We start from the raw sequence: 60,037 nt of genomic DNA on the forward strand, positions 1-60,037 counted from the left end.
GTAATGAGACTATAAGTGGTTTTTTCCCTCATGTTTCATTACATGTTTCATCCAACTAATATTTAGTAGAGGCCCTATTGTGTATTTTCAAAATTTTCTATGCTGAGTGGAAAACCAGAAAAAAATTGAAGGTGAAATGAAAGAAATAAAGACTCTTTTCTTAGATGGACCTCAATGACTTCCTTCCCTTTGGGAAGGGGCATTCAGGCCCTCACTGTACTTTGTGGTCCTGACTTCCACTTGCATTTCCCTTCCTGTCCACAAGGCACAGGGAAATCTCAATCGCTTTGTGGGAGCCCACCAACCAGCAAGGAATCTTTAGTCCAGGAAGAGATGTGGCCCCTGGGAAAGAAACACTAGGAACATGGGGAAGGGGGAGCAAGGGGCTTGCCTCGGTGTGCAACTCAGAGTTCTGACTGTCACTTCAGGTACTTTCCCCAATGTTGTTTCTACCTAAGGAAACGTGCTTAAAGCAGTGTTCTTGCCAATAGGTTTTGTAAAAGGTAAAGAGATCATAAGAGCCGTGGAGAGTGGGCACGGTATCCAGAAGGGCCTCAGGTAGTCAGGAAAATGACCAGGCCAGGAAATGACCCTCTTGACCCACTTCCCGGACTTCTTGAGGCCTGACCTGGAATGCAGGGCTGAGATTTCTCCCTTTCACCCTCCTCTCTGAAGGCCAAAGTTAGCCAGAAAGTGTCGGATCCTCTGGCCCTTGGTCCCCAGCTTAGCGACAAAATCTGACTCTGGCTTTCCCTGATCCGACCAGCAGAGGGCGCGCGCCACCCGCGAGAAGGCGGTTGCAGCCGCAAATCCCGGAGGGGAGTGGGAGGCGCAGAAAGGGAGGTTCCCTCCTGAAAATGAGGAGGCAGGTCCATGGAAAAGATAGCATTGGAGATAGACGGGCAGGCTGTTTGTGAGTAAAGGTGGGAGAGAAAGTCGGAATTAGGGTAGGATGGCGAGGAGAGGGGAAGTGGGGAAGGCGATGAAATGGAGTGAGGAAAGACAGGTGGTGTGAAGATGAGACAAGGCGGGCTGGAGGTTGGGATGAATGAGGTGAGCAACAGGTGGAAGGATGAGTGAGACAGGGGAAGATAGGATGCCTGTACGCGTTGGGAGGGAAGTTGGGATGGGGTGGGGTGAATGGGCAGGTGGAAGGCTGGGTGAGGCTGGCCAGGGGTCGACTACCAGATGGGAGAGAGGGTTGCAGCAGGGCCTCTCCCTCTTAGGGTGAACCCTCGCACTAGAGGCTCTGCGCTTCCCTCCGGTGGCCCCCAAACCTGCCTGCCCTCATTCTCTCGATCTCTTCCTTAGCAGGCCTTTCTGCTCATGCCTGAGCTGGGCATCTCACAACCCTCCCCACCCCAAGAAGGTTCTGGTGCAGCTAAGAACAGAGAGAGTAGGCAGCGGGGAGCTTGGGAGCTTTAATCGGTCTGGAAGGGAACAGAAATACACGGCAGTCCTACGGGAAAGTGGGGGCGGGAGGGGGCCCAGAAGCTACCTAGACTCGTTGGGGGGCGGGCAGTGGCCCTTACCAAGCCCGTTGAGGTGCCAGGGGAGGAGAAGCTGGACTGTGCAGGGCCTTAGCCACAGTGGCAGCTCCGTGGGGGGGAGAGAAAAATGAGAAAAGATTTGGAATTGGAAAGAGAGGGGTCGCAATGGAAAGGCTTTCAGGAGCCAGAGGGAAGTGCAGGTGGAGGAGAGGAAAATATTAGGGGAGACCCTGGAACCCCCTTCAGGGATCTGCGGTCTAGAAGGTTAGAGGTAGTGGGGGCACAGTAACCCTCCTTTGGGGGTTGGGGGGGAAATGAGAACAAATCCAGTGTTAAAGGAAGATTGAAGTGATCTCAGGTCCCTTCCCTCGGGGCTGGGTGCAGCGGGTGGAGTAAGACCTAAGGTCAAAGGAACCATGGGGGAGGCCGCGGCACCCGACCACCCTGTCTAGTGGTAATGGCCCCCCAGGTGCGAGGCGGTGGCCACCGTGCCGAAGGGCCCGGGCGGAGGCTGCAAGCCCGGGCTGGGGTAGAGCGCAGCGGTGGCAGCGGCGGTGGCGGCGGGGCCCGGGCCCGGCCAGTAGGAGAAGCCGGCGGGCGCGACGCCAGCCGAGGCGGCCATGAGGTTGAGTTTGGAGAGGCCAGGGAAGGGCAGCGGCGCCAGGCCGGCCGGCAGCTTATAGAGAGCCCCGTCCTGGGCCGCGGCGGCAGCGGCGGCGGCGGCGGCCGCCGCAGCGTGGGCGTGCGCGGGGGGCGGCTGGCAGGCCTGCGCCAGGCCCTGGAAGTCGAAGCGGTAGGCGTAGCGCTTGCCGTGCACCTTGCTCATGATGTTCTTGTCATAGTAGTAGCGCAGAGCGCGGCTCAGCTTGTCGTAGTTCATGTTGGGCTTGCTCTTGCGCTCGCCCCAGCGCCGCGCCACCTCGTCTGGGTCCGTGAGCTTGAACTCGCCGTGGCCACCCTCCCAAGCGATGCAGCCGGCGTTCGCGCGGTCCGCCAGCAGCTCCAGCAGAAACTGCCACAGCTGGATCTGCCCGCTCCCTGTGGGGAGGGCGGCAATCGGTCACAGGCGGGATGAGGGAGGCTGGCGGCGGGGGAAGAGGTGAGGAGAGAGACCCACCCATTTAGGGGACGAGGGAGAGGGGAGGAGGACTGCTGTCAAAGAGGAAAAGGGCACGTCCAGCTGTGTAACTGACGGTAGCTGGCGAGGATTGCAGGGAGGCGCTGATTAGCAAAACCGTCCCTAGCCAGTACCGCTCTTTTGCACAATGGAAACGCAATTCCCACTTAGAAGGACGCAGTCCCGCCGGCGCACAGCTTTGTGAGAATTGGGGGAAGCGGGGGAAGCACCACCTCCTCTATAAGGAGGCAGCGGCTCACCAAGGCACATGGCTTTCCACTGTAAGCAAAGGCCAGATATCAGCCCCTCGGTTGAGCGCCCTTATTCAGTGAAGAACCTGCACAATCGCACAGGATAGCCTACGTAGGTGGTTGGATTGCCGCATCCCAGCTGGCCCAGAGATCCAGAGGGAAGAAGGAGGCCTGCAGCAGGATCACTTCCGCCGCTGGACAAAGCATACAGTTGTACCCCCAGCCTAAGGTGGAGAAGAGATGGTGGCTGGCTTTCTTGCGGTACCAGGTCAGACACGAATGGAGACAGTGGCCCCCTATGTGTGAGAGGAATGGCAGCCTTTGAAGGCTCCCCACCCTTGCCAGCGATAGTTTGGCCTCTTTTTTTCGGAACAGGCGGGATTCTCAGCACATCAAAGAGTCATACTTCCCTGGGGGTGTGATGCACAGCTCTGATGAGAGGAGATGAGACCAGGAAGCCTCTGGGCTTGGCTCCCTGCCTCCTCCCATCTTCGGTCAATCTCCAGGTTCTTTGGCCCCACCTGGATTTTCGGGGGTTGCTATAAGTGGCCAGGAGGTTTTCCCTGGATAAGCAGGTGATGAGAGAGAATTCCCACTTCCCTATTTTGCAGTCTCAAACAGACAAGTGGAGAAAAATCTTGATAGAATCCCCCCCACCCCATACACACACACATGCAAACACACACATTTTCAGAATAAAATGGATTTTCCTCAAAGTTGTCTGATTATTGTTTCAAATTGAGCCTAGCAAACCTCTCTTCTTTTTTCAGTGACTCGCTGAGAACCCAGATGCTGCCCTCCACCCTGATTTCAACCACATTCCCTCCACACCAGCCAAGGGAGGATGTACCTGGCTTCAGGTCAGAAGCGTTGAATGTTAGGGTCAGAAGAATGGGAAGGTTTGAATAAAAATGTGCATCTGGTACTGAGGGACATAGAGGCTTGGAAACTCATTCCTGTTGGGTGTTATGTTCCCTTTTGCATACAGCAGTTCCCGACCTTATTTTTCTGGTTACTGTAACTTGGTGAGATCTAAGGTACTGACTGGGTGGGGACCTGTGGAGACGCTTTGCCTAGAAGGCCGGCCAGGTTCAGCTGCCAATAAAGGACGGCTGAAGGTAATTTAGCGGCCAGCAGAGAGCTGGCTGTGAACCTGGGAATCAATTACAATGGCCCAGAGGACTTGGCCAGCAGAGCCTGGCTGGCGGGAGCCAGTGGGGCAGATAGGTGCTGGCCCCGGTGCTAGTGGTGACTCTGCCTGCAGTGTCCAGAGATCGATTCTCTGGGTAATTCTCTGGGACATCAGGGAAAGGACACCAAGCGCCTCAGCCTCCCAGCCCCACATCTCGAAAACCCTCAAAGCCCAGAAGTGGGTAGTGGGGACAGGGTTCTCTCTGTCTGCTTCAGCCTGCAAGTTCAACCCTGGGTCTCAGAAGATGAAGGAGCCAAAGGCCAAATGAATGTTCCCCTCTCCCCTCGCCATCCTCCCCACAATCAGGCCCAGACCCTCTGCTTCCCAGAGCCCAGCAGTGCACATCGCTCCCACCCTCTCTTCCGGTGGCAGTGGAGCCCATCCTTCTGGGGTGGATGCCCCGACCCAATCCACTGTCCTCGCCTCGGCCCTTCCAGTCCGCCGGTCAGCTCACCTTTTTGCACCGCGGGGCTCAGCGGACCCCACCCTGGGCTCTTCCCTTCCTTGAAGAGACCATCTCCGACGGCATCTGTGGCAGCAGGAGAAAACAGTCAGGCGGACCCAGGCGGAGGTTGCGGGCTTGACTGAAAGGGACCCGGACCAAGGCTCGAGAGGGAAGAGGGGGTGCCTTAGTTCCCCGCGCGCGAGGCTGGGGGCCCGAGCCGTCCGACTCCTCCTCCCGGAGCCTGGCCCGGGCGCGCGCCGCGCAGAGCCCCTCCATAACGCCCAAGTCAGGAAACGCGTCCAGGAAAAAGGAAATCCGCTTTCCGAACGGGCCGGCGGGAGCCTTATAAAGCCGAGCGGGGTTTGCGCCAGCCGAGCCGGAGCGCGCGGAGCCCATTGGAGAGAAAAGGGCGCCTGGAAGGCTGGGCTGGTGGGAATGCTCGGAGCATGGAGGTGAGGAGCCACCAGGGCGCAGGGGCGACGCCCGGCTGACCACAGCCTCCCAACACTGCACGCGCAATGAGTCCCCGCCACACCGAAGACCTCTGCCCTCTACCAGGCTTTCAGACCCTGGGCTGGCGCTCTCGGCTTCCCAGGCTCCTAGTCTGCTCACTTCAAGTCCTCTATACCTCTCACTAAAACCTCAAAGCTCTCCATCTGGTTTTAAGGTCTCCCAGTACCCTAGTTTTCCCGCCGATCCGAGTCTCTGGACAGCTAACCATTCCCTTGGGCCCCAGCATCCCATTCCCATGCCCCAACCCAGACTTCCCGACCCGAGTCCTGGTGCCTCCAGCCCCCGGCTGGTCCCTGGTACCTGGCAGGTACATGTTGATCAGCAGGGGCTGGGAGGCGCCGCTCTGTCTCATCGCCGCCAGGGACTGGGCGGTGGGAGGTGGGGGGGTGGGGAGGTGAGAGAGGGGGATCTCGTCAGGCTTTGCGCTCCGGGGCAACGATCCCCGCCAGAGGCGACCGCGGGTGACTGGGAGAAGACGGCACTGGGTCCGGCAGGGCCTGGCGAGAGGGGGCTGCCCGGGTGTGGCAGGGGATGGAGGGGGTCCTGGAGCGATGCTCCCAGCTACCAGGCTGCTTGGAACCCTCCGGCCCCCGGAGCGGGCAGGGGCCGCAATTTCCGTTTTAATTAAAGTGCTGCCGCCTCGGCCCCCCGGACCCCGCCCCCGCCCCTCTTATCGCCCCATCGCAATAAAGTCTCCAACGCGCCGCGCGGCAGCCAAGCGCACCCAGCAGCCCCCAGCACCCCGCAACCCGGGAGACGCGCGGGGGATGGGCCTGGGCCTCGCGCTCTGATAGGGGTCAGGAGGACATTTCTTTTCCGCCTCCCTGACTCTGAGCAAACAGAGATGGGGCGGGGTACCGGGCCCCACATCGGACCCCCGGGGCCAAAGTGCCCCCACTCCTTCCCACCCATTCCCCCACCCCCTCACCGCTCTACTCTCCTCCCCCTTCCTCTCCCCACCCCCACCCGGGTTCCCGTCTCCAGGCTGCGTTATCTGCATCTTCACTTTTAAATTTCCGCTTCCCTCCCTCTCGCCTGTCGCTTCGCTCCAGGCCGGCAGACGTTGCTCCCTTTATCTCCGCTCCTCCCACCACCTATCCCCGCTACTTCTCCCTCTCGTCTCCCACTCTCCTCTCTTCCCTGGAGACCCGATCTCCTTCCCTCTCTCCCTCCTGCTTTTGCATGTTTCCTTCCTTTCTGGGGCTCCCAGGCCTCTGGACCAGTGCTAGGCCGTCTACCCTACAACTTTTAGTGGGTTGCCCTTCTTCCCTCTTCCTAGGTCTCTCCTTCCATCTAGTCCCTTCTACTCCCTTCTCCCCTCCTGTCTCCTCTGTACCTCTCTGTACCATCTCTCTCTTTCTTTCCCTTTTCTCATTCTTTTGTTCCCCACTAATTTGTGGCATATGGTTGACTCCTGATCCCCCTTCTACTCTTCCCCCACAACTATTTCTTTCCTATCTTCCCCCATCCCTCATAATCCCAGCCTACCATTTGACCTCACAACTACTCTCATCCTGGTTATCCTTGAAGTAGGCTGCAATTGTCTTCTTGCTGTAGTAGGAGTAGAGAGGTTAAAATGGGCTTGTGCACTGTACAAGATCCCAACCCAGGAGTAAAAATAAATCCACCTTGAGAAAGGGCAAAGATACTGATTGGGTATTAACAAAGCTGATGTGGTTCCCAGGTGGCCTGGAGTCTCTGGGTTCCTGTGGGGCTTCCTGGCCCTGAGGAGGCCCTCCAAGGAAGGATGCTGGCTGAAAATGAGGCTCAGGGCCAGGAGCCCACCTGCAGACATGCAGCACCTGGTGGCTCTTGTCAAAATTGGTAATCTCAAGACTTTTCTCTTCCACTGCTTGAGTCCAGGAGGTGAGGAGGCCAGGGAACTGGGATTGGAGTGGGCAAGTTTCTTGCAGGATCCTTGGTCCTGGGGTGCCTGACTGAGGTTGGTTGGAAAGTCCAGCATAGGGTGGGGGTGGTTCTGTAGGGCCCCTGTGCATTTCTCACTTTCTGTAACAGCTGAGGTGTTCCTCCTTGCTGGTGGAAGGTGCAAAAATCAGAGGGAACCAAGGAGGAGCATGGGAGGTGAGTCTAGGGCAAAATGGGGTTATCCCAGGACTGTGGAGGACCCTAAAGGGACAGAGATGGAGCCTTCAGGATGTGGAGGTGGAATCTAGTGGGAGAAGGAAGCGAGGTTGGGATGCTCCCTAGGGACAAACTCAGGGCTCTGAAGGAGGGCAAGGCCTTGAGAGTGGGGCTGAGTCCCAATCCCTCACCTTCATGCCTTCTTGTCTCTTCCCCAGATAGAAAGTGGGGAGCAGGAAGCCAGAGTTTCCAGAGTGGGGAAGCAGCAAGTTTCACCCACTTAATGCTCTCAGCAGGAGGCTGATGCAGAGGGGTAGGTGCTCAGAGTAGGGATGTCTATCCAGACATCCCAGCTCTTAGCTTGTACAGAACCAGTAGCTCAGGTTCTGATCCCCACCTCACTGAGGACTCAGGGACTGAAGGGGTGGGTGGGTTCTGGAAGGAGTTTGTGAGGGAGGGGTGTCCCGCCACCCTACCTGGGTCTTGACTGCACCACTGGAAAGAAGATGGCCTTCTCCATCCCTTTTGGCTTCTGGCTGTGTGCAGCCAATGTGTGAGTCCAGGCAGCTTCCCCTCCATCCTCCCCCCACCTGGCTAGATGTGGGTCCCACAGAGTTCTGAAGACCATCAGCCTGCCCAGAATGGGAGGAGGATGGGAAGGTGAAAACACTCAGGCCCAGCCTGGCCTCTGCTCCCCCCCACCACTCCTTAGTTGTTGGTGTGGGGAGCAGAATTGGACCCCAGGGTCTGAGAAAACCTAGAAGGTCCATGCTGGCAAAGGCTGCATCAAACATTAGCTCCCCAACACCCTCATTGTATAGGTGGGGACACTGAGACCTAGAGACAGAGCATGCCCTGGTCAGATCATACTGCCAGTTCCTGAAGGCATCTTGCTAATTCACCCTGGTAGCCATGGACCTTCCTGGAGGGAGGGCAGCTCAGCCAATTGTGGATACCAGATCTCCCTTTGCCCGTTACCTGCTCTCCAAGTCAGGCAGTGGAGAGATGGGCTGCTGGGCTCTGGGGCCAGTTTGTCTGGGTCTGGGTTCAACTCCAGAGCCCCTATTTCCCAGTGGTGTGACTTGGGGGGAAGTTACATAACCTCTGTACCTTTGTCTCTTCATCTGTAAAATGAGGATTATAGTATCCACCATACAGAATTAATTATGAGGCTTATATAACACAGGCTGAGTGCTCAGACAAGGTTGTATACATTTAGCTGTTGTTACCATTACCATCCTCCAAGGTGACTGGAGCCTGTGACCACGCAGGAACCTGAGGCTCCTCTGGGGCCCACAAAGTTTTGGGGTTCTGCTGAGGCCTGAGGCTTTTGGCCACATCTCAGGTCAGTGTCCACTTAACAGCCTGGAATTGGGGTCAGAAGCCCTGTGTTCAGGGCTTTGTCACCAATTAAGTGGATGACCTAATCAAGGCTTCTCCCTCTCTGAAGAGCTCCAGTTTCTTCATTGGTGAAATAGATGACGTATGGAAGCTGTTAGGAGGATCAAATGCAACATGGCTATGGACTCTAGAACCTATCCACGTATAAAGCAGAATTCATACCCCACCTAGAACTTAGTCCTTTGGTCCCCTGACCCAACACTGGGATCCCTGGGGGGAGGCAGGAGAGGGAAGTTCTTGTGGTAACTGCCCCAGTGCTTTTCCATAAAACCATAAGCATTTTCAGGGGGTTCTCCTTGAATCCTCACAACCACCCTGTGAGAAAAACAAGGCAGGGATCAGTAGCACTAGTTTTTAGGGGAGGGAATTGAGGCTCAGGAATGCTATGTGGTTGGTATCCCAGGTGTTTAACTTCTGGTCCAGGGCTCTTCGCAAGGGAGCAGATGCCTAACTTTGCACAGCTGGGACCCTGGGGACTGCCCAGGTCCAAGTGCGACCATTCTCCAACATCGCCTCGACTCCCCTGGGTTGAGGTGATGATCTGGGCCACCCCTCCCCATTGATAGGTTCACTAGGGACATGAAAACACAAGCATCCCTGAGGGACAGGATGAAGGGCATTCCAAGGGTCTTGAAGGCCCTGCCTATGTGGGACCAAGGTTATCATTAATTAGGCTAAAGGGAGAACTAGGAAGAAATTACATTGATGCCATGGACTCTGATGGCTGCTATCACACTTAGCACCACCATACCTATGACCTCTTCAGTTCACTATTCCTCTGAAGTGTGGGGAGGGAGATGAAGAATGAAGAGGGAGTTGTTCCAGACAGCTAAGAGGAGAGGCATGAAAACACTTTTTAAATGCTGGAGCTCAATACCATAGGAGGGATTGTTATTCAGAGGCCTGGGGCACATCTCCCCTCATGTCTCCCCCTTAGAAGGCCCTGCGAGGGCCTCCCACCAATTACCCATCTCACACCCTTTCTCCTCTATAAGGCAAAGATTCTACAAAGCTGGGAAAGGAGTGCAAACTTCCCTTAGGCTGGATAGGGAGCTAGGGTGAAGATAAAGCCTGGAAATGCCCAGGGTTGGGTGGGGTTAGAGAGGAACCCAACAGGGCTCTGCAGAGTTAAGGAGGCTCTGCCCCACATGATGGTGCCTGGCTAAGGGGGTGTGTGGAGATTGAAATTCAGCTATCAGTCCTGCTGTGGGGCTGTATTCACCCAAACCAAAGAATGGCAAATGTGCCATCTGGACAAGCTGTACCACTGATCCAAGCTGATAGGCCTTTACCAGGCAGAGGTGTGGGACTGGTTATATTTAGCAGGATCCCCAGGATTCTTACCAGGAGTTTCATCTCAGCCCTATCAGGCACATACATCCTAAGCCAGTGTACACTTCATAGTCAAGGGTCCTGGAGCCTGAGGGTAGGGTCAGGTTGGCAGAGAAAGACCCTCAGAAAGATAAGGATGGAGATCGCAAAGCAAGACACCAAGAAGGAGGCAAGAGGGGCAGATAAGTTCAGGAGCTTTTATTGAAGGTCCTCCAGGGAGGCGCTGGGGCCATGGAGCTTAGTGCTGGACTCTCCGAATGGACTGCAGCTGCCCGGTGTGGGCTTGCGTGCCATATTCACTGTAGTTACGGAATTCCCCTCCATGGTGGTCCCGCTCCAATACATACTGGTAGCCCCGGTAGCCTGGGTACTGGTAGGCCACCCACCTAGGCCAGTAAGGGCATGAGGTGGTAAGTAGGCTCTGCCCCTACCCTAACCGATTTCCTCCATTGCTACTCCTCCTTTCTCAGCTCCCATACCCCAGCTCCAATACTATTTTCCCTACACGGATCTCCCCTTGCCCTGCCCAAGGCTCCAGGTCTTCCTAACACCTTCCTTACCTCATTTCCTATTCCCACCCCCCACTGCTTCCTCATCCATGTTTTCAATCCCTTCCCCTATCCCCACATCGCCCCCCACTCCTATTATCTTATTTCCTGCCCCCTTCCTCCTCTCCATTATCTCACTTCCCCTTGCCTCTAAGTCTCCCACCACCTCACTCCCCCCATTCCCCCAGCCTGAAACATCTCTCTTTACTGTGTCTCTTAGCACTCCCATCAGCTTTCTCCACGCTCCTCCCTGGTTCCCATTGCCTCCCTTCTCTTCTCCTCTGTTTCAATCCCAGACTTACGCTCCAGAGCTGACTTTGAGGGAACCCACATCCTTGCTGGCCCAGCCCATGGAGGGTAGGGATGGGTAGTCATCACTGAGTTCAAACTTGCAGCCCTGGAAGTTTTCCCCCTCAAACAGTGTCACACGGCTGTCACTGTGGTTCTGAGGCACAAGAAGGTAGGGGTAGACAGGTCAGGCACTCTGAAGAGGTGTTAATGGATACATTCTCAGTCCCACTCCCACTCTGCTCCCAACACAAGCTGGGCAGACAGGATCCACAAGTACATCCAGAGATCATTCCATCAGCTCCATATCAGTCTAGAAAGATAGAATGCTCAGAGGTCCCCAGCCTAGTCCCTTCTATGGCTTTGGGTTGAGGTGGTGAGACTTGGGGGTTCCCAGAGACCCTTCCAGGTAAGGGCTAGAGGGCATCTTATGACATGGACCTGTTTTGCAGGAGGAAAATCAGAGATCCTGGGAGAAATCTGGTCCACTAAAAAAGAGTTTTCCTAAGGGCCTCATTGACTATCCAACCCCCTTCCCAGCACCCTGGGCACAGCATCTCTTGGGTAGGACCCAGCTAAGGGGTGCTGGATGGGAGAGTGAGAACAGACAGGCCAGGTTAACACCTGCTCTCTGCCCTCCACCCCATAGCCTGTGGCCTCATCAGTAGGGTACATAAGTCTGCACAAATGGGAAGTAAGATCTTCTCCTCCAGTGTATTAAATTCATTACCAACCCTTCCTCCCACCCCCCAGACATAAACACAGAGGCTTACCCGTTTCAGGCTTAATGCCTGATTGAGTTCTAGTCTCATCTTCATGTTAACCCTTGTGACCTGGGGCAAATCATTTTTTCCCTCGGAGCCTCATTTCCACACCTATGTATGAGGCTAACCGCAGCCACCTCGACCTCACAGAGCTATGTGATAACAGAGGCGCTTCATATATGTGGACAACAGGATGTGAGGAACGGATGGGAGTTCAAAACTGGCACGTTACCGACGCTGTCCGTGGTGCTGATTTCCGACTCCTGGCTTAGGCCCACATTCCAAACTTCCGGAACCCACTTTCCAAACCACTCTGGTTCTGAGAAGTAATGCCACTATTACCCACCCAAGGACTGTGTTTACACACCCCCTCATACAGTGAGTGGATGGTCTTTCCCAAGTGCCATGGTGGGGCCAGGGCCTGGAGTTAGGAGCTAGGATGCAGAGGAGGGGCAGGGCTGTGCTTACCGCGCAGAGCACTGGCCGGAAGGAGAGCAGCTGGTCGCTGTGGTGGCCGGCACTGCCACTCCAGGCGCTCCAGCGAGGATAGTCACCCTTCTCCAGAATGAATTGCTGTCCCTGGAAGTCGGGGTACTCGAAGGCCACCCAACTGGGGAAAGATAAGGGAGGCTGGGAGGCATCTGCCCCAGCCTCATTCTTTCCTCCCACTCCCCCATGCTTGCCATGAAAATGGATCTTTTTCTCCACCCTAGACTTCTGCCCTGACACACACATAGCAAGGCAACCCAGCCCTTGTAGAGGCTAAAGACCCTAAGCCGGCTGCTATCTGGGGTTTGAGGGGTCCAAGCTTCCAGCTCAAGGCCCCCAGACTGGAATGAGTTTTCCAGTCTACAAAGATCGCCTGACAAAGCACTCTTACTTCAAGGATTTAGGTCACTGCAAAGGTAGGCGTAGGAATCCCCAACCTACGACAGCAACCTGTGATAGGAACGGACTGCAATATTTCGGATGCCTCAGCTCTCCCGAGGGCCCCAGGCTCTAGGAGTCCAGGGTAGGGTGAGCAGAAGGGATTTGGCCTCTTTTTTTAAAAGAATCGCAGAGCCATCTATCTAACTTTGAGGAGTACAAAACTACCCTGGGAACCCCTTAAGGATTCAGGCTGACCCCACGGGGTCCCGCAAAGGATCGCTTCCCGCCTTTATCCCTTTAACTCACACGAGGATACACGCTTTCTCATGATTTGTCTTGATGCTGGCTGGGAGCTTCGGGGAAGCCTAGGGATTTTCCATGTGGGTGGGTCTCTCTCAGGCAGGACTTGAATATAGTCTGGAGAACAGAGGGCTGGGAGCCGAGCCGAGCCAAGGGCTCAGACTCGGAGCTTGCGCCAGGAAGCCTGGCACCCCCCAACCTAGACCACCCGCGGGGGAACAATCACTCACGCGCCATTTTCCACCTTGATTGAGCGCACCCGGCGCAGGCCTCCGCGCTCGCCGATGTTGGCGCAGTCACTCAGCAGCCGGCAGCGGCGGCCCTGAAAGTCCTCCTCATCCCAAAGCGTGAGGCAGGCGGGCGCTGGGCCCTGCGCAGGGGCACTGCTCATGCCGCTGCAGACAAGAAGGACGGGACCAATCGCTCAGCGTCTAGAAAGCCCCCTCCCCGGCCCGGACCCTCCCAATCAGGGTAGGAGGTGAAGGCTCCGCCGGCTGGAACCGGGCTGCTAGTGGCTCTCCCCCATCTCTCTCTTTCTCGCCCGAAGAGAGTCCACCCCTGCACCAAGTATTCACCGGGTGGGTGAGCGAGGTACTGTCCGAAAATGGAGAAGTTGCGCGCGGGCTGGGTGTGCGGGGCTTTATACTAGGTTTCACCCCCGCCCTGCACCCTCTCCCGCTGCGGTGGGGGGAGCTGAGTCAGCGGGCAAAATGCGGTCCGCGCTGATGTCCCCCGGAGAGCCGAGGCCTTTCCCGCAGCCGCTGACCTGGCCCCAACCCTCGGATATTACAATAGAAAGTGCTGAGGCACACGTCCCGCGCCCGCCGCAGCCGAGGCTGACTCTGCTTTTTCTTTTTGGGGGGCCTGAGCCAGGCAAGGCGCACCCTCCCTGGCACAGACCCTCCGGGATAGAGGTACCCGGCCCACCCTTGGAGTTAGGGCGGAGCTAAAACTGCGCCTTCCTGACTCGAGGCGCGGAAGTCCTTTCCAGCGTATAAACGCCACCTTTTCTTCAGCCCTAGGTCAAGACCTCTCTTTTGGGCGACTCTTGGGAGGAAATAGGCAAGACTCCTCGCAAGCGACTGTCCTTACGCCCTTCAGTCCTCTTTTCCCTGGAGGATGGGCCATCGCGCCCTCTTTTCCTTTCAAGTGCCCAGACCTGGCGATGAGCTCCCTGTGTTTTTCCTGCGCAAAGGGGCCAAGAAGAGGCAATGACCAGGACTCGCCGCAAGGCGGCGCTCAGCGCAGGAAATTTGAACTACCCGAGGGAAGAAGCGGATTTACAAAGCGTTTAGGAATAAGAGTAAGAGAGTGGCTTACTACGGTAGGTAGAAAGAGCCTTTCAGCTTTAGGGTGGCCGGAACCGCGACGCCACAAGCCACCAGACTGAGCTCCAGGATCTGGGGCCTCCGGTCCTGACGTCTGCCTGGAGCTAGCAGCTGATAATTGAGCGCTTAGTTCAGGCCAGACTCTCTGCTCAGAGCTTTTACGTGCATGATCTCAGCTAATTCTGGCACCGACCGGGTGAGGTAGGTAGGCACTGTCATTGCCTTGCATTTCATAGATGAAGAAGCGGCCCAAAGGTGTTCTGGAACGCAGTCGGGGGTGGAGGAGTGGGGCGGCGGCCACCCAGATAACAAGTGGCCTAGTTGAGGTACAAACCTGGGCTTCTGTTTTGACTGTAGGCCTTAGGCTCTTGCCTTCGATCCTAGTGCCACATTTGGGGCGGGGTGAGGAAGGCGGGGAGCAAGGAGGGAGAAATGGAAGGGAAAAGGCTTGGAGACCCAAGGGAAACTCCAGGAAAAAACTTCCTCACAACTTGCAGCAGAATTTCCTAACCATCACAGCTGTCAATTGTGAAAGCTCAAAATCGTGAGTTTTCCTTAATGGAGTGGGTATTCTAGCAGAAGTAGAGGCGCGAGTGAGAAACTAATATCTTGTTTCCACGAACCAAGCGCTTTCCTTACAGACTCAACAGTCCAATGTCATAGGTTTGAGTGAACAGACGTGGAAACTGAGGCTCCAGGAGGTACGAGGCCTTTTCCAAATCCACATGGCTAGCCAGTGTCAGAGCAAGATAAGAATTTAGACCTTTTGACTGCAAAGCCAGTGCTCTTGCCACCCAACCTCCTGTGACTAAAGGGTTGGTTCACAAGCCAGATGCAGCTGGAAGTCTAGCCATGCTGGCCTCTATATTTTCTCCCAAATTCCAAGCTCATTTCCAACTCATAGCCTTTGCATTTGCTTTTCCTGTTACCTGGAGTGTCTTAGTCACAAGATCTTGGCATGTAGGCTCCTTTTTTACTCTATAAGGGATGCTGTTCCTGACATTTACTGTCCATCACATCACTCTGTTTTCATTATAGTATTTATTACTCTGTATATTTGTCTTTTCCATCTTTTGTGTATAGGTGTACTGAGTGTCAGTTTTTGTACTAGAGTGTAAGCTCCATTTAAAGGGTCAAGGGCTGTGTCAGTCTTGTTCTCAGTTGTTATCCTCCAGACTAGATCAATGCTGGACATATAGTAGATGCTCAATAAAACTTCTCAAATGAGTGAGTGAACAAGGTGGTCAGGCTGGGCCAAAGCCCATGGGGAAGGGGTGTAGAAGAAATTCTCCAGTGAGAGTAGGGGGTGATGGTTTGCTTATCCTACCAACCTCCCCACCCCTAAGTTTCTGGAGTGCTGAGAAGAGGCACTGGGGAAAACTGGAGTCTCCCTAGGGTCTCTATTTTCACTGGTGAGGAGCTGCTGTTGAGGATCACATGTGTGAAGGTGAATGTCAAAAGTAAGAGGCCCTAGAACATAGGGAGCAAAGTCCAATTTGGAGGTTTTGAGTCAGTGCAGGGATAACCACAACCAGAGTTGCTTGGGGATGGATTCAGAACCATGCCCAGATCCCTGACTCCCTATGCTAGAGGGGGTTTGGAAAAAGAGGTAGGGTGTAATCTCCCCCAGACCAAAAAGAGGAAATACAAACTACTGAGGGAGGAAAGATCCAGTCCTGGACTCTGTGTCCTGGCACTTGGCTCGGTTTCACAAGTCGGGGCTAATGGGAGCGGTGGGAAGTGAGGATAGACTTCTCCCTTCTCTGGTCCAATCCCATCTCTATCCGGCAATTCTGTATTTGGCCACCAGAGGGCGCAAGGGACCGCGCTGGGTGGAACGCTAGCGCGGTGGGGCGGTTGGGAGCCGGAGTTGGTGGGAGGCTGCGGTCGAGGGGGGCTGCGGGCGCGGGTGGCGAGTGCGTCAGGCTGTGCGTCTGCGCCGGTCCGTGACGCGGGCGCGGAGTGCTAGTCCCCAGGATGCGAGGGTGTTTGTTAGAGGCTGGACGATGTGTTTGCGCGGGCTGAGTCTGGGGGTCTGGGAAGGCAATTTCCAGTCCGGGTGTTGGTGAGAAGTGACTGTATTCCACAGAAGGGATGTGGGGGGAGAGGGGTAGCGGGGAAGTGGTGGGGAGATAATACAGCTGAGATCTAAGTTAGACTTAAGAGTCGGGCTAGGCTTTGTGGTGGAGAGCTGTGTGTTAGAACAGCCATCGCTCTCCTATTCCTGAATTCTGATCTTTTCTGCGCACTAAGTAGCTATATTGCACTAGCTAGCCTCTCCCCTTGTCTGCCTCAGTTTCCTCATGAGGAGAATGCTGTGTATGTCCCACCATCACCACACTATTGTCCAGGGCTTTTGGTTCTGTCTTCACCAGCTCTCTCAGAAATGGGCATGCCCACCAATACTGCCAATAGCTAGTTGCCCAGAAGATCTCTAGCCCTCTCTGGGGCTCCCCACATCCCCTAGACCCCTCCCTGGCTCTGGGATTCATAGTCACCAAGAAGGGGAAGAAAGAGCCCTTGAAGAGAAGGTGGTGCTAGAATGGGGCTCTGGGATCCCTGTCCCTTTTTTGTACTGTGGACCCCCTGCCAGCCTTCTTTCTCCACCAGGCTGGTGCACCTCCAGTTCCCTAGGCCTCCCCAACTCAATCCCCTACTAGCCCCCTTTCAGCCCCCAGCAGCTGGTCCTGTTTGTTTTCCCAGATGAGTTGAGCTCAGAGCTTCCTGAAGGATGGATGCACAGGTGGCTTTGTTTGCCAACTCAGCACCCTCACCCCTACCTCCTCCATGTCCACAGCCTCGGCCTCTGGGCATGGAGCAGAGGCGGGGGGAGTTATGTGGACTGAAAAACAAGTGTCTTCAGGTCTACACATCCAAGGGACTCTCATGGCACTCTCATTACTGGAAAGGAACTCCCCACCCCCACCCTATCCAGTCCTTAGTCTCATATAGGGACCTTTGGTCCCTACTGAAAAATCTTCAGGACCCCCCCACACCCATGATTCTACCAAAACACCCATCCCGTAAGGTACCCTAAGATCACACAGAGAAGCCCTCAGACTCAGTCCTGTGCCCACAGTGAAACCTTGGGTTTCATTTAGATCCTCATCCCATATGGGGGAAATGTAGATCTGACAAAGAAACCCTCAAACCCAATCCTGGGCTCACACCTACATTTCCATCCCAGGTAAAGGCCCTGATAATCCCCAGAGAAGTGACGTCTCCCTCATATTAAGCCTCATCCCATGAACAGCCCAACTTCTCAGTACTGCTGGGCAGCTTAGTGGTGCCAATGTCCTCTCCTCAAGTCGGCCTGCTCCCATCCCTTATCCCTCATTTCACTGGGAAATCAGCCAGGGCTTTGGTGACTGAAGATGCAAATTCTGTGAGTGGTGCCCTCCCCCACCCTGCACCATCACCAGTCCCTCCTTTGTAGCCCTGTTTCTCTACTCCCCACCCCCTCCCCAGGTCTGGAGCGAGGAACTGGCAGCGAGCACCTTCCCTGGGGCTGTGAGGTCTGGTATCCTGGGAGACAGAGATAACACGGGTGAGAGACTAGCTCAGCTCAGACAGGGTCCGACAGCTGGGCCTGAAAGAGGTGGGTACTGAGGGGGCAGGAGCCCCACCCACAGAGACCCATTGTCCTATCCCACTGTCAACAGAGCCCTTCTTCTCTGCCCCTCAGTGGGGATGGAGAACTGGCCCCCATCCAGGGAGATGGGAGGCAGCTTTCACCACCACCCACTCACCTAGACATAAAGCCATGGGGCTTGCACAGGGCGGCAGGGAGAGGGTTCACACATGCACACGTTTACAAGGAATGAACCCCACATGCATCACATGTGAACAGTCTCTTCTAGGATTCAATAAACACCTCAATGGTCACACTCATTTACAAGCAGACATTTGTTCACTCACTGATACCTCAAGTACTGAATAAGATGTACTATGTGCCAGGTACTGTGCTGGGTGTTGGAGTCACACTCGAGTATACCCTTGTGCACCTTCGCATGCACACAACCCACATGACTGTCACCTAGGGAAGATCATCTCAGTCACCCACCCATGAACATACAGACACTGAAGGGTTAAGAGTTCAGCCTCTGGAGTCACACTGTGCTGCTGCCAGGGTTCAAATCCAAGCTCTACTGCTTATAAGCTGGATGAACTTGTACTCCTCAATGTTTCCCTCTGTAACATGGGAGTAATAGTCTTTAAAATAGTCATGAAGATTTAAATGCATGTAAAACCCTAGAACTGACCTGCAGTAGGCACCAAATAAACGAGCTATTAGTGTTGTGGTGGCTGTGGTTCTAAGTGGCTTTGCTGACTAGTTCTTCTCACCCCACCTGGGGCTGGGCTGGGTTGTGGGGAGGAGTCAGGGCAGCAAGCATAGCTGCATCCTGCCCAACCCCGTCCCACACTTGTCCTGTGGGAGCCAGCCTAGCACTCAGGATGGGGAGCCTTCCTGCTTCCCCCCAATTAGAGCCACTCTGCTGATGAGCTCAGTTGGCCAGGCTTGGGAGGGTGCGGGGTAGAGGTAGGGGGATCCCAATTTCCTTTGTTTTGTTCAGGCCTCTATTCTCCTCTGAGTAGAACCAGAGATCTGACTTCTGGTCCTGGTGCTTTTCCTGGTTCCATACGTGTACTTGGGTGGGTCACTCCCCATCTTGGGGCCACAGTTTTGTACCTGAAAACTAAGTTAACTGCTGGTCCTCACGGGGCCTCGTAGCCATGACTCCTGTGATCCTGTGATGCCTCAGGAAGTCTCCCTTCCCTCCCTACCCAGCCTCTGCCTGCCCCCCACCTACTTCCCCTCCCTACACACACACACACCTGGCCTAGCCAGAGTGAGGGGGCAAGTTGCCACTGTCACCATGGGGACTAATCTCCGAGAAGGTCAGTGAGGCTCTGGTTCTGCCTTGGCCGGATTGGGGATTAGCACCTGGGTATGAGCCCCCCCCCACAACCAGTTCCTCCACTCCCAGGTCCCCTCATCCTCCATAGACCCTGGACAACTACCACGCCCAGAAGTTCCAAGGCTGGGCCAGAACCTGCAGGTGGGTAGTGGGGGCAGGGTAGCTGCCACAGCTGTCTGTCTGTCCAGCTGTGGCCAAGAGAGAAAAGGGAAGAGATGGAGTCAGATCCATGCCCCTCCCTGCTCACGTGGCCTGAGCTATGCCCCTCTTCACCTTCTGCCCTGTAATGGGGTGAGATGGGGCTCCCAAGATAGGGGTATCACCTCCACCTCCAGCCTTGGCTGTCCCATTTGCAGCTCAAGTAGAATCCATCTCTTTCTCTTCTGTTGTGGGTAATTCCCTATCCCGATGTGGGCTGGGATGGAGGTTGTTTTCACTTAGCCTGTCCCTTCTTCCGCACACATTGTGCCTTCCAGACCTGGTTACCCTGACCTCTGACTCAACATCTTCAAATCCCTGCATCTCTCTGGAGTGCGCATCTCTTTATGCTTGTGTGTCTGTCTCTGGTCTCACTCTAGCTCTCGCTTTCACTGTCTGGGGTGAGGGGTGGAGGTGATCTTCAGCCCCTCTGGACCCTGAAATCTTCCTCACACCCCTCTGGGCTGCACCCTCTATCTGTCCCTCTGTGCTTCTGCTTCGGTTCCCCGCTGTTTCTCATCCTTCTCTCCTCTCCGTGTCTCAACTGCTGTTTCCCAGTCCCCCTACGGCCACACTCCAACTGCTGTTTCCCTTTTTCCGCTTCCTCCATTACCTGTCCCCTCCCTCACCCAGGGTGGTGACAGGGATGACAGGAAGCAGGCTCCCGCTTTGAGTAGGAAGGGGGAGGGAGTAGGGGCCCACCTCGAACACCAGCTGCTGAGCACTCCCCACACCTGCAGGCCTGCCTGGCGCCTGGAGACTCCGCCCCTGGCCAGGCAGGGGAGGAGGGACCTGCAGGAGAGGCTGGATTCCTGGCCAAGTCCAGGAAATGCGGGTCTTGGGGATGGGGGCGGTGGATGTCTGGGGAAATTAGGCCCCTCTGGGGGAAGAGGCAGTGGCTCTCTGTCACAAGGGCAGATACTAGCCCACTGGTGGCCTTATTCTTCTCACCCCTCCCCCAAGGAATGTTCTGTGCACTTTTGTGTGTGTACGGAGGGGGATTCATTCCAGGGGGAGACCTTTTTGTTGTGTAGCCCCAGGATCTGGAATCCTAGCCAGAGGGAGAGCGCTCTAGCCCCCTTCCATGATTGGGGGAAGGGAGAAGAAGCCTTCAAAGACACAAAGATGTTCCAGCACCCTGCCAGGCCCCTGACAGGAAAATCAATCAGTGCCAGGCAAGGAACAGAGGGCTGGGCCCAAGACAGTAGTCTGGTCAGGGAGGCCAGGATGGGGGCTGCACACATTCAGCCTGGGACCCATGGATCTCCCCCCACCAAGCACCCTCCTGCCCCAGGGCTGCTGCACACAGTTCTAGCCTGCAGTCCACCCTCTCCACAGACCTGCCTGGGATCTGTCAGAGCCATCTCATCCCCTCCCCCTCCCTTTCTCTCTGCCAAAGACTCAGCAGATCCTGCGGAGCCTGCGGGTAGTTGGGTGAGGGGTGGCAGTGAAGTTGGGGGAAAGTGGAGGGGGCAAGCCAGCACATCCAGGAACATCCAAATTAGAATCAGGAGGGACCAGTGACTCCTGACCCTCATTCCCATCTCCCTGGGGGCCACCTCTACCTGGGTGTGAGGGGATACAGTCCCTCCCCATGATGCTTCCTCACCTTTAGGGGAAATTGGTGCTCCTTATTGCTGTCCAAGGAGCCTTCTTTCCACCCCTGACCTACACCGGGCCCCTCCCTCTGGGGCTGGTTAAGCCTCACCATCAGTTTTTGGAGGGGGAATGGAGGACACCTGGAATGGAAGAACAGAGACTCAGCTGGAGGCTCAGACTCTCCCCAGCCCTCAGCTCTAGGCTTTCCAAGCAGGAGGCTACAGGTCTGGTACAATCTTCCTCCTTCTCCCGCATGTCAGATCTGAACACTTTGAATCACTGGAAAGGGGGGTGGCATGTCCCACATTTGAATTGTGGCTAATGACGCATGGACTCCCACCTAATTTGAAGGCCACTTAAACCCATCCCCACCCCCAGCTGACTGAAACAAGAGTCCTTGGGATTACGAATTTTGGGGAAAATGGTGAGCTGCTGTGCCTGATAGCCCCATCAGGCAAGGGCTTCCAGGCCCTATGTTTGTCCTTTTCAGTAAGTCTGACAGTCTGTCTCGGACAGGAAGACTAAACGATGGGCCAAGGAAATGGTAGGGAGTGAACCCTCAGGATGTCAGCACCAAAGAGATCCCCAAGAGCCAGACCTGATCTCCATCGTGGTTCTAGCTCCCCACCCCGCAGAATTTCCACACCTCATAGCTGTTGCTCCAACCCCCTGAGGGCCTCCAACTTCCTGGGTCAGGGGGCTCAGTATCACTAAAAGCCCAGAAACCAGGATATGGGGACTGGTGGGGCTCTTGCAGGGGGGCCAGATCAAGCCCCCTCATTGTGCAAATGGGTGACTTAGCCAAGGCCACAGAAATCGCTGCGACAGAGCCAGGCTAGAAGCCAGATTTCCATCTCCGGAAGGACTCCTGTCCTGGGCCACAACCCCCTATGCCACCCGGTGGAGTCTGCTGGGCTGGCCCTTGTTACCCGGAATTAAGCCGGGCAGCCCAGGAGTTGCGGGCAGGACGTGGCCCGGCGGGCGGGGCCGGATGGGAGCCGGATCTCCCCGAGTGGAGGCGCACAGCCTCCCCGACCCGTATGGCGGCAGCGGCGGCGGCGGCGACAAGTGCCTGCGTGGCGATCGGGCCGGGTCCCCGGGCCGGTGTTGAGAGGCCGCCCCTGCCTCACGCGAGCCGAACGAACAAAACGCTCAAGTCCGGTTTGTGCGAGGGGCTCGTCGCGGGGCGGGAGCGGAGGGCCCGGGGCATGGCTGTGGCCCTCGATGGTCTCCTGGTCCTGGTCTCCGGCGAGCGCAGTGCCGCACAGCGCTCCGCTAGCCGCTGCCCTCACCTGCGCGCATCTCTGGTTGACACGTCGGCGGCCGCTGCGGCGGCCACTGCATGTGCGCACCTGGCCCGCCCCTCCCTTTCTGGCCGTCCTCCACCCGGCCTGGCCCTGCTTGGCTTGGTCCCCAGCCCACGCCCCGGAGCTTGTGCCGCAGCCTGGGCTCCGCGCGCTTTATACGGCCTGCGCAGTCCCCGCCCCTAGACACACACACACACTCACACTCACACCTGTCCGGGCGCCCGTTTGCTCGGGGCAAATATTGACTCAGAGGAGGCGGAGCGCCCCTCACCCCTCTCCCTGCCCCCGCCTGGGCTTTGGGGCCGGAGCTCCTACGAGGCCTTGGCGGTGGGGGTGGAGGGGGAATGTTGGAGACCTGGGCGCCTCTGGAACAACACCAGATGTCACTTTTCCACCCACCTGCCTGGCGGGGAGGGGGACGGGGGAGGAGATGAGGACAGAGGCTGCCAGGCGGAGGTTAGGGGGAGCGGGAAGTGGGTGTCTTAGGGAAGGTGGGACATCCCCTGGTCTGGGGATTCAGATTCACGATGGGAGTTGCTTAGTGGGGTCTGTGGCCCACTGTCTAGCGATTGTCTCCACTAGCGTCCCAGCGTCTAGTTCTTGACCCTCCGCGACATGCCTCGATTTCCCTTCATTCCCAACCTCTTAGAGTCCCGGGAACCCGGCAGATGCTGAGGAAAAGCTAGCGGTGAAAGGGCCGAGCTTGGGAACAGTCGCAGTGGGGATAGGGGAGGGGTGGCCACCTCACCCCGCAGCCACTTGCTGCGCAGACCTGGCCTGGGGCTCGGTTCCTGTCCACCAGGCTCCCCTGGGGCAAAGGACAGCTAGGCCCCGCCCGAAGCGCCCTCCACTGGCCTGACCAGGTCCAGCGCCCGGCAGCGAGAAGCGAGAATTCTTGCCGAGATGCGGTGTGGAGTGGAGCGGGGCAACCTCCCAGTCCCTAAGTCTCCAAGCAGTCGACGAGGTCCACCGTGGCCGCTTTTACCACCTGCCCCTCCCAGATTGCGTGCGCAAGTTCTTCTCGCGTCGGAGAAATAAAATCAAAGCATATATAGAAAAAAAAAGGCTTAGATGCTTTACTGGCGGAGTGATGTGATGGAAAGGGGGCCGGGCGGAACCTAAAGCTGCAAGTCGCAGGGGGTAGGCGCTCGCGTCCCCAAATAGTCGGTAGAGGGCGGCACCGTCGATCCAGGTATCTCCACTTGCTGCGCCCCCGAGGGCGCCACCGGCAGCGAGTCGGGAGTCAGAATCCTGGAAGACAGAAAGCCCCAGGTAGAATGAGTGAAGGGAGAGGCTTCCCCCCGAGCCTGCTGGCCCTTGTCACTCATGCAGCCCAGTGCGCCCCTCCCGCGGCCGCTGACCCGGGCGTCCCAACCTGGGAACGCTGAGCGGCGGCAGTGCGATGACGCGCGGCCTCGAAGTGAGCACCACCTCCCCGCGGCTCGCCTCCACCAGTATGTTCTGGATCATGTTCTCCAGCAGCGCCTCCTGCAGGTTAGCGAAAGCCGGGAGCCTGCCGGGCGGGATGCCGGGGCGCAGGTGTCAGCGCCGCCACCGACCGCACTCGTGTTCTCCGCTGTGCTCCTCTGTGCGGTACCGTGTGCCGCTTGCTCCAAGTGGATTCTCGTTTAACACCCCGCCCTCCCAACATTATGAAGCATCCTTGTTTCAGCTTTACAGATGTTCAAACTATGGCTTAAAGAGACCAAGCTGCCAAACAAACGTCACGCTGCTGGTACACGTGGTGGGATTCGAACCCCAGGCCATCAGAGTCCCCAACCCTGGTTCTGGCATTGGGCTATGAGATGGTGCAGAAGGGACTCCTAGGGAATCCCAACATGGACAGAAAGCAGTCACAAGGAAAGGTGGTACAAGAAGAGGTGGTACTTTTCTCCTGGCTCTAGAAATCCATTTAAGAGATGTGGATGACTATAACCACTCTCCTGGAGGTAATGTGATGGTAAATGTTAATAGCCTGCTCTTGGAGAAAAAAAATTAAAGCTCAGATTACCATTCTGTAAATACTCCCACTGAGGCCTTAAGTTACCAACAGTGATGTTAATGAACGCTGAGTTGGGAAGAGAAGGGCACACAGGTAGAGGCTGGCCCCAGCATATTATTGCCTCCTAGGATCCTTCTGTATTCAGCTCTCCCCCCAAACCCTCACCTGGGTCTGGCTGCTCACCAGCTGATGGCCTCCTTCTCGTCCTGCTCTTGCTTCTCCTTCACTAAGGCTTTCAGCCGCTGCTGCCATTGCCATTTCAGGGACTCCTGGGATGTGGGCTGGGGGGTGGGCTTAATCTCCATCCAGGGCGACTTCTCTCCCTTCTCCTCCACCTTCTCTTCCTCCAGCTCCTCCTTGCCCATCTCCTCCTCCCCTTCTATCTCCTCCTCCAGCTCTTCCTCCTCTTCTTCCTCCAGCTCCTCCTCTTCCTCTTCATCCGTCTCCTCCTCTTCCCCACCTTCCCTCTTCCTTAGCGCCAGTTTGTCCTCTTCCTCCTTGTCTTTGCTGTCCTCTGAGCTGCTGGAGGACTGAGACAGGTCTGGTGCTAGGTGCAGGTTGCTGTTCTGGACCATGAACCTGGCCGACTGCTCATTCCAGAACTGGCAGAAGTAAGGCATCTGCTCCACTAGGTTTTGGTCCACAGCCTCATGGAAGATCTTGTCTTCCAGAAGGCCCCTGGGTGGCAGGAAGGAGGGGAAGGTCCTCACTGAGAGGTCTTGCAGCCCTCTGTAGGGCTCTGGCATCAGGGTTCCCCAAGGGGCAATTCTTGACTACTGCATTCACAAACAAGTGCTGGGTGGGGGAGGGGAGCCCTTGATCAGTTGCCCCTTCTATTCCTTTAGAGAAAGGCATCTCTGGGCCCCATGGATCCTTAAAGGTAAACATTATATGGTAGAGGAAGAGCAAGGAGGTCAGAGTTACACAGATGAGGGCTGGAGCCTGGGAAGACAGCAGTCTACCAGACCTCATCCAGTAAGGCAGAACTGAGGACCCAGCCCTGAGGATCCCTCCAGCCAGCTCCATTAAAACTGCACCATCCTGGAGGGCCTGGGGCCACCAGTGGAAGGATCTTAGGAGGAAACTCTATTTTTCAGGAAAGAAAGGGCTGGGACTTCAGGGGCTTTGGTGGACCCAGAGTTGATGGAATGGACTGGAGAGATAGAGGGTGAGGGTTTCCAGGGTGGGCAGTCACCTGATGATGGTGGTGAGACAGTCAACTAGGAGCTGCTTCTCCTGCTTGGAGACAGGGGCCCACTTGTCAGGGGATTCTTCCTCACAAGTCTCCGACTCCTCCCTGGGGCACTTCCTCTTTGGCAGCTCCCTGGGGCAGGCCGTGATATTGAGTGGCCTGGGCAAGCCACCATGCTGGGGTTGGGGGCACGAGCAGTGGTGGTGACTACCCAGCCATGAGGATATATGTGAGTTCAGGGCCGCTCCCTGCCTTAACCCAAACGTAGTGCTTTTGCTTTTTGGGAACCAAACCCAACCCTCAGGGTTGGCACAGGACCAGATGATGTTCCAGGTTGGAAGGGGAAGGAAGGAAGGGATGTGGGGAGGCCTAGGTGGGTTCCCCAGGGGGCTCTGGCTCTTTACCCCCTTTTCATAAGAGCCTAGGCAGTAATGGGGGCATCCTGGGCCCAGCAGTGCCCCAGTAGTCCCACTGTCGCCGCTGTACTTGCTCCAAGCCCTCAGCAAGGGTTGGGTCTGGGCAGCCCCCATTCTGGAGTTGGGGGCTGGGGTAGAGAGCAGAGGAAGGAGACCCCTCCCTCCCCAAGAGTTCACCGGTACAAGAAGTGGCTGGGAAAGTCGGAGAAGAAGTTGGCCAGGAAGTAGTCGGTGGCATGGGCGCGGGCAGTGAGGCCCAAGCAGAGCATGCCTGGCAAGGGTGGCTGGGGGCACGGCCAGTGTGTATCCTCCTTCTGGATCTTAAGGTTCCAGCTGGTGAGCCGGTTGAGACACTGCTGGTTCTTGATGGGGGGAAGCGTCTTTGGGGAAGGGGAAGCATGGATAACAGGAAACTGGGGACAGTACTCCCATTGCTGAGTGGTCCCAAGCCCCCCACCTAGGCCTTTTGGGCCACACAGGGGTGTGACACCTCCACCTCCCAACCCATTGGCACTTTCATCCCTCCTTTCCAGGAGGCTGGACCAGGGCTTGGAGGTATCTCTGGGGAGTGAGCAAGGACCCTCAAGTTATCCCAAGGAGATGGGCCTGGGCTTACATCCTCACCTTGTACTTCCTCGCAGGTTCACAAGCTGTACAATATGGCCTTCTCTGTGGAAACAAAGAGACCTCTGCTTAGGGTGTCCTCCCCTTTTACTACCCTTCCTGCTGATCCACGGAGGGCCTGAAGTCAAGGCCAGGACCTGCTGTCCTCTTGGTCCCACCCAACTCCCAGCCACACCCTCTTCCAGAACCTTCCCTAGGGAAGGACCGCCTGCAGACAAGGAACATCTGGTTACCCAACAGAAGGAAAGAAAAGGAGATGCCACCAAACATGGTTTGAGTTTCTCCAAGGGTGCTTGTCCTGGAGTCCTGGAGCTTTGTGGTTTGATGTGATAAGGAAACAGTCTCCCTTACCAAGCCTTAATTCCGAAATTCAGAAATCCTCTCTCCTGCCCGCAAGACACCATCCGTCTCCACAGTTGGGCCAGAGCTATAGAGGGGAGCAGTGCCTCCTTGGGGGTTCAGTTAGGAGGCAACAGAGGCAATCGAGGTGCAAAAATATTAGTGTGGGGAGGCTGTGAAATTGGGAGAGGAACCGAGGTGGATATTTTGTCTCGTGTTTATTATTGGTCTCACCCCCCCCCCATAAATACTAATAGCCTTTGTTTAGTGAATGTTTACTGCATCCCAGGCACTGCTGTAGGCACTTTACATGTATTAACTCATTTAATTCTCACAGCAATGCCACAAAGCAGATAACAATTTACTTGAATTTGAAATATTTTTGAAACTCTTATTTTTAATCTTCTTAATATGGAAAACTTCAAAAGTATACAAATGTAAAGAGAATGGTACAAAGAATCCTCCATTACCCATCACTCAGCTTCAACAATGAGCAATTCATGGCCAATCTTGTCTCATCTATACCCCATCTCTGGTTTATCTTGAAGCCAGTCCCAGATGCCGTATTACCCCCATTATACAGCTGAGGGAACTAAGAGGTTAAACAATTTGACCAAGATCACAGAGCTAGAAATCATCAAAGCTGGGAATCAAAACTGGGTAACTTGTCTCCAGAGCCCATACCTGAAACCACTACACCACACTCTCTTCCATCAGAAGGTGAGCTCTGCTTTGTTTCCTCTAGGTCTCCAGTACCCAGCACATAGTAGGCATTCATTAAATATAATATATAAGCAGGGAATGGTCAGCCTGCTTTCTGTATCCAGAGAGTCTCTTGGAGAGATGCTACGCATAGTCTAATGAAAGAAATATAATCTCTGAGGGCAGGCTGGCCAGTTTTTAGGACCACCTTGGATCACCACCTCTGTCCCCTCTGGCAAGGACAATCAGCAAGCTCGGTGGTGTTCAAAGCCCACTCTGCCCTCACCTTCACTTTCCTGTCTGTGATGGTGAACTCCACTTCCTGCCGCACCTTCTCAGCCTTCCACTCCTGCAGTTCCTTCTGGTACTGCTTCAGGAGTTCTTGCCGGTACACCTGTGGCCCAGGACAAGGAGAGAGAAGACCAAGTCTGGAGGGCCTGTAGCCAGGCCTTAGCCTGGACTTGTACTGTGAGCCCTGACTCTTCCAGAGGCTGGCCCCCGCCTCTCTCTAGGGGTCTTGGGGTCTCAAGGCCCATCCCACATCCCAAGACCAGGAGCTGTGCTCCATCCCAGCTTCCCTCTGAGGCTGGTCCTACCTTGCATACCAGGTCCAGGCTGTAGAAGCTGGCATGCACCGAAGCCTTCAGGGTCACTACAAATGGGATGGTCTCTTCAGGAGCTACCTTTCCTCTCATAGGACTCACAGACACCTATTGATTTGGGGAAGGAGTCTCTGGAGCTTTGCAGGGATGGGATGGGACAAGACAGGAAGGGATGGAGTAGACTGGGATGGGATGGAGTGGAATGGGACAAGATTGAGTGGGAGGGGATGGAATGGCATAGGATGTGGTGGGGTGGGTTGGGATGGGGTGGGTCTAGAGCCCTGCTGGAGGTTCTGATTCTGCAAACATAAGGAACTCTCACCTCCCCAAAGTCTAGAGGCATCAGCTGCCAGACAAAGACAATTGTCTCATTCTTAGAGATGTTGTTGAGGAACAGCAGGCGACTGCACTTGCTCTGCACAGGAATGTTTCCCAGGGAGATATGTGATTGGGACAGGAAGACAGTCTGTTGGTGGAGAATTACTAAGGTGAAGAAATACTAAGCACAGCAACCACATAGCAACAAGTCACTGAGTGCTTTCAACAGACCAGGTACCACTGTAGGCAACTGACACACATTTGATCCTCACAGTGACCTGACGATACTAGTACTGCTATTATTCCCAGTTTACAGATGTGCTGCTCAGAGAGCATAAACAATTTTCCAAAGGTCTCTCACAGGCACAGCTGGGATAAACTCAGACAGTATCACTCTAAAGCCTATGATTTTGACCATTAAAATAGGCTTGAAAGGGCTCAGAAATCAGAATTCACTTTGAGAAGACAGAACTAAAGCCAACATAATTTTTTGAGTCTCTGACGGATGGTTGTAAATTAATGGATGATCAGCTATTGGCATCTTCACTGGGCACAGAGCAAAAGCTGTGTTGTAGGGGTACTTGGAGAGACTGAGGCTGTGGAAGGGGTATTTTCTCTCTCTAGTCCCTGAGTGCCTCCAGAGCTGAGATTTGTCTGGCTCTTCTCTGAGTCCCCATTACTGTGCCCTCCATAGTACTCACTCCTGCAGTAAAAGTCAATGAGGGTAGGAGTGGAAGAGTAGACAGGCAGATGTATTGGTGGATAGTAACTGGATGAGTGCATGCAAAGATGGATGGAGAAGTGGGTGGATGAAGGGAAGGATAGATACATGGATAAGAAAATGGGCATGTGGATCGGGGGGAAATGGATGGTTGGGTGGATGGATGAATGGGTCAGACCTCCCAACAGTAAGGAATTTGTGAACTAAAGGCAGTGTTTTGACCTTAGATACCTTTCAGCAAAGCCCAACTAGATCCAGGGGAGGAACTGTTTTGTATGAAGATAATACCTCAGAACTCTAGAATGGGACAGCTTCTTTCTACCCCTCCCAATACCCCCATCCCAAGGCCCAGACAGAAGGGAGGGATAGAGGACCCTGCAGCAGGTGGAGTGGCTTGAGCAGGAACACCTGTGGGCACTAGGTGGCAGGATAAGCCTCTCATGGAGCTGGTGCTGCCTCTTACATCTGGAAGAGGGCTGGTTCCAGGTTTCACCTCTGAATCCCTCTCTTCTCAAGTCCAACCTTTTTCTTCCCCAGCCTCCCCATCCCTCTGCCTCCTCCTAGGCTTCAGGCCTTCCCAGCTTCCTTCCCCCTACCTGTCCAGGAACCATCAGCCTCGAATGGATGGAGCTGTCATCCCACGAAGAGATGTTGTGGAATGGGGCTGTGTCTCCCATGACATGGGGGTCATAGCCCACTCCCTGGAAGCGGATGATGGCTGAGTTCCATCCCAGGATGTGTATGGGCACATCCACCTGGGGAGTTCGGAGGGTAGGGGAAGGGACTAGTCAGAGTAAGGCCTGCTGAGAAGGCCGACTCCAACCCCCCATCCCGTATTAGCCCAGGTGGCTGCTCACCGTGTAGGTCTTGGCCTCAATCGGTGAGAAGATCCACAAGACCCGAGCAGTTGTGCCTGGCTGGATCTCCCCTTTAGGGTTGAGGCAGCAGAAGATGGGGTGATCAAAATTTTTCTCCTGAACCTGTGACAGGATGCTGGTCTGGATCTCAAATGTCACGGGCACCGAGCCACCGTTATACAGTTCATAAATCTGCCGAGGGGGAGGAATAGGGAAATCTCCACACCAGCTCAGGGCTGCAATGCAGAGAGCCTGTGGTTCGGTGTCCACTGTGGGAGGGCAGGTTGATCTCCATAATGTCACCCTGACAGTCTCAGAGAGCTCCTAAATACCTCTGATTTCTCTTGTGGCTTGGTCACCCAAGAAGTATGCGACTATATTTTCAGCCAGTGACATTTTAGTATAATCTGTAATCCTTATTTATTTGCTCTCAACTTGCCTTAGTCAAGGTATCAGGGGATACTAATGTTTGTGTCTTTAGTGCTACAATTTAGGGAAACACTCATGCCTGCACCATCCAGACCCTTCATCGTTCTCTAGGCTCTCATTCTAATTACTTGTGAGGCTGCCACTTTCCACGTCTGCCCTTAGAGGCAGTCCTGCTTAAAGGCAGATAAGGAAGCTGAAGGAAGGTATGGGGTCCTCTCAAGGCTAACTCTCAAGAACATCCTGAATGAAACCAGAGATCTTCTGGTCCGATCCTCCATTTTCGAGATGAGAAGACGGAAGCCAGTGAGGATAAAGAGTTCGTCTGGATTTAGGCCTGGCCCCTCACCTCTCTCAGCACCCACTCCTGAGTATGCTGACTTTATTCTCTACCTTGGACACCTCTAAGCTCCAGACCTAGTATCCAACTTCCTCTTGATAACTCCTCTTGGTTGTCTCATAGACATCTTGAATTTGGCCAAAACCAAACTCTTCACTCTAAAAATCTGTTCCTCACTAGCGTATCTCCTTTCAGCAAGTGGCACTACATATTCCCAGTAGCTCAAACTAGGAATCCAGTACATTTTTCATCCATCTCTTTCTCTTACTTCCCAGACCCAATCCCCAGCAAGTCCCATTGATTCTGCCTCCAAAATGTAAATTAAATCCATTCACTACTCTCTATTTCCACTGCCCTCTTGCAGGTCCGGGCCACCATCCGTCATCATCTCATGAATGAAAGAGGAAACTTGGCTACAATTGAGGAGTTTGGTAGGAGGCACAGCTGTGTCTTCCAGCTCCAGATTTGGGGGTATTTTCCATTGTCTATATTCAGAGTGGTCTGGTCTCTCTGGAAAGCTCTCAGGGGGCACAGGGGTCTTTGTCTTCCTTTTTGAGGGTCTGGGCTTCTGCAGGCTTGGAAATGCCCAGCCCCACATGGGGCTTCTGCAAAGCCAGTTGAGTAGAGGGTGGTGTAAGGAAGTGAACAGAGCTCCAGGCTATGGGATTCCCTCTCAGATCCAGGAAGCCCATTCCTCTGCCTCTAGGCTGAATGGCTGGAAGCCCCTGCCCAGAAATCCAAGGACTTCTAACTGATGAGAAATTTCAGAACTGTGAAATGTTTGGGAAAATACTATATGCCTCTCTTGGATATTTCCAATGTACATTTTCAGAGCAAAAGGAACCTGATTCTCTCCAATTAATAAAGAAAATTCTATAGCTTTGTAAGGATTCACATTCCAGCTTTTCATGCTTAGAAAGATACCTTTCTTGGATCAGTGGTTTTCAAACTATGACTGAGACCCATTAGTAAGCAGGTCATGAAACCAATTTAGCAGGTCATGCCCAACATTTAAAAAATGGAACAGAATAAAATAAAAAAGAAAACATCAGAGTACTTTGCATGTGGTGGTGGCTGTACTGATTTGTGATACTTCTGTTTCAGTTGTACGTGTATGTATGTACTGGGTTATTCTCCAAATATATTAGTGTGGTTTGTGGTCAAAGGTAGAAGAACCCTGTGCTAGAGGAAGGAACCCCCGGCTTTTGCATGGGAATGAGGCCTGGCAGAGGACTAAGCACCAGTGCTGGGAAATTAAAACCTCTCGCCATGGGTCTTTTCCAGTTGCCTAATCTTGGGATTCAGCCTGCAGCCCCACCTCTTAGAGTGAGGGCTTCTGGAGGGCAGGGTCCTTGTCATCCTGTCAAAGGCTGATGCAGATACACAGAGATCAACACTTAAGGCTCTTAGTGACCAGGACAATGCAGACCACTGACCTGCCTCGGGGGAAGTGTGTCGCCGATGGGGACAGGGATGAACTGATGGCTGGTGGAGGTGAAGTGCACGTACTTCTGCTCCAGCTTCACTGTCACACCTATGAAATTTAGCTGGAAATAGAAAGCCCAGGAGTAGCATCTTTCCCTGGGAGAAACTGAAGCATCCAGCAGAGGGATCTGGACCCCAGCTCCTCGGGGAGGATGGTTCCCTGCACTTCTCTCTCGGTTTTCCAGGACAGGACCAGGGCTGAGCCTTACCAGGATCTCCCGGCCATGGGACACCTTGAAGAGCACAGGGAGGCGATCAGTGCCAATGAACAGGTGGCTGGAAGGGAGGAGACAGTCTGAAATGAGTTATTGAGCCCTGGTGCAAGCAGAACAAAAGGTCATGGCATGCCTGTGGTTTGGAGGTGACTGATCCCTGGAGAACATGGAAACCCAGCCCAGGAATGGGGTAAAAGGAAAAGTAAATCTCTCCTGCAGGTGAGGGAGGCAGGGCTCTCCCAGGATGGTGGCCACTCAGGGTACCCTGGAGTCACACAGGGCAAGGACAGGCTCCTCCAGAAGCCAGGGGTAAGGGGGTCTCCAGGACTAGAAGTGCAGGGCGGGCAATCGGGGGAGCACCTGTATTTCAATTCCACAATCTGCTCTTGCCCAGGATTCAGGCTCCCAGCCTTGGGGCTGATGGAGAATATGCAATTGTCCTCCACGCGCATTTGGTGCAGCTCGGTGCAGTCAAACTCTGCCTGCTCTGCCCACAGCTCCAGGTCAACCTGCTGGTCACTTGGGAAGAGTAAGGCCCTGGAAGCAGAGTGCAAAGCAGAAGGGGTGGAGCTTTTCAGTCAGAACAGAGGCAAGGCTCTGAGTCTCTGGAGGGATGGATGGAGATTTCCTTCATACCTCCCCTACTTATCCGCAAGCTGTCCCAAGCACGGCTGAGCGAATACGACGGTTGCGGATTCTCATAACAGCCCCCAACCCCAGGAACAGAAGCAGGGTTCTGGTGACTCAATGGAAAGTGGAGATTGAGGCTCCTTTTGTGAGTGCCAGGGGCTGAGGGGCTGTTTGTAAATGTGGGTCACTTTAAGCTGGGCACTGATCCTGGAAGGGTTTGTGAGACAAAGCTCTTAGGAAGAGCTTGAGAAAGTCTAGGAATGCCAGTGGCACCAACCAGCCCCATTCGCCCTCAGAGGAGGGTGTCCAGGGCTGGCACTCTTGAGTCCAAAGCAAGGATGGGCACAGAATTAGTGCAATGTCTGGTGCTGTGGTAAAGCAGATACTGTATGCTAAATAGTGACCAAACAAGTGACACAGGGGTCCCAAGGTATAAATCTGGAAAGGAGGATCTCTCCACTCTCAGAGAGTTGGCACAGAGCTGGCCTCAAACTCAGCAGAGGATATGAACAGGGAACAGCCAGAAGGGAAAAAGAAAATGATCAACACATCTAAAAAGACTCAATGAGAGTTGGGGAAATGAAAATCAGAACCCCCTCAAATCAATCTTAAATATTTTCACATCTGAATTGTGAAAAATAGTTACATCCAATACAGATAAGTTTAGAAAGAACAGACACCCTTGAACATGGGTAGGGAGAGAAGGAATTGCTACCACCTTTTGTTGGAGGAATTTTGACAGCATCTATTAGAATAAAAAGTACACAGATTTAAAAAAAAATGCCCTTTGACTCAGAAATTATATATTGGGGAAGTAAGCTGCAGGAATAAATGTATGCATGTGTATGCATGTGTCTGTGTGCATGCATGCACACACACACTCCCACAAGGATGTTTACTACAACTTCCTTTGTAGTGGCAAAAATAAAAAATAAAAAGCACTGGGAACAACCCATGTCATCTAATAAAGGAGTGGTTTAAAAATATAAGGGCCAAAAAAACCCCCGAAAAAGTAAGAGCCATTCAAATCACGGAGTATTATGCAGCTGTTACAAAGAATGGGTTATATCTATATGTTCCAATCACTATTGATCTGAAGGGAGTGTTATTGACACAATGCTGAGTGAAAATGTTATTGTCATGATGCTGAGCAGAGAGTAATATGTATAATATCATGCCATTATGGTAAAAAAAAGAAAAAGAAAAAGAAAGAAAGGGAAATAGAAACAGAATAACCCTGTAGCTGTATCCATGTGTCTGAGCCTTGTATGAGGGTGAGAGAGGAAGCATGCATGTGTCAAGCCCTCAGCACCCCAGCAGGGAAGACTGGAGAAGGAGCTGGGGAGTTTCGTACTTTTCTTCCATTACCCTTGTATTGTTTGACTTGTTACAAGTGAATAAAGCACTTTTTATCTGATCAGCAATAAAATGAGATCTTGCTGCTTTGTGGTAGTCTGGATAGTTTCAACACTTCTGTTACCCTGGCCACCCTCACCCAGTCTACCTCCAAATAATCCCAGCCCCCTCTTCCCTGCCAGTCCTCCGACGTGGGCCCCCATCAGGGGACTGCAGAAGCCTCCCAACCTATCCCCCTGCCTCCAGCCACTAATCCTCTCTCCACACCCATGGCCCCAACCAGACCAGAGTACAGATCTCGAAAGTAGATCATGTCTTTGCCCCCCATCCCACCTTACATCCCGTTGAGGCCCTAAGAAAGAAGTCCAAACTCTCAGAAGGAAAAGTCCAAGGCCCTGCATGCCTCGGCCCCTGCCCACCTCATCAACGCTGCAGCCGAGCTGTGCCCTTTTCTCTTACCCATGTCCGCGCCTTTGCAGCCTCTCTGCCTCTTCTTCTTGGGATGAAGGTCTAGCTCAGCTGTATCTGCCTCCAGAGAGCCTTTCTGACATGCCCCCTCCCACCACCACTTCCAAAACAGAGATGCTGCATATGCCTCTTTCACAGCACACGTCACCCTGCACCAAAAGGCTGCTATGCCCCACCTGGAGGAGAGGGCCTGGGCTTGCCTGCATTTCTGTTCTGAAGAGTGGTTCTGGGGTCTGCATCTAGGAAGCCCCCAGTCCATATGTAGTCAATGACTTAATGAGTGCATGAGGGAAAGGTGACGTTAACCAGCGTTTCCAATGCCTGTGAGGGATCATGCCTTAAATGCATGGCCCTGCATCTCCCTGGGCCAAGGCAGAGGCATCAGAGGAGGCTTGGAGGGGATGGGGCAGCAGTACAGCTCCCAGGTCCAGTGATGCACTCCCTCCTCACTTGGGGTTCTCCGTCCTGCCTGCTGCTGCCTCCAGGCCAAGTCCACACTCCCTGGTTCTCACTGGTCTTGGCAGGAATAAAACCTTCAGTCTGTTCTTTATGAGTTCAGCAGAGACCAACTAGAATTTTCAAAAATAGCCTTCTAAGAAATTGAAAGGAAACACAACAACACAAAAAGCCTAGGAGAGTCAGGCCTTCCAAGGAAGGTTCCCTGTGTTTGGAATCCGGGAAGAAGCACAGACTGCCTTCCTGAACCTCAAATGATCTCCTGGTGGACGGGCCCAGCTCACTGGGCACTCTGCCTGGCTTTCCTCCCGCCCCGGTTTCCAGCAAACTGGACCCTCTCCACAGAGAGCGTGAGCTGGCTTGCTCCTATACAAACACACAAGCACACACAACACCAAAATATGCTGTTCCAGGCCAGGACACAGGCCAATGCCGCTTTTCCTGCCCCCACTCTTGAGCCTTGTAGGACCTGGCTCCCGGCCACTCAAACAGCCCAGTGAATGGCAGATCCAGAGCTCAAGGCGGGCCCTGCGCCTTCCCTTCCAGGCCACTGCCTGCCAAGCTTCCCAGTCACTCAGGGCCAGGAGCCCTCAGTTACTCACAGTCCCTGCCCTTCTCAGACAGGAGCTGCCTAGTGAGCCAGCCCCTCCAGCATCCTCCACCACAGGGAAGGGCAGGACAACCTGGAGAGTAAGTGGCAGCCGTTGTATCCCTGACAATGCAGCCCCCACCCCAGCCACCCTCACACGTCACAAGCATTGGCTCAGGTAGGAAGGTTACTGAGATCACAGACACGCCTGCCTGCCTATTTTACTCTCATCCGCCCACTGCCATGCCCAGGCTGGGCTCCTGGCTCTCTTTCCCAAGCCTGACCCAGATGGGGACCCTTCTTCCTCACCTCCGTCTAGCCAAGCAAAGTTGGAAGTTATCAAAAGGAAGTTTACTAGGAAATCAAGGTGCGTGGCATGGAAACAGGATGCTTACTGGGCACCAGTTCGGGGTCCCACTGGGAGGAAAGCCAAGCACAGGAAAGGCCCACCTTGGCGGCCCAGGTCTCCAAGCTTGGGCCCCACGTGACTGGGGAAGTGCAGCCTGCCCTCTGGCCAGCCTCCACCCAGCTTTGGTCAGCCTTGTCATCTCCCTGACACTGGTACTGTGACAGCAGAGCCCAGTCCTTCCCTGCCAGAGACCCTCAGCTCGCCCCCATGCAGACCTGGCCCCTGCTGGGCTGGGGCTCTGTCAGGGGTACCTTGAAGCCTTCTTGCTAATTGGTGTAGGCAGGGGGTCTGGAGTTGGACAAATCTGGATGTGAACCCAGCTCTACGTCTAATGGCTGAGTGCTCTTGCCTGAGTCCTTAGCCTCCCACCTGTGAAATTATCAGCAGAGGAGGATTTTTCTCCCCGGGGTTGGTGGGGGCTTGGAGGAGAAAAGGCTCGTGAAGCACAGTGGCTAGCGTGCAGCAGATGTGCAATGGCTACTTCTCATTCGTTAAGCCCTTAGGATGACTCTGCCCGTCTCCACCAGGGTGATCCACCACTTCTAAGCCTATGGATGCATTTCAGCGAGTGACAGGTCCTGCTGGGTGACCCCAGTCCCACCCTGGCCTCCACATCCCATCAATGGGGTGGGGACACACTTCAGACACCGGGCAATTAGGTCCACCACCAGCAAGAGAAATCTTCCAACACCTGTCTCCCGGGCCTCCCAGCACCACACCCCCATACCAGTCAAGGGGTACCACTCCGCTGTTCTTCAGGGCCAGGAGCACCACAGAGGGTGGGGCATCTACCGGTGCTGCCCCAAAATTGAAGTTGAGCTTCAGAGGAGTGAAAACAGGGGGGATCTGGCTGGTGCTGTGTGAAGAAGAGAAACAGTTTCAGTGACAGGGTTGGGGACAGGATGGGGCCCTCCCAGGGGTGGCTGGCTTGGCATCCATCTCCCTACAGGTGGGAATTGGAAAATCTGGGACTCAGGGGCAGGGGTGGGTCAGCACTTCAGACCTCAAGTCAATCCTTGCCTTCTCCAGGCCCCTCTGGGAACGAGCAAGAACTGGGGAGGAGATAGGGTGTCCCTTCTTGGATAGGGCCTCCTGGTGCTGGGGGCATGGGCCGGAAGCTCCAAGGACATTCCCAGACAGGTCCTGCCTCTCCCCCAGGCCCTCACCTGTGCCTGGTGGGCACCTTGTAGGTGAGTTCCCAGGGGGTGGGGTCTTGCTGCAAGTAAGTGTTGAGCAGGTCCAGGGAGAAGAGGCGCCACAGGTGCTTCCGGGTGATGCCCTCGGCACTGCCCATGGAGCAGATATCCAGGATGGAGAGCAGGGGGTACACAGCCATAAGGGAGACGTGACACAGCTCCTGCTTCTCCCCAACCTTGTTATCTGAGGGGAAGGGATGTGGGAGAGAGGAGTGGCTCACCTTCCAGCTCCCTTGGGGCGAGGTGTACAGGCTGAGGGTGCAGGGGTCCAGAGCAACTTGCCCCGGAACATTTGTCAGGAGCAGCAGATGTCCCCCAGGCTCTGGGAAGCTTCCAACAACAGCCAAATCTTGTCTGATACTTTCTACATACCAGGCACTGTCCTAAGTGCTTTGCACAAACCACTGTATTGAATGTGCACTGTTATTTGTTTTCAGTCAAACTAATATTAACAGTTTATTGAGAGACAATCTATATTCCATAAAATCAACCCCTTGAACGCAAACAATTCAGTGATTTGTTTTGTATATGCAGAGTTATGCAACCATCACCACTAATTTTAGAACATTTTTCATGCCCTGGAAGAGAAATCCAGTACCAAGTAGCTGTCACTCCCCATTTGCCCCTCTCCCTACCTCTGGCAACTACTAATCTACTTTCTATCTCTGTAGATTTGCCTATTCTGAATGTTTCACATAAAACTAACCCTTGTATGGAAGTATACAATGTATGGTTTTTTGTGGCCAGCTCCTTTTACTTGGCACAATGTTTTCAAGTTTTGCCCAGATGGTAACATATAGCAATACTTTTTTTTTTAACCTTTATTACTCCCATTTTACAGATGTGGAAACTGAGGCATGGGGAGGTTTAACAACTTGCTGAGATTACATGGTTAAGAAGTGCTCAGGCCAGGATCCAGTTCCAAGGAATCTGGCTCAAGTCCACACTCTTAGCCAATCTCCTGTGCAGCCCTGGCCTCCTACCAGGCGGCCCTGGGGCAGACTGGTAACAACCTCATTTTATGAAAGAGGAAGCTGAGGCCCAGGGCAGCTGAGGATTTGTCTAAGTTCCCACAGTAAATCAGCACTGCTCTCAACTCTTCACGTTGAGTCCTCCACAGCTCAGGCCCACACATACGGACACCCACACAGGCAGATGTGATTGGTATGAGGCATACACACCAGACACACAAAAGCACACCCTGGCATGCTCACACCCACTCTGCTTGCTCTGTCTGGATCCTCAACATCCTCCCACCCCACATCCTGCTCACACAGCCCTCCCTCTTTCCTTCCTGGCCCTGACTCTTCGGGCCAGGTGGTCCAGGTACCTCTGTGGGAGAGGAGAGAGTAACTGACGGTCCAGGAGTACTGGGACGGGTGTTTGGGACAGGCGGTCAGGCAGATGGTATCCTCAGAGCGGGGTGGCAAGCTTCCCTCTGTGCGGTCCAGCTGCAGAGCTGCTCAGGGATGACCAGGTCCATTCAAGGGCAGAGGAGGCCCTCAGTGCAGGCCAGAGAGGTTTGGCCTTTCCTCTTGTTCCATCCCAGATACCCTCCCCTGGCCAGCATGGTGCTGGTTAGAGAGAAGGCCTTGAGCCAGGAAATAGGGAGTCGAGTCCTTTCTCCAGAACAAGACAGTGGGGACATACCTTTGTGTCATTGGCACCTGCTAAGCACTTTGTTCCACCCAGTAGCCCCTCAAGGTAGAAGCTACCAGTAGCCCCATTTTACAGATGGGGGAGCTGAGCTCAGAGAGGACCCACCAATGCCACACATCTAGGAAGTGGAAGCACCAAGTTTTAATCCCTGCTCTGCCTGCCCCAAACCATGGTCTGATTAACGAGTCTTAACCAGCGCCCCTCAATGCCTGCTTCCCGGCCCCAGTCCTGCCCAGGCCTGAGTACCGAGGGGGCCGTTGCCAACAACCTCAGGGCTGTTCTGCTCCAGGAGCAGGCGATAATAGAGGGTGCAGTTGCCATCATTCAGAAGCACCAGTATCCTGGACTGCTTGCTGTTCACCAACACGTTCCCAAAGTCCAGCTCCTTTTCCTTTGCCTGAGGGCCAGAGTCAGCCAGCCAGGAGTTGGGGGCTCTCCCAGGCCCATGGCCCTGGTTTCCTCACTCCTGGCCTCAGAATCCCCAAGGAAGGACAGGTCTAGGGGTGCAGGCTGGGGGACCAGAAGACTCCCATCGCCTGCCTTCTTGGAGTCAGACACCCCAGGGCTTTCCCTCCCACTTATGCTCTGGCCCCCTGGCCCCCACTCCCACCCGCCAGGGTCCCCCCACTCACGGAGAGGCTGCTGGTGATGCCCACACCCACCAGCCGGAGCATGTAGCGGGTGGTGGCAGGGGGCTTGGTGTCTGGGGGCAGGCCGGCTTCCCAGACCCACATCCCCACTCGGAACAGGTACTTGGTCTCCTCCAGAGGGCTGAAGGTCCACGTCAGCGTCTGGGGTCACAGAAGTTATCCCTGCATGGGGGTCTCTGGGAACCCCTGCCCAGGCTCTTGGGCATCTGAGGTCCCACTGTAGCATCTCAAGCTATGGTAACCCTTTCTGAGTGTTTCCCTGTGCCAGCACTTATATACATCATGCACCGTGTTCTCTCCCTAACCCCCTCAATTCTTTATCCTCACAAGGTAAGTGGTATTATTTTAATTCCTCATTGTCTAATGAGAAACTGGAGACTCAGAGAAGTGGGGGTAACCTGCCCAAGGTCACACAGCTGTTGAGGGTGCTTGGTGGAAGCTGGGGTGGGAACTCTTGAGGCTGACTCCAGAGTCTACGTGGTCTTTCAGCTTGCAGATTACTACCCCGGGTTCTTACAGACACTGTGTCCTGGTGGGCCTTGGCCCAAGTTTTGTCTCCCCAACTAGTCTATAAGGCCCTAAACCAAGGATGAGGGTCTGATAGTTTGGGTCCCAGCCCATGCCCTCCCTTCTAGGGACCTACTGCTGGGATCTCTAGGAGTCTTCTTCCTCATTCCTTAATAATAGTCACCCATTTGACCCCAATTTCAGCTGCTCCACACCACCTCCCAGTGATCTCACAGCTTTGGGGACCATGGATGGAGAGTGGACTCACCCCTGGGCTCTGACATTAGAAACCTTGGTGCAAATCCCAGTTCTGCACTTCCTAATGCAGAGTCTTAGTAAATGGCTTTTATCCCCTCTAAGTCTCAATTCTGCTTTGCACTATGGGGGTATGATGATGATAACAATCATATCTACTCATAAGGTAGGAAGGCTGGAAGAAATGACTGAATTAAATGGGAGGGTACACACAGTAAGCCTGACCCGTGATAGGCATGACTAAGAGGTGATGGTGAAGGTGAAGATGAAGGGTGCCCTTCCCTCCAGCCCTTGGCAGTGTGGCAGGGCACTCACAAGGCTCTCACTGGGCTGGATAATCCCCTTGGTGGGCTGGACGGCAAGCATCTTTCGGTGCTGCTGGGAGACCCTCCAGTCAAACTCCAGGGGCAGACGCGAGGGGTTGCGGAAGGTGAAGAGGCTGGTGGAGGAGCAGCCCACCCAGGTGGGCTTGAAGAAGACGCTTTTACTGGTGTCCAGCTTCAGCTGCAGTGGCTCTTCCCGGCTCTGCATGCTTACCTCCTGAGGTCAGAGAAGGGAGGACAGTGCCCTGAACTTACCCTGCAGCCCTGGCTCCCCCAAATGTCCAGGAAGCCACAGGTGGGCAGCTTTTCACCCTTGGAGGGAGCAGCAAAAGGCCCTCTGCCAGCTGGGCATGGGCAGCTTCTGTCAAAGGCAGAGTATGGATGACTGGCCCAGGAGATAGTTCCTGAAAAGAACTCAGGGACTGAGAGAGGATGTGCAGACCATTTCATGGGCCAGACATAGTTCCAACACCGTGGACGCTTTCCCTGGCCTGGCCCCAAACACCTTCTACCACCTGCAGATATGAGTCTTGTGTTGCCCCCACTCCTTCCTTTGGGACGTCTATACCCCTTTTCTTGTCCCAGATCCCATATGGTAGACAGGCAGGGCCCTGAGGATAGCTGTTCCCAGATGTGGCCAAGGGGTCCTCTCCCTGCTATGCCACTTCCTAGAGGAGGAACAGCCCCTTGGCTACTTAGAGGAGCCTTAGAGACTAGCCCCAGAATGTGACTTTGAAAAGGGGGGCCAGACGATGGTCCCCTCCCAGGGACCCAGTCCCCTACTCCTGCCTCATACCTTCAGATACTGGGGACAAAAATTGAACTGCAAGTAGAAAATGTGCTGCTTCCAGGAATTGCCCTTGGGGTAGGTACAGATGAGGAAGATCTTGTGGGCCCCAGGGGCCACGAGGCCTGAGCTGGGCCGCAGGGAGATGTCCGAGCTGCTTTTGGGGGCCAGGTTGAAGGTCAGCAGCATGGAGCTTTTGTTGATCAGGAGTAAGCTGCGGTAGGAGGGTTCACTGGGGGACACTGCAGGAAATAGCTGGGATGGGAGAGAAGAGGGACCCGTGCTCAGATTTATGCACTCCCCCTTCCCCCATACATACAGTCGGGTAAGTCTCTGTGTGCTTCGGTGGAGTCGTCTCCAAGGAGATCCCAGATGCCTCTGTGCAACCAAAAAATGCTTTAGTCCTCCAGAGACCTCCAGACTGGGAGATGGTGTGGCCACAGGAACTGGCCCTGGGAAACTCAGGCCCCTAAGACTGCCCCCATCAAGGTTCTTTCATTTTAGGGTGCCCTCAAATCATCCTTTGGAGAACCCAGTTGCACTGGGAATATATCTGGAGGAAACTCTAATTTGAAAAGATACATGTGCCCCAATATTCATAGCAGCACTATTTACAATAAAAGACATGGAAGCAACCTAAATGTCCATCAACAGATGACTAGATAAAAAAATTATGGTCAGAGATCCTGGTCTAGAAGCTCTGGGGTAAGCAACGCTTTCTAGATGATTCTCATGCCAGTAGCTGAGGGGAACCCCACTTTGAGAAAGGAAAGCCCCAGCAATCCCAGCTGCCAAACATTCCTAAAGCATCTAAAGTGTGGCCAGCACCAGAGCTGAGCTGGTGACAAAACACAAGGCTGAAATCACTGAGCCAGGTGCCCCATCCTGCTGGGGCAATGAGCACATGTGCATGAGTTGGGGTGGAAGGGGGGCAGAGGTGGCTTGGGACACAGGGGCCCAGAATCTGCTGGACTGCAGTAAAGGCCACAAACCACTGGGAGGAATTAGCCAAGGGAAAGGGGTGGGGGGGTAGTCAGTGAGAAGGGAACCCTAAGCAGTCAGGATGGATTTAGAAAGGGTCACCCTTCAGCAGAAGTGTAACTAGTGGAGGAGGGGCAAGATCGTCCCCAAGCACAATATCGAAAAGTAGCACCTTTCCAGCAATAATATGAGGCACGAGGGTAAGTGCAGACGGATGAAAAACCTGCAGTGGTAACAGAAGCTGGGAAGAGACTTCGAAGGAGAAACCAGAATTGGAAGTTGGCCATCTGGCTCCAGGATCTGTGTTTTTAAACCTTGTGTCATCCTGGTGCTGAAGTCAGATGGGGCCTCCAAGGGTGAAGCCTGGGAATTATGACTCCCTGAGGATTGGGTTAAGCCAAGGGGCTGGCTCTGCGACTCTGCAGGTCTGGATAATCCCCAAGGGCAGGGGCTCACGGGGTGGGTGGTTGTATCCCCAGCAGGAACTCAGTAAACACGGCAAATGAAGGAGCTGGAGAATTTCAAACCTGAGTGTTAGAGGATTGGGGAGAATTTCAGATGGAGCAGATGGGAGCCAGTAGTCCAAGCCCCAGATTCTCCCCACTCCCAGTGTCGTGGCCCAGGAGAGAGTCCTTGATGGGTACAGAGCCCCAGGGGCTGGTGGTGGGGAGGTTGGGATGGCCAGGGAGGGTGCTGGACAAGTTTCTGAGACCATTAGAGACAGGAGAAGGGTATGTAGGCCTTGGCAGAGGCCAGGCTGCCCTGTCCCACCTCCCACTGCTGCTGGGGCCACGCTCACCTTGGGGGCATCCAGGGAATATTGAGGGATGTGGTGCTCCAAGGCAGCAGAATAGCTGTGGCCCCGCGCCCGGAGTGTCAGGCACCAGGATGGGCACACGGTGCAGTCCTCTTCGATGTTGTTATAGCTCCGCAGGACCTGCAGGAGGGCCGGACCCATGGACAAGCTGAGTCCTGTGTCTGACCTGTGGGGCACCCTGGCTTGCCACCCCGCACTGTATTGCAGGAGTCCTACATGGGGCACAGAAGGCAGAGGCCCCCTGGGAAGACAGCACGGACAACAGCAGTCATAACAGTCCCTCCCGCTGTGTGCCAGGCTCTGCACCAAACACTCAGCAAACTCGGGCTCTGTAATCCTCGCAGCAGGATGAGGGTGGGGCTGGGATGTGAAAGCAGCATTCATTCTGCAGGAATGTGCCCAGAGAAGCACTGGCCAATAGAAATATAAAGCAGGCCACAAGTGTGAGCCACAAACGTCACTTTAAATGTTCTAGTAGCCACATCGACAAAGTGAAACATGTAAAATTAATTTCAATAATACATTTTATTTAACCCAGTAGACCCCAAATCTTTTCATTTCAACATATAATCAATATATAAGTGATGCGTGAGACATCTTGCATTCTTTTCATGCTAAGTTTTGGAAATCAGCAGGTCTCTTCCACTTACAGCCCATATTAGTTGGGACTAGACACAGTTCAAGTGCTCAGCGGCCACATGTGGGTGGTTGGTGTAACAAACAGCAAAGGGCTTGAGCCTGTAACTTAAAAGTCTGATGGGCTCATCAAAGACAGGTGTCCACAGCCTCATTCCCACAAACCTCCATGTCCCCCGAATGCCAAGATATTAGTGGCAACTGAAGACTCAGCTTTTGAAAAACTTCTTAAAAGTTTGGATGTGATCCTAAGTTTATAGATAAAAAGACCGGGGCTCAGAGACATTAAGGAGCATGCCCAAGGTCACATAGCTGGTAAGGGCTCTGATTTTGACTGCATGGCTCTGCTCTTCCCTCCACTGGGAGAGAACAGGGTAGGCAGAGCTGAGAAGGGAGGGAAAGGGCAGGACTGACGAGATGAGGAGGGACTTTGAGGCTGGCTGGGACTGCCAGTTCCCTGATCATAGGAAGTTGTGCTAGAAGCCCCTCCCCTAATAGCCGGTGCCCCTGACTCCACCCTCCAGGCCTTAGTTCCTACCCACCACTCCTTTAGAGGGACCACTTTCTACCTCAGGGACTAGAGAGAAGCCAGGAGCCCCAGGAAACTACTCCCTGTGCACTAAAATTTTCCAAGGGGCTTGAGCTCCCCTGAGTCCTCCCTCCAGGGAGGGTGGGAGGCACATGTGAGTGAGACATAACCAGATGGGCCAGGAAGCCCCTCGGCCAAGGCAGGCCACAAGCCTGGGAGAGACAAACCACCCAGTATGCAGTCTAGCCCAGAAGACAAGGAGGAGAGGGAGCAGAACCTGGGACAGAGAGGCTGGATCCTCCATTACACCCATCACCCACTCCAACCCCACACCCTGCCATACAGGCTCCAAGGCAGAGAACCCACATTCCCTGTCTCATCTGCCCGCACACACCTTATAGATAGCAAAGGCTTCGAGCTCCACGGCGTAGAGGCAGTTGGGGTAAGGCGGCTGGAAGTGCAGGCGCATGGCCATGGACTTGAGTGGGGGCACATCGCAGGTGTTGGGGGTCACCCAGAAGGGGCAGTCAGACCTGCATGTCCAGGCCACAGTGATCTTGCCATTGGTGTGGTTCATCAGGCACAGGGGGACAGGGTTGGGGTCCTCGGGCTTGGGACAGGCACCAAAATCCACCTCAACAGGCTCAATGCTGACGGGCGGGGGGAAGATGGCCATGTCATTGGTACCGTCAAAGAAGAACTCGGTCATGGGGGGGATGAGGGGATACTGTGGGGCTGGTGTGTCCTCCAGGTCCTGCATAGGGAGAGATGGGTGGGCAGGGGCCCAGCTGCCATTCCTCTTGCTGTCCCTCATCTACGTGCTCTTTTCTGGAAAAGGCTACAAGAGCTCCACACATATCACCCCCGACTACTAAAAGTGCCCCCAGGGCTCTGGAGCACAGGATGCCCAAGAATGCTAGAGAAGAGGGCATGAAGCTGGGGAAGGCAGCCTGCCCCTGGGGACCCCAGAGGGGCCCAGCGAACCTCAATGGGAATCATCAGGGCTCCATTCTTATCCTGCTCCAGCTTCTTCTCCCTCAGCATCGTGCCCAGGATGTCGGGGGGGTAGAGCGTCAGGCCCCGCACCAGGTGTGTGCGGTACCAAGCGAGGTGCTGAGGCCTCAGGATGGCTGGCTTGGTGCTGTCCGAGTGGCAGGTCCCAATCAGGTCCAGGAACAGTGGGTCCTGTGACATTTGTCTGTGTGAGGCTAGATTTCGGCCTCTACTCACCACCTTGGCCACAGACCAGCTGGTCAGGGCACAATTTGTAACACCTTCTCCAGGGGCCTGGGTTGGGGTCATCACTTCAAGGCTCTCTGCCCCACACCTGCTGCATGGGGTGAGGTCCAATCCCCTTACCCCAGCCCATTAGCAGCAGCAGCAGCGGTAAAGTCTGCCCTGGCAGCAGTCAGGGCCAGACTGGCCCACTCAGCCCCAAAGTTCCAGAAGTTCCAGAATATTGGGGACTGAGCACCAAGCATTGTCTTCATCACTGGGCATCAGACTGGGCCCTTCCTCACCTCTCCCTGACAGCTCACCTGATGGTGGATGAGACAGGCCACCCGCCGAAAGCAGATAATGGGGTGAGTGGGCTGGAAGGCACAGTGCAGGGTCGTGCGGGCCTTGCCCACCAGGGTCCCGAAGGCAGGTCTGATGCTGAAGACACTCTCCTGACAGTCAATGGCGAACTGGAAGTGAGCCGTGCAGTCCGACTTGTTCTCAATCCACAGGCACTGCTCCGAGCACTCTCCAAGGTTGACCCAGCTGAAGTCGACGCAGTAGTGCTGCAGGGACACATCAGGACCTGGGCACAGGAGATGGGGCCCTGTGAGTGGGCTTTGCCACCTGGGTGGGGCTGGGGTATCAGCCTCCCCGAGGATGTCTCAGAAAGGGTACCACTGATGGGAGGTGGCACTGCCTGGAGAGAGAAGACTGGATTGGAAAAGCCCAGAGCCCCAGCGGCCTGAGAAGACCTCCAGGTCACCACGTTAGCAGGGCAACATTATCTCCAAGTGTCCGTAACTGATTCCTCACTGAGCCCACCAGGGGGCAGCAGATACCCAGGCTGAGGGCAGGAAGGCGCTGGACTCTTCAGGAGCAGGCACTTGCCAACCATAGGCATGGGCTGCTCCTGTCTCCAGAGGGAGTGCAGGGTCCTAGGGTTGCCAGTACCTCTACAGAAACCAACAACTTTGAGCAGGGTTTGGGAGGCACAGCCAGAGGTCATGATGGACAAGTAGTCCACAGTCCTGGCGTCCAGGGTCTCCGGGTGGAAGAACACTGACACACATTTCTTTTCTCCCGGGGGCACGATGCCATGGGCCGTGGGGCACGAGAAGACCTGGTCTTTGGCCAGCATGTCTGGAGCCACTTCGATCCTGAAGGGGGCGCTTACCTGTGGGGCCAGGTGGAGGCGGGAGGGGTCAGGTCACAGGGTGAGGCAGTCTGTCTCAAAGTGCCCAGCCGAGGGGGTGAGGGCACCTGTTGTCCCACCTGTGCCCCACTTGTCAACTCTGATCATGGAGCGAGGCTGACACCCTCAGGAGGAAGGAACGGGCCAAGCCAGGTGCTCTGCATTGGGACCACCCAGAGGGGGCACCTTTTTCTTTTCCCAAAGGTATCATAAAAGCTAGCTGTATCCTGGCACCAGGATAAACTTAGGGCTGCTCTTGGAGTTGCTCTGGGGGCCAAGGTATATCCCAGCCCAGCTCCCAGCTGAGAGGAGAGGGGATCCCTGTTGACACCTGAGTGTATCAACAGACAAGGGTAACGTGGGGCTTGTAGCATTCTGTACAGGGGTGGGTTTTAAGAGCACCTGGCCCTGTGGTCCCTGCCCCCACTTCCCCTATATGCACAGGACGCATACCACTGACGGGTTATACAGCTTGATCTGCCTTTCAGCGGTGCAGCCCACAGCAACAGAGCCAAAGTGCAACACTTTCTGGAAGCCCTCGACATCCTGGTCCTCCGGGCGCTTCTGCTTTATGCTCACCAGCAGCTGTGCGCATTTAGCTAGGGCAGGGATGGGGTGGTTTGGGGAGAAACCCACCAGGAGGGTCTCTGTGGCCCCAGCTAAATAGCCCTCAAAGAAGACAGGTGTCTCCAGGGAAACACCAGTCTGTGACACCAAAGAAAGAAAAGAAAAGGCAAAGCCTGCAGGGCTCGGGGGAGGGCAGGAGGCTGGAGGAGGTCCCATGTGGGCCAGGCCAGGGTGGGGTGCAGGCCGGAGCAGGGGCACACTGAAGCTTTGAGACCCAGGGAGGTGCAGCAGGGGGGCTCTGGGGACAGGTGAGAGGCCGGGCCTCACCCACAGCCTGCAGCCGGATGCTGGTCTTCTGCTTGCTGCCCTCGCCGTACCAGCACGTGGCCTGAACTTCATAGATGACAGCCAGAATTGGCTGAAAGGTCACCTTGATCTGGCAGGCCTGGCCTGGCTCCAGCAGCCCCGTGGTGGGCAGCATCTGAAAGGGGCTGGGGGACTCCCAGATGAAGAAGGTGGGAAGGTCCCTGGAGGGAGTGGGCAGGTCAGAGCCACTGGGCTCACTCTGACCACTGCCCCTGCTTTAGAAAGGCGGAGACGCCCCCTTGAACCCCCTACCCACTTTCACCACCAGACATGCCGGTCTCTCCTGCTCCCAGGGACCCTCCTCACAGTTTTCACCCCTCCCACCTCTGAGCCTCCACCACTCCCCTCACCCCACGTTGTCCAGACAGAACCAGGCCTCGGCCATGTCCCCCATGGCACACATGGGCAACTGCAGGGACGGTGGACAGATCAGATTGTGGCAAGGCAGGGTGGCCCTCAGTTCCACACAGAACATCCCCTCTGCTTTCTCAAACCACAGCTGGTCCGTGTACTCCTTCTGCAGTGTGGGGGCGGGGAGGCAGAGGCGGTCGCTGATCAGTGGCACCTGGGTGGTACTCAAGAACCACTCACTTCAACCTGCCCTGCCCTTGGCCATCCCCTCAACACAACCACTGAGGGCTGGATTGGGCCATGGTCCTCCATCTCAGTCTCTGAAGAGGGTCAGTTACCTGTTCTCCAGCACTGTCTTGATCTCAGAGATATGGGACCTCTTTTGTGAGGAACAGAATATTTGGGGGAACATTTTTGAGAACAGGAAGAGGCCAAGGAATCCAGGGCTTTCTGATGGCCAACACAGTAACACAGGCTTCCTCCACCAACGTGCAACTGGGAAGCCCCCTCTATCTAATGAGTTTAGGGTCTAAGCCTCTCCAGGGCTTTCCAATCTAGAGTTTTGGCTACAGCCAGTGGGATATGAGTGTGGTAGGGGAGCTCCTTGCTGCTCTGCCCTTGTCTCCTGCTCCAAGGTGCCTGTGATCCTCCCTGCCCTCCACTCATGGCGACCGACCTTACCTCCTCCAGAGGCCGGAAGATGATGGGGAGTGAGAGGGTTATGCCTGGGCTCAGGAAGATGGGCTGGGGGATGACCGTGAAGAAGAACTTGGTCTTGGGGGGCCTGTGGGAGAGAGCCAGGGGATAAGCACTTGAGGTTTAGAAAACTAGAAGGGGCAGAAAGATTAGGGAAGACCCTGGAAAGCCAAGCAGGCTTGAGTCCGTGGGACTGTGGAAGGGAAAACGCAGGGGTTCTGTCACTGGAGGACCTGTCTCCCTCATCCTGTCCCTTTTCTTGCAGACCTTCACGCCGGGTGTCACAGCGCTGGATGAAAAGATACGGGGCAAGAGGAGCAGCACCTGTACCTCAGGGGCACATGGTGGTCAGTAGGGCCTGGGATGGGGAAGGCTGCTCTGATTTAACCACATCCCTGAGCCCTTAGTTGGGGGAAACCAAAGCTGTGAATGGAGATTCCAGGGATGCCTTTCCAAGCAGAGACCTCAGCAGAACTGTAGAGTTCCAAGGTGGGTCAAAACTAGAGATACTGCAGACTTCAAAAATACTAATAAGAAGATGATATTGTCAAAAACTCTATACCAATAATTGTTAACGTTTAGATAAAATAAATACATTCCTAATTATACTTGACCAAAACTGACTCAAGAATTATACAATAAATTTTACAGTCACCTTACCTAAAATTATCCTAAAAATTGAAGACATAGTCAAAAACCTTCCCACAAAGGAGACAGAACTGATGGCTTCACAGCAGGCTGAACCACACATTCAATAATTCTAGCCTTATCTTCCCAGTAACAGAACACAAACACTCACCAACATATTCTATGAATCCATCATGTTATTATCAAAACCTGGCAGTTATGAGAAAAAAGGGAAATTACAGGCCAGTATCACCCATAAACAAAATATTGGTGAAAAGAATTTAGCAATGTGTATAGAAAGAATACTCTATTGTGACCAAGCTGGGCTTATTCTAGGAATACACAGTTGATTTAACATAGAAAACCAATTAATGTATTCACCATACTAACAAATTAAGAGAAAAAAATCAAATGGTCATCTCAATAAAGAAAAATATTAGATAAACTTCAACATATGTTTAAGAGAAAAACCCTAAGCAACCTAGGAAAAAGAGAGAACTTCCTTAACCTGATAAAGTCTAAAAAAAAAAAAAAATACAGGAAGCATACAAATTAACGGTGAAACACTAGAATCTTTCACGTTGAGACCCTGAACAAAACAAGGATGCCTTCTACAACCACTTCTGTTCAGCACTTTCCTTTTCCACAGTGCAATAAGGAAAGACAAAGAAAGAAAGGATATAAGGATTTGAAGGAAGGAAAAAATACCATTTTCATACAAGATATGAATTTGCACATGGAAAAAAGAATTAACAAATACATTATTAGAATTAATGAGAGAATTTACCAAGGTTGCTGGACACAAAGTTATGGAAAAAAATTCATATTTTTAAAAATGACTTTCTAAAATATTAGCAACAAGCAGAAAATGAAACAACTTTAAAAGATATCACACTTAGCATTGTCAAAAATATAAAACACTTGGGAAAAACTCTAAAGATGTGTAAGACGTCTATGGAGAAAATTTTACATTTTATTGCAAGACAGGAAAAAAGGCCTAAGTAAATACAGATACACAATGTTCCTGAAAGACTCAATTTGTAATGGTCAGTTTTCCCCAAATTGACTTATAGGTTCAACTAAATCCCAATCAAAATCTCAAAAATTGTTTATGTGTATGTGTGATAAGCTGATTTGAAGGTATGTGTGAAAGTTCAGAGCCAAGGATAGCTAAGAAAATCTTGAATAAGAAAGATGTCGAAGAACTTACATTACAAGATAATCAAGATCTATTCAAGATGATATTGGTCCAGGGAGAGACAATTAGAGCAGGGAGACAGAACAGAGTTCAGAAATGGATCCATATATATATATATATATATATATATATATATATATATATATATATATATATATGGACAAGGTACACATCAGTAGTGGGGAGATCATCAGGGAAAGTATGAACTTTTCAATAAATGGTGTTGGGACAATTGGACATTTGTTGAGGGAAAAAAATGTTACCAGATCCCTACTTCAAACCGTTCACAAATATCAATTCCATAAAGATAAAAGACAAACATGAAAGGCAAAATTATAACATCTTCAGAAGATACTATAGGAGACTATCTTCATTACCTAGGCAAGGGTAGAGAAGAACTTAAGCAAGATTTTAAAAAAGTATCAAACACCAAAGAAAAAGATTGGTACATTTGATTCCTTTGAAATTAAAAACTTCTTTTCTTCAAAAGATATGACAGAGGAAACGACAAGTCACAAGTAAAAGAAGATACTCACAACACATAACTGACAAAGAATTAGTACCCATGATAAGAACTTCTGTTAAAAAAAGACAGTCTAACAAAGAAGACATATAGATTGCCAACAGGCAGATGAAAAGATGCTCAATATTGCTAATTTTTAGAGAAATGCAAATCAAAACAACAATGAGATATTACCTCACACCCGTCACAATGGCTATCATCAAAAAGTCTACAAATAAAAAGTGTTAGGAAGGATGTGGAGAAAAGGGAACCCTTGTATGCTATTGGTGGGAATGTAAATTGGTGCAGCCATCATGGAAAACAGTATGGGAGCTTCTCAAAAAACTAAAAATAAAACTACCATATGACCCAGCAATTTCACACCTGGATGTATATTCGAAAGAAAGAAAAACACTAATTGGAAAAGATAACATGCACCCCAATGTTCATAGCATCACTAAAGTTACTGAAGCAACCCAAGTGTCCATTACAGACAAGTGGCTATATATACGTGCATGCACACACACACACACTCAATATAATATTACTCAGCCATAAAAAAAAATGAAATTCATCCATTTGCAGCAACATGGATGGACAGAGAGAATATTATGCTTAGAGAAATAAGTCAGACAGAGAAAGACAAATACTGTATGATACCACTTATATGTGGAACCTAAAAAATAAAACAAACGAATGTGTATAGCAAAACAGAAACAGAGTCACAGGTATAGAAAACAAACTAGTGATTAAGTGGTTACCAATGGGAAAAAGGAAGGCAGGAGGGGTAAGATATGAGTGTGGGATTAAGAGATACAAACTACTATGTGTAAAAGAGATAAGCAACAAGGATATATTGGATATATAGGATAAGCACAGGGAATTATAGACATTATCTTGTAATAACTTTTAATGAAGCATAATCTATTAAAACACTGAATCACTATGCTGTACACCTGAAACTAATATAATGTTGTAAATCAATTTTTAAAACTTTAAAAAGACAATCGAATAGAAAAATGGACACAAACGTAAACATGAATTTCACAAATAAAATGGCCAGTAACAGACAAAAAGATACTCAACTGTATTAGTAATCAGAGAAATGTAAATTAAAACCATAACTAATTACCACTATTGGCAAAATTTTTAAACCTTGACAATAGCAATTGTTGGTAAAGATATAGAGGAATGGGAATGCTCATATGTGGCTGGTGGGAATGTAAATGGATACAAGTACTTTGGAAAATAGTTTGGCTTTATCTACAAAAAGCAAACATGTACATGTTCTAAGTCACAGTAATTCTACTCTTACGTATCTATCCTAGAAAAACTCAAACTTGTGCAGTAGGAGATCTATACATTAATGTTGATAACAGTCCCAATGTAGAAACAAACCAAACATCCTTCAAAAGAATGGACGAATACATAGAAGCATACATTGGAATATTATACTGTGATGTAAAAGGATGAACTATATCTGCATGTGGATGAGCTTTACAAACATAATTGAACAAAATAAAAGAGTAGCTAAACTATACCATATTATCCTGTTTATATAAAGTTCATAAGAAGGTAAAATTAAACTATATCATTTACGGATGTAAACGTAAGTGGTAAATCCTTCTGAGAAAAGTAAAAAAATCATTATCATGAAAGTCAGGCTAATGGTTACCTTTATGGGTGGGGAAGGTATTCCAAGAGGGGAGGGACACTTAAGGGAGAAGGTGAGCTTCAGACACTGTTATTATTCCATTATTTTATCTGGTCACACGAGTTCCACTTTCAACAATTATGCAAACCGTACATGTTTCATACACTCTTCTAGTTTTATATGACATTAAAAAAAATTTAAGGGTGTCTGCTTTGGGGACTTGAGGGCCCAGGAGCTTGGTCCCTGATCCCTCATATTAGTACCTGTACTTTATCTTCTGGATTTTCAAGGACAGATTTTTCAGAACCAGGTTCTTGGTGATCTCTTTTCCCAGCTCCCAGCCTTTCCATTGTAGCTTCTCAGCCACCTCGATGCCCCAGATGACCCTCTTCTTCACTTTTTCTTGTTTCTTGGAGAAGCACACCTGAGTGTCCATGGAGATGTCAGGCTGTTCAGTTGTCAGGGAGAAGGGGGAGAAGAAAGTGGGGTATGACTCAAAGACCCAGAAAATAGGCAAATACCTCCCCATCTCCAGAAAGTAATGAATTACACCCTTCCTTGCCCCTGGAGGAAGTTCTGGAGAGAAAAGGTGACAGGCAGGCAGGCCCTGGAGTCAGATATTACCTCTTCGGAGATCACTGGAATGGTTTTCCAACTAGATTCCCTGAGACCCTGACCCTAAAGCCTTCCCTGGGCTGCCTCAACGGTCATTCCACCCAGTACTCTTTAGTAGACTTAGCTGGCCTGTTCTGCTCCTCAGTGCATCTTCAGATACTGTTCCACTCACGTGCTGCCTCCTCCTCCTGTTCCTCCCCATCCTACCCCTTCCTCCCCATCCTACAGAAGCCTCTCCTAGCTGAGTGGTCCAGCCCAGGCACTCTTCCAGAGCACAAGATACTCCACCATTCTCTCTCCCACCTCTCACCTGGCTGGTGGAGCAGAGAAAAGAGCCAATTTGCCTATGACCAACCCACATCCCATGCCCTGACTTTGGGGCCACTCTAAGCACTGTTCCTAAAGATCCTAGAAGTACACTATGCCAATGCTTCCGGTCTGTAATGGGAAATCCTTTCATGGGCTGATCCCTAAACCCTATCTATCTGAGTAGAGAGAGGGATGGAAAAATCCCTGGGGCAGCAAGATGGTGGGAGAATGAATCAGGTGCCTCTTCCTTCCAATAATTGTTATGAATGCTCAACTCACTGCCATTTTATTTTATCTTTAACCAAGTGTTGCTTTTATATCATTACATAACACAGATACATATTTATCTGTTCAATAGATATTTGTTGACTACCTGCGATGCTAGGTGCCGAGAATATAACAGTGAACAAGACTGACAAATCTCCTCTCTTGGAGCTTACATTTCAGTTTCAACATTTACAGAGTGTGTCAGATGGCCTGATTTGCCCATGGAGGAAAGGTGACATAGGTGAGCAAGGATAATTTATTATAAATCAGTTGGTGCATCAGGCAGGGCTCAACTAGGAAAACATAAGCCACTCCAGGCATTTCAAACAAGGAATTTAATGCACAACCAGAGGATAGTGAAGTAACCCCAAAGTTTGCAAAATCAAGAAGCTGCTACCACATGTAGGTTAGATGAGGTGGTGGGGTTCTCAGAGCCCAGAGGTCTGTCTGGTGGGGACTGGCATCATGGGGAGATGCAGTTGCTGATGGAGACACTGTCAAAAGCAGAGAGGGAAGAAGAGAAACACCCTGGTTTCTCCCTTCCTCCCACCTTCCAATCACCTGCCAGCTCAGAGCAGAGATAGGAAGTGCAGTGAATGAATATGAGAGCAAACTGGGCCGGAATGGCACAGGTGGCAGGGTGGGATGACTCCCAGTCCACAGGGAGGCAAATGCAACCATCATGTCTTAGGAGATGTGAGAATTCACACACGACACGGACGCACACTGCACAGTCATACCCCATAGTCACACCCCTAGACAATCATCCCCCAACTCTGGCCCTGTGCTATCATATAGAGAGAACCCCAAGAGCTGCAAAAAGTAAACAACTTTCACCCACTGGACAAACATAAAGCCCTAAGGGTCAAGACCAGAGGAGCTTTTTGAAAGAAGAGAGAATCACTCGCTACTCTATCAGCCTCCGACTAACATCTCCCTACGTCCTCCTCTCCTCCACTGTCATGCTCAGGACTACCACCACTCCATTCCACATGGGGCTTGGTATATGCAGGGTCTACTGCTGGGGTTTAGACAGGAGAGCAGAGTCCTCTCAGATTCCTAGCCCTACTGCCCTGAAACCCATCCCCCTGGCCCGGCCCTGCTGCACCACGCTCCACCCGCCCCACATGTGTCCTCACACAGGCACTAGCATTGCTGCTATTGCAGGCACTCATGGCTGCACTACTGCCAGTGATGGTGGGCACAGCCATTGTGCTGGCACTCAGGCATGATCCGGAATTCATGGTGTAGTCCCCGTTGTCCCCAGTCCTCATTAGAGGCTTAGGGCTGCCTCGATGAGCATTGGGTGCCTGGAACACAAGACCAAGGGAAGCACTCTGGCTAAGCCAGGACTTCCTGCCACATGGAAGCTGGGAAGAGACCAGAGGGGAGACAGGAGGGAAATGAAAAAGAGAGACCAACGGAGTAGACTCGCCATGGCTATCAACGTCACAGACAAGTGCCTGCTTCCGAGCTCTGGCAACATTTGTGAAGTGGTACCATGAGGAATGAGCCTGAGTACAAGATCTAGGGCTTTTCCTGGGAACCTAGAGACTCACCATTCAGGAAAGGTGCCTGGAAAAGGGAACTGGGGATGAGGCCCCTGCAGCCCTGCTCTCCACAGCCACACTTGGCATTTCTCAGCAAGTCCCCAGTGAGTGTTACTGAAACATATGCATTACCTTTATCTGGCTTTTACTCTCTGTTTCCTCTGAATGTGTGTTGCCTTCTGTAAAAAGAGGAATAAAGGACAAAGAAGAGGCAAATGAGACTGGAAGGTTCTGGGTTTCTTCTGTCAGTACATGATCTGTAGTCCAAGTTTAAAGTAGGCATTCACTGAATTAATGACTCAATGCAAGGATAAGTGAATCAACCTCTAAAGCAAAGGGATCCATTGATAGATTGCAGCTGGAAATTATATTCAAATATATATGTAAATGTTATAGGCAAATTATACGCAAAATGTCATGGGTATGGACATGTGCTCTTTTCCAGGGAGTGTCCACAGCTTTCACCAAATGCTCAAAGGGGTGCTTGGCCCTGCTCTAGGGGACACACAAGGGTCCCAAACTGACTCTGGCTCCATCTCCTCAAATCCCCCTTCCTTTAGCAGGCTTCCTTCAGCACACACACTGAACTGTGGGTACCATATTGAACAGCATCAATGTAATACTCTTTTGAACATATGTATATTTTTAAGACTATTTGGTATTCTTCCCCACCTCTTTGAGTAACAATCTAAAGAATAATAACAACTTCTAAAAACATTTACTAAGAACTTATCACGTGCCAAGCAGTGTTGTAAGTCCTTCACAGGTATTTTAATCCTTATAACAATTTATGATTAGATGTGAATTGTCTTTTATTTGGCATAAAATATCTCTTTTCAAGTCTGGGGCTCCTTATTACAACATACCATGCTTTAGTAAACAAGTTTATTTATGGTCACTCTTTAGAAATTTCCTTGCTTCTATCAGACACTCTCCCATCTCTTCCCCACCACTCATTCCAGAACAGAAAGATTCTGTTGATTCACTTTTTCCTAATTGGTAACATGTCCAAATCCTATCTTACATTCACCTATTCATTCATTTACAAGGCATTTACTGAGTGCTGTGTACCAGTGTTAAGCACCAGACAGGACAGGCAAAGCTCCTACCTTCAACTGTGAAGAGGACGTTCAGATGGAATCAAGGAAATGCAAGCTGAGGAGATAGAGAGGACGATCCCATTACTTTTCTGCTACTGGACAACTTTGTAGTACTTCCCTGCCTCATTCATGCCTGTGACCTTAGGGAAGTCTACAGATAGCCCTTGCCTCAGCACTCTGAAAAAATTTCCAATCAACACATGTAGGAGAAATGAGAGACAAGGTAGAAAGCTTGTCCATCTCAAGGTCTTGGGGCTTAGGGAAGCGAGCACTGGTCCTGGGACAAGAAAATCTGGGTTCCAGCATCTACTCAGATTCGTTTGAGATGGGCAAGTTTCTCCATCTCCCTGAGCCTCAGGCTCCCTACCTGTAGAATGAGGGTTGTCCTATTTCACAAAGTTGATGTGAAGCTTGAATGAAATAAAGGATTAGAAAAAGCCCTAGCTAAACCTATGTTACTATAATTAACAATGATAACTTCCACACTAGCCCGTGCTCCTCTTCCAAAAGACTCACACATCTGCAATCATTGTAAGGACACTGGGAAAGGGAGGTGTTGTTTTTATCCATTTTTCTAATCTTGAGGATCTTTAAAAATATATCAACGGCTCCCTTTATTTACCTAATTTCCAACCTAAAAGTCCTTAAGATGATCAGGGAAAAAAGTGACAGGTCGTTGAGTAGAGGGAGGAAGAAATAGGTAAAATGAAGGGGTAAAATATATTTAGAGCTGTTCCTCCTTTCTCTGAGATCCCCAGGCTGATCTCGTCCAAGTTTCAGTCCCACGGGGCACCCTGAAGGACATGGAGGGGACCCCTGGCCACGACTTCCCAAAGGAGACGGCCTCCCAGGACGGATACCTTCCCTGGCCTCTCGAGCCGCTTCCCTGGTCCTGGAACCAACGCTCTGAACTCACACCGCCGCCATGTTGTCGTCTCTATAGATACAGGACGCGCAGAGCATGGCGTCTCCCGGTATCCCAGGGCAACGACGGCTACCCGAATGAGTCATGGTTCAGAGAAGGCGAAAGCACGGCCCAACTTTAATGCGTACCTTATTTTTATTCTCAGACTTTTCCTGCTAGTAGTAACTGGTTTCTACCAGTCGAGACATAGTTGTGACGTCCCCACAATCGTACTTTAGTTGACGACCAAATTCGGAGGACGCTTCTCCAAGAACTTGTCACACGAGTGGGAATAGCTGCTGTTCTTTCTCGATACGCCTGGGTGACATAGGGTCAGAATCTCAACCGAAACTTCACTCGGGGATTGCAATTGTTAACTTAAAAGCAGTCCGTAGTTATTTCTTATTTGCATATTGCTTTGCAAATGAATTCCTTTTGCAGACGGAAAAGAATGTGTCCTAGGGGTTTTCTCCTGGCATTTCCTCCTGCCCAGCAGGAAGCTAACTCTTTTGAAGGGATCTGAAGGTGAATGTATGAAGAAAGCATTGTTACACATAATATGGATTTTTAGAAGCCCACTGGTTCATTTGTTCTTATGTCCTTTGGTGGGAAGTCTCATTTGGTGAAGGCTCCTAAGGTGGGTGAAGCTGAAAATCTCAAAGTTCATTTATGGGCAATTAAAGATGTTTCTCTACCCAGGACAGTGATGGAGGTGGGTGTTGGGGGAGAGATCTTAGAGACTGAAGGGATAAACCCAGAAAATAAACTCTCATTTTGGGAAAGTTGGAATTTACTTGTGAAAGCTGAAAGAATAAGATGACAAAGTCACATAAGTTGGCCTGGGAGATCACATGGCCAGAGGCTGGCCAGATTGGAGGGAAGAGGCAGGACAGGGGGCCCATTAGATTATGCCAGCACAATTAGCTCTGGAGTTTTCTTGGGATCAAGGAACGTGGAACTCAGTGAGCTTTTCACTAGTTTTAACATTATTCTCAGAATCTGAAATCTGCACTTTGGACATTACCACTTTTACGTTGTTTGTAGTATAATGATTTCCTTTTTGTTTTCATCTAAGCTCTTTTTGAAATGTTCAGCCTGACTCAGCTGGACCTTAGTAATAGGAAAGGGGATCTGTTTGTTTATTCTTAGGCCAAAAAGGAATAGGGGGATCAGTGATTCTGGGAGCAAGGCTTGGTGGTGGCTTCAGGAATCCCAGCGAGAAGACCCCAAAGAGTTGGAAAAGCCCACCCTAGGAGCCACATGTCCCTACGCCTCTTCAGTGAAGGAGTGTCCCTGCAAAGCTCTGGTCTGCCTGAACCTTGGTGGATTCTGGGCTTGGGACAGTGAGAGGGGATTCTTAGTAGGACCCATGTGGCTCCACTTCTGCGGAATTCTGAGTGCCTCCTGGGAGCTCTGCTGGTGAATGACCTTTACTGGCATGGTAGACTCCCAGGGAGAGGCCCAAGCTGGACTTTGCCCCAGGAAGCAAACAGCATGAAAGGGGATGTGGCAAAGGGTTGAACCTGAGGAGGGAAGAGGAAGCTGAGTTTACCTCAGAAGTCCCTCATTTCAGGATCCCAGAACCAGTGGGAAATAATGAGTGCTGGGTCCTGGTGACTGTATCCTCTATGGACCCAAGAAAGACAACGAGGTGCTGTTTTGTTCAAGGCTGTAAACAAGGGTGGGTGATGATTCAGGAAATTGATGAGGACTAGGATGTGGGAGAAAGGGAGGAAGGAGGATGGGTAGGAAACAGACTCCAATCCTCCTGGCTGGAAGCAGGGGGGTGGAGTGGGGTGGCAGACGTAATAAAGATAAAGTAAACTCAGTGATTTGGGCTTCAGCATACACAAAAATGTCTTTTCTAAACTTTCCCCCTATAACCCCAAATCTCCCATAAAATTCTGGGCTGGGAAATCAGTCAGACCTGAGATTAACCCTGACTGCCGCTTATTGGCTATGTGACCAGGGGTAAGTTCCATGACCTCTCTGAGCCTCATCTTTTACATGGGGATAATTATCAAAATGCTGATGTAGGAATTGAGTAATCAGTCATGTGTAAAGTATTTGACACGTGGTAGGCAATCAACAAAGGTAGACACACACACACACAAACACACACACACACACACACACACACACACACACACACACACACACAGGAAGGTCACTCACCAAGTGGGAAGGCCCTATAATTTTGCCACTCAGCCCTCTGTGCACCCTCCCCTCCTACCACCTTCCAGCCTCTCTGCTGCACACTGGGGAGGTGGGAAGTTTTTCTCCTCTCTACGTCCTCCTCTTTTGTTTTTTCAAGAAAGAGGCTGCCTTGCTACTCCAGGGTGAAGAAAGACAAAAAGAGATGCCAGAGTGATCTGCAGTCCAGTTGGCAAGTCAACCTATTTTCAGTACCTGTAAAGCCCTCTCCCATTTTCCTTCCCCTGCAACTCTGACTCCCTTTCCAGTGTTGGTTCTGAAATCAAGTCTACA

At 52.4% G+C, this 60,037-nt stretch overlaps 3 protein-coding genes across 5 annotated transcripts; all 3 read right to left on the reverse strand.

Moving 5' to 3' along the window:
• Positions 1-1,457: 1,457 nt before the first annotated feature.
• On the reverse strand, positions 1,458-5,556 carry FEV (FEV transcription factor, ETS family member). The gene is made up of 3 exons (XM_032480830.1): positions 5,309-5,556; positions 4,505-4,579; positions 1,458-2,528 (listed from the first exon to the last, which is right to left on the reverse strand). The coding sequence occupies exons 1-3, from the start codon at positions 5,358-5,360 to the stop codon at positions 1,939-1,941; spliced, it is 717 nt and encodes a 238-aa protein (XP_032336721.1). The 5' UTR covers positions 5,361-5,556; the 3' UTR covers positions 1,458-1,938.
• Positions 5,557-9,998: 4,442 nt separating this feature from the next.
• On the reverse strand, positions 9,999-22,060 carry CRYBA2 (crystallin beta A2). 2 transcript variants are annotated; one of them, XM_032480272.1, is made up of 6 exons: positions 21,930-22,060; positions 20,648-20,777; positions 12,824-12,988; positions 11,892-12,033; positions 10,674-10,816; positions 10,001-10,209 (listed from the first exon to the last, which is right to left on the reverse strand). In XM_032480272.1, the coding sequence occupies exons 3-6, from the start codon at positions 12,982-12,984 to the stop codon at positions 10,062-10,064; spliced, it is 594 nt and encodes a 197-aa protein (XP_032336163.1). In that variant the 5' UTR covers positions 12,985-12,988; positions 20,648-20,777; positions 21,930-22,060; the 3' UTR covers positions 10,001-10,061. The 2 variants fall into 2 exon arrangements, with proteins under 2 accessions (XP_032336164.1, XP_032336163.1); XM_032480273.1 differs by lacking the exons at positions 20,648-20,777; positions 21,930-22,060 and adding an exon at positions 13,169-13,359 and having other exon boundaries at positions 9,999-10,209.
• Positions 22,061-23,016: 956 nt separating this feature from the next.
• On the reverse strand, positions 23,017-57,580 carry CFAP65 (cilia and flagella associated protein 65). Of its 2 annotated transcripts, XM_032480271.1 has the most exons (34): positions 57,507-57,580; positions 56,656-56,701; positions 55,679-55,725; positions 53,069-53,253; positions 48,810-48,912; positions 48,128-48,294; positions 47,739-47,938; positions 47,298-47,443; positions 46,604-46,826; positions 45,970-46,235; positions 45,416-45,616; positions 44,826-45,185; positions 43,249-43,386; positions 41,478-41,723; positions 40,674-40,898; positions 39,579-39,737; positions 39,193-39,343; positions 38,618-38,746; positions 37,258-37,471; positions 36,819-36,947; positions 32,544-32,720; positions 32,178-32,244; positions 31,920-32,030; positions 29,718-29,909; positions 29,457-29,615; positions 28,144-28,287; positions 27,816-27,929; positions 27,506-27,613; positions 26,179-26,223; positions 25,732-25,934; positions 25,142-25,270; positions 24,130-24,624; positions 23,320-23,457; positions 23,017-23,195 (listed from the first exon to the last, which is right to left on the reverse strand). In XM_032480271.1, exons 4-34 carry the CDS (start codon positions 53,239-53,241, stop codon positions 23,063-23,065), a joined length of 5,445 nt encoding a protein of 1,814 aa, XP_032336162.1. In that variant the 5' UTR covers positions 53,242-53,253; positions 55,679-55,725; positions 56,656-56,701; positions 57,507-57,580; the 3' UTR covers positions 23,017-23,062. The 2 variants fall into 2 exon arrangements, with proteins under 2 accessions (XP_032336162.1, XP_032336161.1); XM_032480270.1 differs by lacking the exons at positions 55,679-55,725; positions 56,656-56,701; positions 57,507-57,580 and having other exon boundaries at positions 53,069-53,714.
• Positions 57,581-60,037: the final 2,457 nt, after the last annotated feature.

This window comes from Camelus ferus, chromosome 5, assembly GCF_009834535.1.
Source record: "Camelus ferus isolate YT-003-E chromosome 5, BCGSAC_Cfer_1.0, whole genome shotgun sequence".
In the NCBI taxonomy this organism is placed as follows: Eukaryota; Metazoa; Chordata; class Mammalia; order Artiodactyla; family Camelidae; genus Camelus; species Camelus ferus.

What these genes read in the sequence shown, in the direction of transcription:
- FEV (XM_032480830.1), bottom strand. Translation starts at nt 5,360, where the DNA reads ATGAGACAGAGCGGCGCCTCCCAGCCCCTGCTGATCAACATGTACCTG. An exon ending in GATCAACATGTACCTGCCAG is followed by an intron (nt 4,580 to 5,308) that starts GTACCAGGGACC and finishes CTGCTGCCACAG; the next exon opens with ATGCCGTCGGAGATGGTCTC. An exon ending in GAGCCCCGCGGTGCAAAAAG is followed by an intron (nt 2,529 to 4,504) that starts GTGAGCTGACCG and finishes CCCTCCCCACAG; the next exon opens with GGAGCGGGCAGATCCAGCTG.
- CFAP65 (XM_032480270.1), bottom strand. Translation starts at nt 53,334, where the DNA reads ATGGGGAGGTATTTGCCTATTTTCTGGGTCTTTGAGTCATACCCCACT. An exon ending in AAGGTGCCCACCAGGCACAG is followed by an intron (nt 36,948 to 37,257) that starts GTGAGGGCCTGG and finishes TTCTTCACACAG; the next exon opens with CACCAGCCAGATCCCCCCTG. An exon ending in AACCTGCGAGGAAGTACAAG is followed by an intron (nt 25,935 to 26,178) that starts GTGAGGATGTAA and finishes CCTTCCCCAAAG; the next exon opens with ACGCTTCCCCCCATCAAGAA.
- CRYBA2 (XM_032480273.1), bottom strand. Translation starts at nt 12,984, where the DNA reads ATGAGCAGTGCCCCTGCGCAGGGCCCAGCGCCCGCCTGCCTCACGCTT. An exon ending in TCCGGCCAGTGCTCTGCGCG is followed by an intron (nt 10,817 to 11,891) that starts GTAAGCACAGCC and finishes CTTGTGCCTCAG; the next exon opens with AACCACAGTGACAGCCGTGT. An exon ending in CTCAAAGTCAGCTCTGGAGC is followed by an intron (nt 10,210 to 10,673) that starts GTAAGTCTGGGA and finishes TTACTGGCCTAG; the next exon opens with GTGGGTGGCCTACCAGTACC.